At 43.3% G+C, this 72,089-nt stretch overlaps 1 protein-coding gene and 1 long non-coding RNA gene across 2 annotated transcripts; one reads left to right on the forward strand and one right to left on the reverse strand.

The window, feature by feature from the left end:
• Positions 1 to 11,667: 11,667 nt before the first annotated feature.
• Positions 11,668 to 13,495, reverse strand: LOC142487795 (uncharacterized). The gene is made up of 3 exons (XR_012799312.1): positions 13,152 to 13,495; positions 12,472 to 12,514; positions 11,668 to 12,220 (listed from the first exon to the last, which is right to left on the reverse strand). It is a non-coding gene; the product is annotated as an uncharacterized LOC142487795 (long non-coding RNA).
• Positions 13,163 to 41,158, forward strand: MTPAP (mitochondrial poly(A) polymerase). Its single transcript, XM_075587682.1, has 9 exons — positions 13,163 to 13,304; positions 17,483 to 17,652; positions 22,582 to 22,803; positions 25,362 to 25,586; positions 31,037 to 31,248; positions 33,144 to 33,370; positions 38,069 to 38,161; positions 39,445 to 39,518; positions 40,025 to 41,158. Exons 1-9 carry the CDS (start codon positions 13,205 to 13,207, stop codon positions 40,352 to 40,354), a joined length of 1,653 nt encoding a protein of 550 aa, XP_075443797.1. The 5' UTR covers positions 13,163 to 13,204; the 3' UTR covers positions 40,355 to 41,158.
• Positions 41,159 to 72,089: the final 30,931 nt, after the last annotated feature.

Raw genomic sequence — 72,089 nt, forward strand, 5'->3', positions numbered from 1 at the left:
TCACAAATACCACTTACTTTTGTTCCAAATAAAGCCTTTTTCATTTTTGCACCTACTGGTACCCTCTTTTTTCCTTTTTCCACTCGTGGATGATCTGGATATAGTCTGAATGCCCTGATCATTGCTACAACTGCTGCTGCTATCTATTTGCTTTCGGCGGCACCACAAGAGGGGGAGGAGTTGTTCCCTCACCGTGGATGTGCGGTCTTCAATCATCATAGAAGCGGGACCCGGTGTACAAGAAGGGTTCACACCAGGAGGTAAGACGGCTTTTCCTTACCTCCATTATCCCATACCCAGGTTCCCGACAGAACCTCAGTCCCTTGGGAAATAGCTACTGTCCACATAGGAGAGTGGTCCCAGTGCCATAGAGATCTCAAGGGCAGTACACACCTCCCGACGGATCTTCCGCTGAACCTCTCCCCGATCCAGTAATATTTATTTTGCATATATACAGCGCATGACAGGCTCATTTCACATGTTATTGGCTGTCAGACAAGGAAACGGTAGGTTAAGGATAAAGGAAATGCTTCCGCATTCAGAGGCCTCACAAATGCAATTTAGAAGTACTGCTTACTATAAATGCACGCGACAGCGGCAATGCATGTTTTCCTGCGACATCGCGTCGCTATCGCCGTAACTACCCTACTAAAAGTTTGCAATGAAATCCAGTGTGGAATGGAACGGGAACAACTCACTGGTGCAGTATTCCTAGATTTTGCAAAGGCTTTTGATACAGTTGATCATGCAATCCTGCTTAACAAACTCCAGAGCTCTGGAATAGGGAAGCATGCTTTAAACTGGTTTCAGTCCTACCTATCAGGAAGATCCCAACATGTGTCCATCTCAGGCTCTAACTCCAACCCCCTAGATATCACCTGTGGTGTCCCGCAAGGCTCTGTTCTGGGGCCCCTACTCTTCTCAGTGTTCATTAATGATCTTCCCACAGCTTGTCAGGAAGCCTCAATACACATGTATGCAGATGACACAATCCTATATGCACACAGCCATAGCCTCTCTGACTTTTAACACATACTTCAGTCTGACTTTTTGAGACTCGAAAACTGGATTTCCCAAAACAAACTGTTTTTAAACACTGACAAAACTGTAACAATGGTATTTGGGACCAAGACTAAATTCTTAAAGCTTCCAGCGACTGAGCTCCATATTAGAACCAACATTAACACCACCCTAACTCCTGTTACCAGTTTTAAATACCTGGGCTTATGGTTTGACTCCCACTTAACATTCGGGATACACATTGATACCCTGACAACCAAGACCTATGCCAAACTAGGGGTACTTTACAGGAACAAATGCTCCCTAAGTCTCCTGGTCAGAAAGCGTATCGCACAGCAGATGCTAATGCCAATTATTGACTATGGAGACATAGTATATGGCACGGCACCTCAAACCCACCTTAGCAAACTTGACACCCTCTACAATTCAATTTGTCGTTCTGTTCTCCAATGCAACTACAACACACATCACTGCGAAATGCTCAAAGAACTAGATTGGTCATCACTAGAGTCTTGGCGCAAAGTTCACTTTTCCTGTCTTGCCTTTAAATTCTTTATGGGCAAGCTACCTAGCTACCTGAACAAGCTCCTCACCCCTACCATATGCAGCACCTATCATCTGAGATCTGACTCCAAAAGACTGTTCATGGTCCCAAGGCTCAACAAAGTATCCGGGCTTTCCTCCTTCTCTTACCGTGCACCCCAAAACTGGAACAACCTACCAGAGACTCTCACATCCACCACCAGTTTAAGTTCTTTCAAATCTAAGGCTGTCTCACATTTTAATCTGGTCTGTAACTGTTACATACGCCCATAACATATATTTTCTTTTAACTGTGCATGCAATGTCTTGTATATAATGTATACCTTGTTCATTTATGTAACTGTATTTGTAACCATGTATTATTTGTCTTAACTCTGTGCCCAGGACATACTTGAAAACGAGAGGTAACTCTCAATGTATTACTTCCTGGTAAAATATTTTATAAATAAATAAACTATAAGTGCAGCCTAAACTCTCAAGTACCTTGCTGTTAAACAGTACAATGTATGACCTGGTTTTCCTGTGACTCTGCTCTGTCTTCTCCTTTTCCTCTGGTAATTTTCCTTCCTTTTCTTCTTGCTCTATTAATTTTCCAATAACTGAAGTTCTCTGCGCTGTATTCACTATTATCCTCTCTAATTCCACTTTTGTAAAATGGGACAATAGCTGCCTTTCTGAAGTCCTCTGGAAGTACTTTTATCAATGATGACTAGTTAAAGGAGTCTGTGCTTCCTGGCAGGACCTCTCCAGATACTTTTTATTATACTTGGATATATCCAAAATCGCCACACGACTGTCAATTTTCAGTTGTGCAAGAAGCTCATTAAATGGGAATTTATCCACCTCCTGAAGGGATATATCAATAAGTAGGAGAGGCATGGACATTGTCCTACCAATAAGCCTGTCCAGGGCCGCCAACAGGGGGAAACAAAAGGCACGGGCGTCCCGGGCCCCGTGAGTCAGGGGGGCCCGGCCGCCGGGCCCCCTGAGCGGCCCTGGCCGTTATATATATTTTTAAAATGGTGGCGATTGCGCATGCGCAGAGCCGAGGTCCCGCAGGGTGTCCTGCCTGCTGCCTGTGGGCCCTGCCTGCTGCCCTGGCCCGGCCCGCTCCCCCCCTCGCTTCCTCGATTCCCCCTCGCGCTCTCAACATGGGACGGAGGGCAGGGAAGCGCCAACCCTGCACCCCCTGCGCGCCTCCTGCCCCATGCAGCAGCCGCAGGGGATGCTGCAGCCGCCTACCAGCCTCGCGCCCCGCCCCCAGAGCTTACTTCCCGCGCGCCAACCCAGCAGAAGCAGCTGCAGAGGATGCTGCAGCCGCCCGGCATCTCGCAAACCCCCCCAGCTGCCCACCTCCCGTGCGCCCCCCAAGCTCACCTCCCATGCATTCCCCGAGCCCCCCCGTACCCACCTCCCACCCCGGGCAGCTGCCAAGGGGACATCGAGGGCAGGGGGGGAAGCGGCAAGGAAGCAGGAAGCAGCACCCACCCAGTCAGGGTGAGTCACCCACTCAACCCACCCCACCCAGTCACTCAACCCAGTCACTGTCACCCACCACCCAGTCACTGTCACCCACCACCCAGTCACTGTCACCCACCACCCAATCACTGTCACCCACCACCCAGTCACTGTCACCCACCACCCAGACACTGTCACCCACCACCCTGTCACTATCACCCACCACCCTGTCACCCACCACCCTGTCACCCACCACCCTGTCACCCACCACCCAGTCACCCACCACCCAGTCACTGTCACTCACCACCCAGTCACTGTCACCCACCCACCCAGTCACTGTCACACCCACGCACCCAGTCACTCTCCCATCCACCCACTCACTGTCACCCACCACCCAGACACTGTCACCCACCACCCTGTCACTATCACCCACCACCCTGTCACTGTCACCCACCACCCTGTCACTGTCACCCACCACCCTGTCACCCACCACCCAGTCACCCATCACCCAGTCACTGTCACTCACCACCCAGTCACTGTCACCCACCCACCCAGTCACTGTCACACCCACCCACCCAGTCACTCTCCCATCCACCCACTCACTCCCCCAACCCACTCTACCACCCACCCACCCATGCACTCTCCCACCCACTCACGCACTCTCCCACCCAGTCACTAACCCAACCAGTCACTAACCCACTAACCCACCCAGTCACTAACCCAACCAGTCATTAACCCACCCACACAGTCACCCCACACAGTCACCCACCCAGTCAAAGTCACTCAGTCATCCACCCAGTCACTCAGTCACCCACCCACCCAGTCACTCACCCAGTCACCCACTCAGTCACCCAGTCACTCACTCACCCACCCAATCACTCACCCACCCAGTCACTCACTCACTCTCTCACCCAGTCACTCACTCTCTCACCCAGTCACCCACTCTCTCACCCAGTCACCCACTCACCCACCCAGTCACTCACTCACTCTCTCACCCAGTCACTCACTCTCTCACCCAGTCACTCACTCACCCACCCAGTTACTCAGTGTCTCACCCACCCAGTCACTCTCTCTCACCCACCCAGTCACTCACTCACTCTCTCATCCACCCAGTAACTCACTCACTCTCTCACCCATCCAGTCACTCACTCACTCTCTCACCCACCCACCCAGACGGGCAGTCACCTGTCTTTTGTTGAAAATATGAAAATAAACAGGTTGCATTGTAATGTTTTTTTCTGCATCACAATAAAAAAACAGTTAAGTAAAAGTTGCGCTCTAAAAAATATTTTTTCGTGGAAGGTGCGCTATGGGTTCGCAGGGGCGCTATGGGTTCGGGGGAGATGCAGGGGGGGAGGGGCTATGGGTTCGGGGGGGCGCTATGGGTTCGGGGGAGACGCGGGGGGGGGGGGCTATGGGTTCGGGGGGGGCGCTATGGGTTTGGGGGGGGGGGCTGCTCCTTTTATTTGTCCCGGGCCCAATGATTTCTGTTGGCGGCCGTGAGCCTGTCCAATTACGGTTTGACTCTGCACTGTTATGGTCCATTCCTGAAGAGGAACAATACTCAGTATGTAAACCATACCAAGATCTGAACCTGTCGATATCAATTTAATTGTAACATCAAGGTGAATGCATCAGAGATCAAAATGAGAATGAGAATGATAAAGAACAGATACGGGAAGTAGGAAAGATAAATGGCTTTGTGGGTTCCAAGCCCCCATGTATTTACCTTTTTTAATTGTTAACATATATGTCATACTTCCAAGGAAACTTTGTATTATTGTCAGGAAAAGTATTAGCAATAGAATAGAACAGGGGTAGTAACACGGGGTAAATAGGTATTTACCCTGCTTCAGGATTACAAATGATCAAATTCATTACAAATGTATTCGACCGGCATAAACGTTTTTAAGATCAGCTGTTGTGCATGAGCTATTAAAACCACTCAAGTAATTTTTTCATATTATGAAGAGATGAAGCACTGAGGTATTGAGAGATCACAAAACTTTAAATATCATGTTGGTCTAATAAGAAATCATAACCTACCACAAATCTACAATTCGTCAAAGCCAATACCATGATTTTTTTTTTCTTGCTTTTTTTTTATAGATCCGGGGACCCCACAGTTCCTGAGATTCTTCTTGGTAAAGGTACCTGCTTTACTTCCTGGTATTTTAATCCACTGTATCACGTGGGCCAGGTGACATTGTGGCTTCTTATTGCCTTTTTTTCTTATTGTAGCTCCTAGAGGGGACTAAATGTGGTTCAGTTCCGGAGATCCCCTGGTTCTATCCTTAAAAAAAAAAGAGGGTATAATAAAAACAGCTTGGATTGTTGTTTTATTTTAATAAAATAAATAGATGTGGGTCCACAACTTTAAGACATGAGAAATGTCCTGTTACATTTATACGCAGTGGTCTTGTGCGTCAGTTTTAGGAAACTCCCCAAAATCTTGCTTTTTTGCAGATGTCACAAAGATCTACAATAGGGTTAACACTACAGGGGGGGGGGGTAAACAAAATAACTAATTATTTGGGTAGATTGGATTAATGGTCAATTGTGTGCAACTACAATTTAGTGCAAAAAAATGCAATATAATGCACTTTTGTCACAAAAATCCAAAGGCAGAATACAGGATCAATGGCCCTATAATGTCAACTACTATAAAGAAATGGGGCCTAGGAGTCATTATTTCAGCAGACTTAAAAGTAGGCGAGCAATGTAAAAAAGCAATGCGGAAATCTAGCAGATATTAGGTTGTATAGGGAGAGGTGTTAACGGAAGAGAGGAGTGGTGATGCCACTTTATAGATCATTGGTGAGACCTTAACTAGAATACAGTGTTCAATTGTGGAGACCATATCTCTGGAAGGATGAAAATAAATGAAAAATTGTTCAAAAAAGGGCTACTGAGATGGTGAATGATCTACAGCATAAGGCTCATCAGGAAAGACTGTAGGACCTTAATACAGTACGTACCGCTTAGAGGATAGAATGGAGGGAGGATATGAAAGAAACTTCCAAATATATAAAGTCATTACACAAAGTACAGGTGGAAAGCATAATCCAAAGAAAGAGAAGTGCCAAATGGTCATTCTCTGAAGCTGGAGGGTGGCAGGCTAAGGGGAAATGAGAGGCAGTACTTCTTAACGGAAAGGGTAGTAGATTCATGGAATAGCTGCCCAACAGACATGGTAGGGGCTGATACAGTAAGGGAATTCAAACATGCTTGAGACAGACCTAACGCTATCCTAACTACTGTACGAAAGAAAGCCAAGGATCAAATAGGGTCTGAGGTTTTACAGCAGATAGGAAAATTGGCAGACACAGTTCGTCACGTGGTTCTTATCTGCCATCAAATTCTTTAATGGCAGCTATCCTCCAGCATCTCTTCTCCCTTCACTTACACTTCTGCCCCACTCCTTCTCCTTCTCGTCAAACTCAAGAAAAAGAAATTATTTAGTACAGCATTTTCAAAATGATATGTTTTGACCTTACAACCCTGCCAGGTCTCGTGTTCTTGTATTTTCTTTTTATTGTTCTAGTTTACCTGCCTAAATCCTTTAGTATACCCACTGGTTCTACTCCACCCATTTTCCCAACCTGACAAGGTAGCCCCCAAGTACGTTTTCATCTTAACAATGGTGTGCCCTCCTAAAGTCCAAAACTTTGCTTTTGGAGTTAAATTATAAATTAAAAGCACTCTATTAGATGATTACTGGAGACTACATTATTTGTTTACACCTTCGATTCACTAACGGATTCTTGGCTATAGCACACCTTAACGCCAATTGAAATAAATAGGCGTTAAGGTGAGCAAAAAATGTAGAACTCTTTGGTAAATCTGTGTCTTCTAGGACTTCCTCCTGCCTTTCTGCCCATGTCATTTCTAGGTAGCGTATAACCTGGAACGGCTATATGATATTCCCCATCAAACAACATTAAACGGTTCAAAATATTCTAAATATTACTCAAAAAATTAGACTGCACACACCAACAAATTTGTAAAGCATACTGTATTTATGAATGTATCAGGTGAGAGGCATTCTCTTGATAAAGGGTTATTATACCTGAAATGTTGAGAATGTCTTTTCAGTTCTGCCAACCCTTCACTGTGCAGCTTTTATACATTTTATATAGTCTGCATTTCGTATATTTAATTTTGATAATATTCATGAATTTTGCATTAATTCTTGTTTGCAGTCTAATTTTTCAGCCCCCAATAATTTTTACCTTCCAAATGTTGTTGCCATTTCATCAGTCCCTCTTATGCCATCTTTCCTAGTAATATTAGTGTTACTTTCCTTTTAATTTTACATTACTTCTCATTCTGCATTGTGGTAGACCTGAGAGATCCAACCTACTTTCTACTTCCTCTTACAAGGTTGGATTCCGTTTGTATTTCCCTTATTCACACTACATCGACCTGCAATATTTTTTTCATGCTTACTAGTGAAACATATAAGAGGTTGTCTGAGAATATTGGACTGTGCCACAGTCATATTTCTTTCATAGACCTACATCAAATGTAACAACTACAACTCTCTTTTGAGCACCTGAACTATATTGCACTCTCCTGCTGATCTATTGCAATGATGAGAACAAAAGAGAAAAAGTCTCAGTGCTACAGCCAATTTGACAAATTAAATGGTTAAATAGGTATCTGTTTATCTTCTCATAAGCAACGGCCATTTAGTTCAATTCTTTGACCAAAGTATTCTAAGCCTACAACCACGTCACAGTATGGCCCATCTGTAAGTCCTAACACTGCTGCACCTAGAAAAAGCTCTCATAACATCTCTAAGGCCGCATCCATAGTCTGCATGACGCGAACAAAAGGCTGTACTTCAATGAGGCAGGCCATAGATCGCGTGCGATGGAGCACGACTAGTTTTTCGCAAGACATTTTTTTATTTTGTCACACAACGGCCGGGTCACGAGCACGGTTCAACCAATGACGTCCGCGAGCGAGAAAGTGTTTGGAAGCATGTAGCATCTGGGACACCTTTGGATACACGGTTGTATTTGGGCTTTCTATTTTTTATACTATACACACTGTTGCAGTGCTATACTAACTTGGTAACCCTACTGCTGTAGCATTGTCTGAAATTACTCAGAGAGTCGTTCCATGAAGGAGCGGGGAGAAGTGGATTACTGCCCTCAAAATTGCTCTGATCTCCAGGACATTTATCGGGAGCAAGCTCTATACGGCAGACTATTTTCCTTGGGAAAAGGTGCTTCCCAGCAGGGCAACCTGGCCTTTTCAACTGGCATCGGTAAATAGGCAGCGACAAGTTCCAATGTCTAGGGCTTTGCCTTTCATGAGATTTGGAAGGCTTTCCCACCATCTCAAACGCTCTTAAGTGAAGAAAGATTAATCTGCTGTGCAGGATTTTGTGAATTTCTGTCATAATTCCTTAAAAATTGATCTAAAGTGCTCTTACAGTACTGCACCGACACACTTTATTCGAGCAAATACCCGGTATGTACCTGGCAGATACCTGGAATGCGCCACTCCTCACCTCTGACAAGCCCCGTTGCGTTTGCCTTCCCAGCCTGGGTTCATGCCTGGCTGATGGGCGGCTGATCTGTTAAATGATAATGATTAGGATTTAATAGGCTGCAATGCTTCGCGTGTCTACCAGATGGCATAAATTCATGAATTGTAATGCAGTATATATATATATACTGTGCAGTATTGCAGCCAGCGGGAATAAAATGCTTCAATCCCTTGCTGGAAAATACCTCAATGCACTCGGGCAGAAAACAGTCACAAACCTCAATACACCCGGGTATACCCGAATTCGTGGGACTAGCCAAGCTCGAATAAAGTGTGTCGCCAGTGTATATGGAATTGTGCCTATGTCACTCCTTCTATGGAGGAGGTGAAGAGACCTAGCAACCTTTTGCACGGGCCTTCTGCAATAGAATGGCTCTGACACAGCTCATTCGTTGCTATGGAAATTTTGAGGGCTTTTTCCTGAAGAACGAAAATGTTAGCCATGCTGGTATTTAACTGCATTCCCAGAAATCTTAATTCATTGAAGGGGATGGCGAGATCTTCTCCTATTTATTGGAGGTATTGCAGAACTATCATCATATGAACTTTTGCTTCTAAAAAGGAATGGGCTTTGATTAGAATGTCGTATAGATATGACAACCGCTAGAACCTTGGTGAATGTTCTTGGAGCTGTAGGCTAGCCCAAAGGGTAGTGCAACAAACTGGTAATGAGTTGTCTTCACACAATATCTTAAGTACTTTTGATGGGACACTCATAAGGATATGCATCTTTTAAATCTATCGATGCTTTGACCTTTCGGGTTGAAGAATATTGAGTATGGACCATAGGGATTCCATCTTGAAGGAGCTGACCCTTAAAAACTGGCAGACAATTTTTAGATCTAGCACAGAATAGAATCCACAAGAGGCCTTGAGGACTCTAAATATATTGGAATAAATTCCCTTCCTGGTCCCGATGATCCACCTGAGTAACTCCTTGCTGGCACATCTTGTGAACCACTTTTATCAAGGCTAGCTTTTTGCCTTGCCGTTTGGGAGGAATACAATCCATCCGGGTTCTTGGTCTGCACACCAGCTTGCAGCTGTTCTTCTATCTGGGCCATCCATAATTTCATGGTTCTGGCCATGGATACCAAAGGCTTCAAAGCTATTCCAATAGTGGAATATTGTCTCGACTGCGCATTCTGTTTTTCTATCCATGGGATAATGGAAGGACCCATTCTCCAGGGCAATAGCAGTTTGCCTTGTAATTCTGGCCACGGTTGAATTCACCCTGGAAGAACTATCCCAGGGTTTGGTATCCTGATCAGAAAAGGGATAGATGTTTTCAATGTATGTAGTTTGTCCAGATGTTGCCACATATTACGAATGATGTCCCTGATCATTTGGTGTAGAGGAAAACCCATTACTGTCTTTTGAGGGCCAAAAACACAGGATTCACAGAGATACGATCTTGATTGACGTCTTCAATATCCATAGGCTCTCTGATAAACTCAAAGTTATCTAAAATATCCACACAGACATTTTCTGGAATTTCTCCAGCTTCTACCTCTGAAGAAGATTCTTGCCAGAGTAAAAGGTGTATTGACAGAAAGGGAGGGTACCCCCTAAGGGGTAAGTGTGTACCCCGCACAAACACCTAGGAGGGTCAAGGAGTATTATACAGATACAAGCTGAGAGACCCGGCGTTGCCCGGGAGTCACACTGCCCCCCCCACACACACACTGTCCCCCCTCCCCCGCACACTGTCCCCCCCCTCACACACACTGTCCCCCCCTCCCCCATACACACTGTCCCCCCCTCCCTCCCACACATACTGCCCCCCCTCCCCCACACACACTGTCCCCCCCTCCCCCACACACACTGTCCCCCCCCACACACACACTGCCCCCACTCCCCCCCACACACACTGTCCCTCCCCCCCCCACACACACACGGTGTCCCACACACTGTCCCCCCTCTCCTCCCCCACACACTGTCCCCCCCACACACACACACTGTCCCCCCTCCCCCACACACTGTCCCCCCCTCCCCAACACACACACTGTCCCCCCCTCCCCAACACACACTGTCCCCCCCCTCCCCCACACACACACTGTCCCCCCATCCCCAACACACACTGTCCCACACACACTGTCCCCCCCTCACCTCTGCCAGGACTCACAGCACCGCTCCTCTCTCCCGCGCTCCTCCGATTGTCGCGCGCCTGGCCCTTCTCTACTCTCCCTCCTCCAGTCCGGGGAGCGCTGCGCACGCGCCCCCTCTCTGCACCTGTGAGCGCGAGCCGCCGGGAAACGTGCAGCAGGGAAGGTGCAGGGCCTGTCCGTGTGACGGGGAGAGTGACGGCCACCGGGAGGGGGGAAGGTGCGGGGCCTGTCCGGGGGGGGGGAAGGTGAGCTGCGGTCCGGGTGATGGGGGAGAGTGACGGCCACCGGGAGGGGGGAAGGTGAACTGCAAGGGGGCCTGAAGCAGTGGTGTGAGTGTGTGAGGCCAATGAGAGGTGTGCGGGGGAGGGCCAAGGGGGCCTGAAGCAGTGGTGTGAGTTTGTGAGGCCAATGAGAGGTGTGCGGGGGCGGGCGGGCGGGCCAAGGGACCAATGAGATTGCCGCTAGGGACAGGGAACACAGTACAGACAGAGACACATACAATGCTTTCAGAAATATATAGTAAGAAGATAGTCAAACCCCACTACAATAGATGATAAAGGGGTGGTGTTGACTGGGAGGGAATAATGTAGTGAACGGAGTAGAGAGAGCTCCCTATTGTGTCGCACTAGAAAGACACCCCTTGACGAGCTTAAAAATATTTTTCTTAACACATTAAATTAAAATATACACGTAGTGGAGAAAGCAAAAACATGAACCAAAAGAATTTGTTAAAATAGGTTTTTGGGGAGCGCAGGTATATGTGAAAAGAAAACATACATACAATAGTGCAATATGTTTTTAGATGATTTTAAGGAGTTTGTTTCTCATAAATCCAACGGAGTTTGTACTCACAGATTTCTCAATCTTTTAGTGCATATCCCAATCAGTGGCAATTCTGTGTCTTTGCGGTGCTGTACCCAATATATTCACAGGTATAGGGAACTTCGTGGAATAAGGTAAAAAGACCAACACTAGTGTAGACTGATAAAAGCTTTATATAGAGTAAATATATGGTAAAACACACTCAGTGTCAAATCAAGGTAAGCATTTTGATCAATCATGATACATAAAGCTTGGCCCTCTGCAGACGCACTTACCAGAACTCCCTCCTACTGTCTCTGTACGTTCTCCCTACCTACCAATTAGATTGTAAGCTACTCGGGGCAGGGACTCCTCTTCCTTAATGTTATGTTTGTCTAAAGCACTTATTCCCATGATCTGTTATTTATATTATCTGTTATTTATTCGATTACCACATGTATTACTACTGTGAAGCGCTATGTACATTAATGGCGCTATATAAATAAAGACATACAATACAATACAAATATCAGGCGCAGACAGCTGGGATCCAGAGCGTTTGCCTCACTCTTCTCCTCAGCAGCACTCGCGACGCACATCTCCCTGCTTCTGGATTGAATCCCGGATGATGGACTGGAGGCAGGTCTGCAGGCAGGTAGCACTGTGTGCAGCGTCCCACACAGAGATTTCTGGATCAACTTGACGCACTTCACTGTTGCTACGGTTTCATCCTGTTTGTATGCAGACAGGGCAAACTGTTTTAGCATTGTGAGTTTCACATACGTCTTTTGGTTCACATAAGATGCATATAGCAATATAGTGCTTGGATTTGGTTGCAGCTTTCCTTGGTTTACTAACCACCTGTACAGGTGACTCTGATTCCACCTCAGGAGAAGTATGAGGAGCTGACATAGTAAAGATGCAGGAAGCCGCAACAAGGAGCAAATAGTTATCTAACCTAAAACAAAAAGAGAAACCATACCTCCATCTTTTTATATGCTCATCTATCAGCAGGAAATCTGCCTCTAGGAGAGAGAAACGTTTACACACACGCAGGCAAGGCCTAGATTTCCCGGTCCCAGGACTATTGTTTCGATTCCCCCAGAAACAATTACCACTACTACCATCCCACCCCACCCTCTCCCAGATACAATTACCATTACCACCCCCAGATACAATTACTACTACCCCCTCTCTCCCCAGACACGAGTGCTCTCCCCCTGTCGGTGGAAAAACATGACTGGGTATCTCTGGTGGGAGAAGCCTTTTTAAATGCAGGATGAGGGGCTTAACCCCCATCATGTGTACGGTCAGCATGAGACATACACAATTGTGAGCAGATGGCATCAAAAATATAGACTTAATAGAAGTTTAGAACCATATTATCAATATATGTGCCAACAGATGTTTTAAATGTCTTCACTTGGCTTCAAATTGCAAGGGACAGACAGTTCCCCCTGGGAGATTTCCAGTTTGTGATACTGCAATAAACTGTAGAGAGATGGAAAGGTGCAAGCCCAGACAGTGATTAAACCTGTCCTGACACCCACCCCCCTCCTCTGACACAGCTGCCATGACAGAACCCCTAACAACTGCTCTATCAATTCATCTTATCCAGTTTTACAGCTAACAAACCCAGGTAGTTTGGCCTTCTACAGCTACCGTAGCATGCCGGTCCTGAACATGCGTGGTGCTGTTCTTTCTCCTCCGCTGTCATGGCGGCCTGCATGGGGCTGCGCTCAGTGCTCAGGGTCACAAGCCGGGCGCTGAGCAGCGCGGGAGGGAAGTGCCAGAAAGCAGCGAGGGAGGAAGCGGGTGAGGACCAGGACTGCTTACTACTGTAGAGAATACCTCAGGGGTCTGTATGGCAAAGGGGGGAGTAGAGAAGGCAGCAGGGAGCTGAGGTCCCCCCAGGACCAGCATGAAGTGGGGATGGGACTGCAACCTAGGGCCAGGATGGGGAGGAGACTGCAGCCCAGGATATCTGAGGGGGACAGTCAGCGGCATGCTGTATCCGTCTGTAACTGCAGCACTGTGGCAAAAGTACAGCACAGTTTACATAAAAGAACAAAATGTTCATATGTTTGTTGAAAATTGTTTTTTTTGTATGGGTTGCTCAGTTGGAGCTTTTGGCCATGCAGTATATTGTCCTGTTGCCAGGTGTTTTTTCCTTGAGGTGATCCAACACAACGTTGACTAATTTTATGGCAGTCGTAGTGTTGGTTCACCTGTGGCCTCGTTGCGCGCTTGTTTCAAATGTTGTGGTGTATTTCTGTTTTTATTAAGTGGACTCTTTACTATTTTACAGTACATGCTACTTCCACCTCTTTCGTGAGGCATCTCTGCTTATGTTTAATATGTATATTCATATACAGAGATGTCAACCTTCAAGAACTGAAATCAACACATTTTAGTGGATAAGTACTGTACTGATTTCTATAAGCGAGATTCCATTAAAGTCTGTGGTATTTGATGCTAAAAATTAGTGAGACTGTCAGGACCGTCATTGTAATAATGCACATAATAGGGATAAGTGCACAAAACACATTGTGAGAGTAATCGCTGCCCTGAAGAGCTGACAATTAAGGCTGCGTCCCCGCTAGCGCTGAACGGGCGGCGCTTGGCGAGGTGACTTGCATATATATATATATGTGCGGGTATGCGCGTGCACACACGCTCACCGGCGCTTCGGTAAATAATTTTTTTAGACTTTCTAGCGCACTCGGCTTCAACCACAGCGTCCCCCCTGCCCGCGAGCGCTTGCGAAAATTTAAAGGACACCCGGCGCTCATGCTTGGAGAGCTCTCCAAGCATCAGTGCGCTCAGCGCCAGCGGGGACAAAGCTTAAGTGCCATTGTGGTTATGCATTCATTGTGCTTAATGGGGGTGGGGGGTGGAGAGGTGGGAGAGGTCAGAAATAAATTGTATTGTGATCTGGGAACAAAAAGATGTACAGGCATACCTCGCTTTAAGGACACTCACTTTAAGTACACTCGCGAGTAAGTACATATCGCCCAATAGGCAAACTGCAGCTCACGCATGCACTGTCAGCACGTCCTGAACAGCAATACCGGCTCCCTACCTGTACCAAAGCTGTGCGCAAGCGGGGAGACTATAGAGCCTGTTACAAAGGCGTTATGCCCTTATATGACGATTGCCGTACTGTACATGCATCGATAAGTGGGAAAAAGAAGTGCTTCACTTTAAGTACATTTTCGCTTTACATACATGCTCCGGTCCCATTGCGTATGTTAATGCGGGGTATGCCTGTATATTGTAGCTGTGTTTCTATTTGTTTGAAATATATAATCTGTCTTCCCTGAAATGAAAATGCTGGCATGTATAGTAGTGCTGTGATGAATAGCTTTGTCATTGTCGGTAATAGTTAAAAGGATTAATCAGCAGTGTGTTTGAGATAAGAGGTCCAACATGTTGCTGCACAGTTTACCATCGCTGCAAGCTGAAGGGTTAATATAAATTCTTCTGTGGAACATTGTAAGTTTTTTTTTTTTAAAGTAGACACAACAAAATGTATCTGTACACTTTCATTAACCTCAGGAATGATCACACATACCAAACTATTGAAGTAGTTTTGTTGTGAACAGCACTCTATTCTGTATAGCTGTTTGCCACCAGACACTAGTAGGGTACCCGGAGTTACCCGGCACATTTCCAGCTACCCCGGACATTACCCAGACACGGCAACTGAGTGGGCTCGGCGTCAGGTAATGTCAGGGCAGCTGGAAATAATCTTATTACTTACCTTTCCGAAGACATCTAGGATCAGCAGCAGCAGTCCTGTGGCGGTGGCAGCATCGGAGGTGTCTTCAGCCGGCGGGGGAGCTGCAGGAATCCCTTCCACACCACCGGAGCAGGTAAACAGTGTGCGTGGGAGCCGCTGGGGAACCACGTGACCGGAGCAGGAGACGGAGCGTTCCTATTGGGCAGACACCTCCGATGCTGCCACAGGACCGCTGCTGGTGCTAGATGTCGCCGCCACCCTGCATGTAAGTGCCAAACCGAGTACCCGACCGGGTAGAACCATTGATTTTGGCTGGGTACCCGTTACCCGTTTTTTAATTTTTTTTTTATATATATCTATCTATCAGGACCCGGTCCAAAACTACCAGACACAACAGCATAAACAGGAGCAGCAAATAGATGTTCAACCGCAACTTTAATTTGTGAAAAACTATAAGGCTGCGCTTATAGTGCCAGCGACGCGACGTTGCCCGAAAACAAATGCATTGCCGCCGCGTGCCCTTATAGTAAGGCCGACGGCGACAATGCGGCGTTGCTGTCGTGAAAACTGGTAGCCAGCAAAATTTGATTTTTCAAGGGCTGTCTCCTCACGTGACGGCCCTTGAACCAATCAAATGGCCGGAAACCCATGACGCCGCCGCCCGACGAAATATAACTTGCGACGGTGTCGTCACTCGTTGCCGGCACTATAGGCGCGGCCTAATTAAGCATGGGTTTTAGTAGGGTGCTTAGCCCGAAATGTTGCCCCCCACTGTGTGCTGTTTTTTTCTTGACAAAAATTAATTTGGGTCAAGGAGTGCTACGGGACCTCGTTTACATACCAAGCCATCAATATACCAACACGACATAATAACAAGCGGATTTTTGTAAAGGTTCAGTGCCACTCGGCAGCAGTTAATAGGAGTGAAAGTGAAAGCATGCAGCCATGTAACATATTTTTATAAAAAATTTATTGACATGTTATTTAATAGCTTTGTAAATTTCAACTCTACATATTAACTGTAAAAAGCACAATAACAAATATGCAGGAATATATAGTACATACCTCTTCAGCAGTTTTGTAAAGTTTTAATAAGGAAAGACTGCAGCAGCTCTGCCAAAGTCCCAGATATCCTTACTGAATTGCAAAACAGCTTTTCAAATATTACAATGGTAGACATTACAAAGAAGAGGCCTGGCAAAATGTTTTGCAATATGCTGCTTTTGACATTGTTAATGTAAGGATTACAGTTTTATTTTGCCACCTGGCAGAAGTCATACGATTGAATATTTTAACACTGCAACCTGTTAAACCTGGGTTATCAAAGCATTGCTGCATAAGGCCACGTCCATACTTAGCGCGACTGTAACATCGTGCGTGATGCGAACAAAAGGCGGTGCCTCTGAGGCAGGCCATAGAGTGCGCGATTGCTGTGCAGACAAACTAATTTGATTTTTGTCGCGCGATGGCCGGATCACGTGACCGGTTCAGCCAATGAGGGCGAACTGGCTCTGTGACGTCACGACCACGGCTCCCCGTTGCATCTCCCACTAGGCCACAAATTGCCTCTGCGCGAGTGTGCACTCATCCGACGGAGGGCATGGCGTCGCGCGCACCTGCTGCAGAAGCGATCCGAAGGCCTGTGGCTATGCTGTGAGCGACAGGGAGGCATGGCCGTCACGTCAAATAGGTGGTTCACCCTCATTGGCTGAACCGCCCACGTGACGCGGCCGCCTCGCCAAAAGACACAAATCTTCTCTTTTGAAAATGCTGCCGCTCCGTTGTGCTTCATCGTGCACGCAATATGGACGGTCTTATAGAGGAGCCATCTCTTGTTCACACCGTCGCTCGCACGGTCACAATCACTATGGACGAGGCCTGTTGCACAGAATATAGTAGCTCTGGGAATAGGCTACAGAACAGTGCTCTAAGTATATGGTGGTCACAATGAAAACTGCTGCATACTTTTGGATCCGTTATGCTTCCCAGAGCTGCATAGAATGGCATCTATGTAGTATTATTTCTCACTTGACAGCTGAGTTATTGTATTTTAACCAGGGCCCCCATGATCCCAGTTTGTCAGAGAATTCAGGGAAACGGTTCTTCACAGGCATCCTCCAGAAATCCTGCATCCATTTGACCCAACTACCAAGGAGTATCTCCAATTTGTGTCCAAAGTGTTCAGGATGTGATATTACATAATCTCCCATCATTGTTCAATACTTTTAATTTCCTTTTTCATTATCCATAGATAAAGAACAAGTCATAAGAAAGACATTCACAGATGTCCAGGACGAAAGACAAGAACAGGCAGAACATACAGTTTTAATCAACTGCCCTCCCAACATTAACGAAAAGAAATTTCTGAAATACTTATCCCAACATGGAAAAATAGCCAGTCACTTCTTTTATGAAAGTTATGTAAGTATCATCGTGATAAATATGCCTGCAACTTTCAGTGAAATTAACACAAGTCCCTTTTCTCTGTACTTTTTTTGCCTCATCTTGTTAGACTTTAGAACAAGCGAGTTAGGTGCTGCTGTTAAATGTATACAGTACTTTCTGAAAGGAGATAGGAAACAATGTTTGATGCAAATATTAAAAAGCAAACACTGTACTATTCGGTAACTTGCAAGGGTGAAAAGAAACTTGCAAGCGAGCTAGAATTTTTAGAAGCTGAAGTTTTGTGGACGGGGGAGGGAGATGTCAGTGTGCGTCTGTGACAAACACTGACACGCGCGCACACAGCACAATGACATCATTGAGAGGAGAGCTGGGCAGAGTTCTGCAGCTCTCCCGGCCTCGCTCCCTCAGCACTCCACAGGAAGCGGAGCAGCTGTTGCCGGTCATGGCAGTGACTGACAGACCAGTCGGCGCTGCACTGCAACACGGCCTCCAGAGGGTACATTTTAGGTTCCGGACGGGCTTTTTCCATCCCTGCTTTACTAGATGACTATTAGGGTTTAGTCCCAGAGAGAGTCACATTGACAGGTGTAGAAGCTTAGCTTTTATCAAGACCATTTGTTAACATAACCTGCTTTTTAAAATGTTAGCGGTTTTGTTGCTTAGAAATTGTTCAGCGGGCCCATGAATCTGATTCTGCTTATTTATTTAGTCTCCTTTAAAACTATATTAATATTATAAATAATCATCTTGTACAATTCGTTCCTTCTTATCCGAAATGGAAAATGCACAAACAAACTACCTAAATATACTCTCTACAAGCGCTAACCTAAACCAAATAATGTGATGTGCAGACAATAGTGAACAAATTGATCTAAACACAAATAATCAGTGAAGTGTGAAGTGATCAATAACTAAAATAAGCTGCCAAGGGGAACCTCATAAAACAGATAATCCCAAAACCTGTTAGACAATACAACAAAACACAAAATATGCGTCCCCGGCGCTAGTGAATACAAGGTATCCAAGATACCATAGTCCAAATGACAGTCCATTGATAAGAGACATATCCGGATGGGTTGATGGAGTAACCAGGAACGTTTTAGACAAGTGGGGGTGTCCCTGTAGAATGACTCCGAAATGATTCTGAGAAAAAACAAAAGGAGACACCAATTGCGCAGTATATAAAGGCAAGGACCCTTATCTAGAACATAAAAACCCTACTTACAAGATGCGACTCTTGCTCAGGAAGGCGAGAGAATCTGTACTTGTGCCACGTCTTCACCTCGATCTTCCACGGACCCCACGTGGTCTGACGAGATGGTTCCCCTTTGGATGGTGTTTAGAGCTCACGGGGCACACCGATGACAGCGACACCCGATGATAAAGGGAAAAGGACACAGCCTAGTGTAATACGTAACTACACTTTTAATAAAATATAAAAACAACAAACTACCCACACTTACAAAGTGTAAGAGGTGGCTAAACAACTCACGAATGCCATCCGCAACCTGTATCCAACCCGATAAGCACGGAGATTGACTGGCTAGCGTGCATGAGAGCACCCGCGACGCGCCGATGATGTCAGCGGCAAGAGTCACTTCTCCGGTGTCGGGCGGCTACGGTGGCTGAACAGGCACGCACAGAACAAAGCTCCTCCCTACGCGTTTCGTGACGGAACGTCACTTCTTCAGGGGTTGGTGGAGCTTAGTAGGACCATTACTTATATACGTGTGCAGTGAAGAATCTTCCCACAAAGGCTGTGTCCTTTTCCCTTTATCATCGGGTGTCGCTGTCATCGGTGTGCCCCGTGAGCTCTAAACACCATCCAAAGGGGAACCATCTCGTCAGACCACGTGGGGTCCGTGGAAGATCGAGGTGAAGACGTGGCACAAGTACAGATTCTCTCCCCTTCCTGAGCAAGAGTCGCATCTTGTAAGTAGGGTTTTTATGTTCTAGATAAGGGTCCTTGCCTTTATATACTGCGCAATTGGTGTGGCCTTTTTGTTTTTTCTCAGAATCATTTCGGAGTCATTCTACAGGGACACCCCCACTTGTTTAAAACTTTCCTGGTTACTACATTAACCCATCCGGATATGTCTCTTATCTAAGGACTGTCATTTGGACTACGGTATCTTGGACACCTCGTATTCACTAGCGCCGGGGACGCATATTTTGTGTTTTATCCGAAATGGAGCTGCAATTTTCACTGCCTACTGAGTCGGGACCTACCTGTGTATCAACAGGACTATAGTGCCCCTGAATGCTCACCTCTGTTATCGCGACTTAATTTGTATTTTTTTTGGTATAAAGAAGAAAAGTTGAAGGAAAAATAACAACTAGAGTAAGAATAATGCCTTTTTTAGCCAATTGATGTTATAGAAAAACACAGATACGCCACTTAAGCTTGCTGTACAAGAAGGAGCTAGCATTAGGTTACATTAACACAGACCATACATATATAACTTTATGTAAAGAAGGAAGATCAATACACCCCTAAAAGGCAAAAAACAATGACGTAAACTGCTGCTGTAGAATCATCCCCCAGCAATTGGGTCTTAGGCCGAGTTTATGGTGGGGTCGACGGCGACCGCGTGATGTCGCTGTCCTACAACGATTTCCTGCATTCTGGTGCAAGAGACCAGAGATCGCGGGGGCGTGGCCGTGAGCGGTTCGCCCTCATTGGCTGAACCGCTCACATGCCCGTGATGTCACCCCTCGGTCACTGGAAATATCAAAATCTAATGGCTTCCAGCGGTCGCGCCCATTATGGGCACCCGCGACGGACAACATGTACTTGCTACAGCGCTGCGCAACGTACTATAAACTCGGCCTTAGGCTGCCTTATAGTGCCGGCTACGGATGACGTCACCCGTCTCCGTAGTCCTTGCGAAAGTTGTAATTTGAGTTTGGGAGACCGTCTCTTGCTACAAGGTTTGTGACGTCAGGCAAGGGGGAAGGCAGAGTGGCGGAGGCCAGAGCAAGGAGGAAGGCTGAAATGGAGAGGAGTTGTAATTTCGGTTTGTATGCTGAATTTACTTTAAATTACCAGAGAATTTACTATTTTAAAGTTGTTAATATATTGTGTTTCACTTGACAGACACACAATCACACACACAATCACACACAGGTCCGCCAACAGAAATCGTGGGATAAATGAAAGGAGCAGAGCCCCCTCCACCAACCCCATAGTGCCACGGAAATTGTTTGTTTTAGCGCGCAACTTTTACTTAATCCCCAATACATATAAAAATACACCCCAACCCCCCCCAATACATATACAAATATACCCCAACCCCCCCAATACATATACAAATATACCCCAACCCCCCCCAATACATATACAAATATACCCCAACACCCCCAATACATATACAAATATACCCCAACCCCCCCCCAATACATATACAAATATACCCCAACACCCCCCCCCCCCATACATCTAAAAAATGACCCCCCCCCCCCCCAATACATATATAAAATACACCCCCAATACATATAAAAATCAGGCTTACCTTGAGGATGATCTCAGGTCAGGCTGGGGGGGGGCAGTGTGCCGGTGGCTGGGGGGGGCGGTGCGGGGGGGCTTTTTGGTAGTGCTGCGGTGGGGCCTGGTCGCTGCGGAGGCCTGGGGTGGTGGGGGCGGGGGCCCGACGGCTGGCGGGGGGCCGGTGGGGGGGCCGGTGGCCCGGCAGATGACAGTGCTGTAGGGTGCTGGTGGTTGGCGCAGGGGGGGGCGCGGTGAGGGGGGGGTCTAGCGGTGCTGCGCGAGCGGGGGCTTGATGGCGCGGGCGGTGGCTGGCGAGACTGCGGGGGGCCCGGCGGCAGGTCACAGCAGTTGCCGCCGACCGTTCCCCGCTTCAGGAACCTATCTGTCCCACGCTGGCTGCGCGCCGGACCTCCATTTCACGCCGGCGCGCCGGAAGTGTAGCCCAGCTGACCTCCGGAGCTGACGTCAGAGAGACCTGGCACCGGGTGCAACGTGTTGTGTTTTTTTTTAATTAGCTGGCTCGGCCGGGCCCCTAGACCCACGGGACCCAGAACACCAACACCGGCATTCCCCCCCCCCCCCTGTTGGCGGCCCTGCACGCAATCCCGCTCGCACACTTGCGCTCGCACACACTATTTACCCTGCCACTGAAGTGATACATTTTGAGTTAAAAAGATCAGTGCTTTCATGATGTGTAAATGGATTTCTTGAGAATCAATTCACACATACCCACCAATTGCACTTTAGGTGTGAACACGGTTTGGAGCAGTGGACATACTCTAATTCACTGCTCTGCGTGTGTGATGTGATTTTCACTTTTTATTTTATTAATTTACGTGTTGTCTATACATCATTGCTTGTCTGATATTTTATAACGAGTCTTTTTATTAAAAGCCAAGTTTTAAATTACGTAATCAACTCAGCATCTTGATTTGAGTGCTGCATAGAAGGAGCTCTTTTCTTCCCTCTGCAAGTACCTGTTCTTAGGCAAGATCTGGAATAAATAAACAGATAAAGGCACCTTTTTATTTTGCTAGCATGGTTAAAAGTACAATAGCAACATTTTGACCTGTAATGGGACTCCATAAAGGATTAAAAACAAAAAGTTAGTGTTTTCCCATGCTCACAATATAATTTTGTCTCTTAATGCTTTTGTTTATTTGATCATTTTAGCATTATTTTTTTTTTTGCTGATATAAATACAGTATAAGACTCTGTTTTTCCTGTAACATTTGCTTGAGAACTTGCATATTCCTATAACATGAACAGTGCCATATAAGTATACGTTCTGCCCTATCACTATTGTTTTACTCTGCAATCCTGTACTATCCTCTTCTTAAATTGTGATACAAAGATGCATGAAGTGATTTTAAGCGTTTATGCTGCTTCTACTGTAATTCTACTGTATTTCTGCAAATATCATTTGTGGTAACTCCATATTTTTGTTGTTTTTCAAGGGCACTCATGCTGTGGTGGAATTTTTGGACAAAGAAAGCATAGAATCACTCCGAGCTGGAACTCGTGTCCCAAGGGCTGAAGATGAGTGCACAGTCCCATTTAAATCCAGACTTTTCTCTTTAAAATCAAATGTGCCATTGGACAATACACCTGTTCAGTACCACAAGCAATCTGCTATTCCCATAAGTGAGTTAATTCAGAAGCTCTGTAAGGCTCAGAATGTAAGTTAATTAGCTGTTTAATATTTTTTCCTCAATGTTAACATTAATATATTTCTTCCTAAAGGGACTTCCAGGTACAGCCATACTTAATACTATTCTAGCGCTGGCCATACCCATGTGTGAGATGTAACCCAAATGAACCAAGTAAAATTTAATTTTGGACAAACGCCAAAAGTTTGTATAATGTAATAGGGGTTAAGTACGTGGCTGAAATTCTAAGCCTTGAAGTAATTTATAGGACTTCTGGATACAGAACATTGGATGGAGCTTTGAGGGACAGGCAAAGAGTGTCTGACCTCCCCTCCCTCTTGTTCCTAATGCTGGGATTCACAAAGCGACTTTATTAGTTATTGCACAGAGATCCTGCATTAATGGCCATTGGCCATCACATGATCCCTGTGGGAGGACCTGTGAAGGACTCTCCCCTATAAGCGAGAGGAATGTTGTTTTTTTTTCTTCTCCCCCCCTCCCCCCACCCTCATAAGAATAACACCGGATTCAAATTCTGGGAAAAGAAATTTCTATCAGTTTTCTTGGAAGATAATGAGCCCTATCTAGGGATTGCTGTTTAGTGGGTTTTAAATACTATTTTCTACATCCACTCTATACTATAGGATCCTGAGTACATACGGCACTCAGTCATTGGATCCAATACACCTTCAGTTTGTCATTTTAATACCCATTATTTTAGCCTGTTGTTTTAATTAATAAAGATTATTTTAACGACTACACAAAACATCAGACCGTAAGCTTGAGTGCTTCACTTGGGGTACTTCTCTTCTACATTCATTCAAGATGAAGAACCAACAAGCTTTCCATCAATATATAGCGTGAATGGGCAGCACAAAAATGTCCAACTTTTTTTTTTTTTTTTTTTTCCCCGCCAGTACTTTTGGGGGCCCAAATTTTGAAAAATAAAACATCTGACAAATTTTTCTGGAAGGAAAAGAGATTTTCCTTCGTTGTACAACGTGACTGGATAGAATCTGTAACGGAGTGCTCACCACAAACAGGACGTGACCGCGAGGCTGAGGTGGGGATTGAATAAACCGACCTCCAGCCGCGTGAGCGCGTCCGGAGTGCAGATTGGTCGTCGTTAGCCGGGTTGGGATTGGAGAGGTACGGATCGTCGTAGGTACTAGCTGGGGTCAGGGTTCGGAGAGGTGCGGATCGTCGTAAGTACTTGCAATGGTCAGGAACGGAGATGGTCGGGGTCCAGGTACAAGCCAAGGTCAGACAAGGAATGAAACAAGAACTGCAAGACATGGAGGCAGGGATTGCAGTAAGCACTTCGCACTGAAGTCTTATGCTCAGCCAATTTGCCAGAGGGCTGGCTGAGCATATAAAGGAGGTTAGACCAATGATCTGCAGGCAGGTATATGGAGTACTGCCCACTAGGAAGCAGCCGCCCAATGGAGATGGGGGCGGAGATCAGTGGGGATTAACTCCTCGTGTGCTCCTCGTGATGCGGCGTGGTGCGTCACCCGTGTCCTCGCAGGGCCTAAGCCCGAACCTGGAGGTACTCCTGTGTCTGGCGGCAGGGCGCCTGTGGGTAGCCCCCCTGGTCTGCAGTGTGTCTCCCGTGTCGTCACTGGGGCGGGACCTAACGCCGATCCTTACAGAATCAAGATTGTGGGAGAGAGCGTGACGAACAAAGGAGTTTTACATAAGAATAAAGAATATAGTACATTCTAATTTTGATGAGATCGACACTTGACCGTGGAAAGTATTCTGCAGCGTATTTTTTTTTTTGTTCGCATAGTTACAATACATTTTTATGTACTAAAGACCATTTCATTTAATAGATATCTATACATGTATATTTAGTCACTGTACCGTGTATAGGTTTCACTGCATGTGCACTGAGCTCTGTCTGTTTCATGTTCTGTCTCTGGTTTTAAATATATATCGCCATGCTCAGTAGCCCTCCTCTGTGACACCTATATGCTTTTATATATATATATATATATATATATATATATATATATATATATTTATATATATATATATATATATATATATATATATATATATAAATTTTGGGGGTTCAATATGAGCTTGCAGGTGACCCGTATGTTTTATATTAAAAAAAAAAAATACAACCATGATTATTTAAATGTTATACATTATACATGGGTATTTCTATAGAATCTCCAATTTTTTAAATGAACGTGATTTGCATGAATGTAAACTGAATGTATTAATTTTCCTGAATTGACTGTCTAAATGTGCTAGTACACTTTTTTTTTTAAACATAAAAGATGGTTCTCCCTACAGTTGTGCTCTAGGAGGCCCGTTAAAATAAATAGTAATGGAAGGGAGTCAGGATATAGGTTACTTCTTGTGGGCATAGACTTTAATTGCTCACTAACCTGTGCTCGGCTTGTTAAAGAGCCTCGCTATGTGAATGTTCAGCTACAGTAAAAGGACAATGCGACCCTGCCATGTTAATTGCAAATGCTGCTCCCTGACAAAGTGTGTTCATTGCTTTGTGTCTTCTCTACTGATTTTGTCCTTGAGTGACCCACACTGCCTGTACGTTTTTGCTTCTCATTCAGATAGAAGAGCAAGCGTATGCACTCGTGGAAGAATATCAGTTAACGGATGAAAACACCAGGCTACGCTTCCTTGTCTGTTCATTGATCAGGGATCTCGCAACGGCTTACTTCCCAGAAGCCACGGTGAAACCCTTTGGCTCTACAGTGAATTCGTTTGGGAAACTGGGCTGTGACTTGGACTTGTTTTTGGATCTGGGTAACATAGAAAGGAGGAGTATTGGAAAGGTAAGGCAGGTTCGTTAGGGTTGTAGTTACACAGAAATTGAGGTACATTGAGCTGTTTCGTGTTGGGGGGGTTTTGTTGTGCGTGCTGTTCCTTTTTAAAATTAACAGGTGGGGAAAACAAACCCTACATACAATATTTATTACTACATTTAATGAAAGTTTAGATTACGGAGAGAAACACTTGAATGGATCTTCTTGTTCTGCACTTTTTTTATCAGGACATCTGGTCAGATTGCGTTTTTACATGGTATAAAATATTTTGCAACTACCCGAGGCTTGTTGACCTATTCAAACCGGGGTGACACATTTGCAATAAAGTAGATAGGCTCAAAGAACGTAAAAAAAATGACAAAGTGGCCTGTCTGCAAGGTGATGGCCATACCTGTATATGGAGGCTTTCTTTTTGTCCAGGTATAATTCTTGTTACATTTTGCACTGCTAATCTCACTGCGTATTACTAATACGACAACAAACTAGTTAATGGTATGTTCACCGTCTCTTACAGATAGTGAGGGGGATTAAATATGTAATTTTACCAAAATTAGAGGGAAAGGTGTATTATCACCCTCTCTATAATACACCTTTCCCTCTAATTTTGGTAAAATACCTTATCTAGCTCATCATTTTGACATTACAAAATTATTCGTAGTGAGCAGTATATTCTCTTTGTGTTTTTTGGATTAAATATGTCTATTCAATAATTATTATATATTAGAAATAAGGCTTTGCAGGTCTCTTTGGCAGCAGCAGAGTTCCGTAAATAATGAAATACTCCGGACTCCAGGCACAGGAACGATACATTTAGCTGCTGTTACATTGTGCTGTATAATGTCTAGAGCTTGCTACCTGTTCCATTTCTCCTATAGTGGCAAGAGAATCAAGTAAACAGTGTCAACATTGGGCCGTGTTCATTACAGTTTTATTCCCTGTGGTGACTGACGTATATTGTTATACAGTGAAACACGAATCCGTGCCAGTTGGAAAATTCCAGCTCAGGCAGACAGCAAGCGGGGGATTTAATAAAACCCAGGGCCAACAACTAATTTGGCAAATATATCCTTGTAGAATGGGCAAATCAGGAATTTATAGGTTTACAATTTTAAAAATATATATATTTTTTGAGTCAAGCATTCTCATTTACTCTGTAAATACGGTGAAGTAAATGAGTACTGTACTACACTATTAGGCCTCGGCCATGTTTACCGCTTGCTTGCTGAAGCGTGGCGACGCGCGCTCCCGCTCAGCACTGAGCCCCTACAGCCGCAATTAGAGCGGCTTTAGTAGGGGCTCGCCTACGCTTCCGCAAGCGCGCGGAAGCGTAGGTCTTAGGGAATTTTAAAATTCCCGCTTGCCGGCGCGACAGGCCGGTCACGTGAGCGGTTCGCCCAATGAGGGCGAACCAGCTCCGTGACGCCACTGGCCCGCCCCCCTGACGGCGCGCCGGGCAAGCAACCGCAAGGCCAGGGAAAGCACCTGCTTTCCCTGAGCCTCAGTGCGCCTCATCACGCCAGCTTTAAGCCTGGACGAGGCCTTAGACAACTTTTTTTTTTTTTTTTTTGGACTAACAATATTTTATAAATCAGTATTGCTTGACCTGAGGAAGCGAGAACTCTTGAAAGTTCTCTTATACAGTAATATCAATTGTCAGTCCAAATAAAAAAAGTATCACCTAATACTGAAGTACTCCTTTTCTTTATTTAGAGAATGTTTTACCAGGAAGTAATACTTGCCCTATTTCACATGGAACAAGGGAAGGATTACTGCAGCAATTTGCAGCTATGCTTTCTATAATATGAACAGTGCTATATGATAGTTCTGAGCAAATGAATAACGATGGTCATCTTTGATCTCTTGAACATGTATTCATAAGGTGCCTTGTTTTGGTCAGCATGGGTGTGTCCACATTAGCAGCAGTGAAACCTGACTCAACGACCAGCACTGGGGGATTTTTAAAGACGAGAGAGAAACAACACTTATTAAAAAAGTAGCTGAGTCCGTTGCTTAACACATTTACCAAAATCTCGGGGATTCCCAGAAACCCGTCAGTACACAGCAGGCAAACACACTGAGAGGGAAGTGCAGGGCTAGGGTCTGCTGCCAAGTCTCACTTCTTCTTTTCGGACTTTTTTTTTTCTTCTCCCTTAAACCAAAATAGATCAAAACATGAAAATGTAATTTCTGTAGAATAAAAATCCTTTCTTGCTGCAGGAACACATGGTTAACGTCCCGTCCCCCTCCCCACCCCCCCCCAAAAAAACCCCTGTATGTTTTCAAGTTACACATGTCTGATGCAAGCAGGTTTGTTCACTTGCTGGGTGGTCTCAGATTTGTTTGCAGTGTTCACATTTCATTCCTTAAAGTTGTTGTTGTGTACAAGGGCCGGTACTAAAACCCCCTATATTTCATTTTAATCAACTGTATTTCTCCTTAGGGTTGGACAATAACACAATTTCCCACTATACCGATATTAAGAAATGTGTTGTGATATTTATCACTACATATTTGTTCACTAGCAATGTCCAACGCCATTACCAGTTTTAATTTACATTTTTTGTATCCCCCATAAATCTATGAAAAAAGAATTTGGAAGGTATTTATACATTTTATAATTACATTTGTTTTTAAAACAATTTGTTTTTTAAAATAAATTAAACTATTTATTACCTTCTTTCCCAAAATATGGAGGGGCAGGTATTATAAGTAGGGATTCCAGTTTTGGGTGTTAACACTGATCAGTGTGGAGGAACCAGGCGCTTACCTTTAGTATCAGAGTTTCAGAGAGGCGATGTAACCAATGATTGTGGTTAATTCCTATTGATGTGTGGTATTTCTTGCGATCCCTTCTGCTACTACCCCTGGTAAAGGGATGATCCAAAGCCCTTTGGAAACGTAGAGACAAAACAGAGTAGGGGGAGCAGGGGATAAGTAAAAGCACAGATGGAACAGATATTGACGAGCAGTATACTACAACTGGTATACCACAGTTTTAACCCAGTGGGGGGGGGGGGGGGATTAGGATGGTGAATGAATAATCAAAAGACGTAAGCTGTCTAGTAAATGCTTACACGGCCTTGTGCAAACACCATCCCAAGTTGGTATCTTTGTAGTGGGTGGTGCCCCTTCTGCAATGAGGTTCAGGGGGGGGGGAACTTGGTAACAATAAATATCAATAAGTACTCACACGGCCCAGTGTGAGTTGAGGTGCAGGGCAGATGTCTTTGAGGTGAACACCTATGACCCCCGTCAGGGGTATTTCAGGGGTGCTGCGCACACTCCTGCTGGCAGGCAGGCAATTCAATGCGGGTCTTTTTCTTAATCTTCCCGTTCTGGGTTCCTTCCCCTCCCCGTTTCAGTCAGGGGCGTTGGTGAGGCAAAAATGATTAAGAGGGATCAATAATGCTTTTAAAATATAAAAGTTTATTTAAACATAAAATGGGATCCGCAAAAATTGCACTCACATAATATATAAAGTTTCCTGGTGCGCTCCCGTGGCTGTTGTTAGCAGTGGTCGCGGCCGCTCTCTACTCCGCGTCCGGAGTCGGAATAGGTGGCTGTTCCTGGTGCGGCTGTGACTGCAAACTGCCTCCTTCAGTTACGGAAGCCCCAAAGTTCCAAGCTTGATCACTGAATTAGAGCTCTAAGGCCGTGTAAGCATTTACTAGACAGCTTACGTCTTTTGATTATTCATTCACCATCCTAATCCCCCCCCCCCCCCCCACTGGGTTAAAACTGTGTTAACACTGATCAACAAGGATTTATTTATTTTAACAGGGAAGAAATGGAGACATTGGAATTTGGTGTTTATCGGTGCACTTGTTTCCACACTCCCCTTGTGTTACCTTTGTCTCCGATCTGTGGCTGGGCTGCTAAGAGGTGTAAATAATTTTAAAAAAATTCATCAGCTTTACATGGAAGTGCGAGGTCAGTCAGTGGGGGGGTTTTCAGGTAAAACTTAAAACCGGAATCCCTAGTTATAAGGAATGTGCAAGCACAGGGCAAATCAATGCTCGGGGAAGGTAGAGGGCCGCTATCCAGGAAGTGTGTGTGTGTGTGTGTGTGTGTGTGTGTGTGTGTGTGTGTGTGTGTGTGTGTGTGTGTGTGTGTGTGTCCTATGATCCTGTCTACATTTGGCCTTTGAAGTAGCCGAGTCCACTTGCTGCTCCTGGTATATTGATCACTACCATGGCTGACTGATAGCTGTCCCACAATCTAACAAATGTTTATTATTTTTTATTTGTTTTTATGATCTTACAATCGTACTGGTATATAGCCCAACCACATTTTAATCTGGTCTGTAACTGTTTCATACGCCCATAATATATATTATCTTTAACTGTGCATGCAATGTCTTGTATATAATGTATACCCTGCTCATTTATGTAACTGTATTTGTAAACATGTATTATTTGTCTTAACTCTGTGCCCAGGACATACTTGAAAACGAGAGGTAACTCTCAATGTATTACTTCCTGGTAAAATATTTTATAAATAAATAAATAAACTGCTTCTCCTTTTGTTCTGATCATAAGCTTTATTGTAACTTTGTTGAGCGGTTTCGGTTTCTTTAGGCATATTATTGGCAGTGTGTTCACCAATAATAAATGCTGCGTAGACTATATAATCTAAGTCAGGGGTGCTCAAACTTTACATCACGCCCCACTTTTCCTCCGTGCAAGTAACAGCAAGCGACCGCGAAACGAAGGCCGATCGCACCCAAATTAAATCAATGATGCTTTGTACGTAAATGGCGCCCCCAAGTTTGCATACCCCTGATCCAAGTTCCTAGTTGTGCTGTGTAGAAAAGGCAGCCTGGCCTAAATTTTAAGCACAATTAAACATAGCTTGGGAAATAAATGGTAGAGAAGCTATTACTTGGTTGAGCGCTTTCACTTTATTGCAGCTTCAATAGTGTTGCAAAGTGTGGCGACCTAATTGTACCAATTTGCTACTGATGCTGCATGACTATATTATCATTGTAATGCAAAGCAGGCCCCAGAAGAAATTACAGGCATACCCCGGTTTAAGGACACTCACTTTAAGTACACTCGCGAGTAAGTACATCTCGCTCAATAGGCAAATGGCAGTTCTCGCATGCGCCTGTCAGCACTTCCTGAACAGCAATACCAGCTCCCTACCTGTACCCAAGCTGTGCGCAAGCGGGGAGACTATAGAGCCTATTACACATGTTATTTACATCAGTTATGCACGTATATGACGATTGCAGTACAGTACATACATGGATAAGTGGGAAAAGGTAGTGCTTCACTTTAAGTACATTTTCGCTTTACATACATGCTCCGGTCCCATTGCGTACGTTAATGCGGGGTATGCCTGTATATAGTAAGCACTTGCTTGTGTTGTGTATATTACCTGCAATATTTTTATTTATTTATTTATTTTTAGGCCTTTGGTTCTTGTTCTCACATCTAAATATTGATATTTTCTGTTAGACTGCAGGCCCTTTTACCACGGAGTATCTCATGAAGCGGGTTCCCTCAGGAAGAGTGGCCACACAGAGTATTCTGTCTGTGATCGGTGAATGCATAGACAATTTTGGCCCCGGGTGTACTGGAATGCAAAAAATCTTAAATGCCCGTTGTCCGGTATTACGATTTTCCCACCAGCCTTCAGGCATTAAATGTGATCTCACTGCAAACAACAGGTTAGAAAGAGCATGACTCCAAATAAAGCTGCATATGTACATGTTTCTGATTATTAATAAAGCAGTTAATGTGTGCAATGGGGCAGTTAATGTGTGCTATGGTTTTTATTTAAAAAGCGACATTAAAGATGGAGCTGGTGGCCATCTTGAGTTGTTGATCTCCTGGGAAATCAGTCCATGGTTCCTGTCTGATCGGGGGGGGGGGGAGAGGGGAAGGGGGGTTGCAGCGTTTCCTGGTTACAAGCATTCAGCAGCTTTTTCCTCAGTTACCCTTTTGATATGAAAATCAAAACACAAATCTTCTGAGTGATGGGGGATACTGCTGCTTTAAAGCACAGATATTACATTATAAGGTATTATAATAATGATTCAGGTGTTGGGCACCAAACATAAGCAGATATGAAAATGAATCCCTGCACGGAATAGCTTAGTCTGAATGTTTACACTATGGCCTTATTGTAGATAACAGTATATTTCCCTTTTCAGCAGTTTAGTCTCATGAACATTTCCGGCGCTGTAATATATTGATATACTGTTAGCTAAACAGTCAAATTTGATACTGCAATGGAGTCGAGCAATACATAGACATGATCAAGACCATAAACCTTAATTGGAATTTGTGATTGCACCAAACAGCTTTTCAATCTGTTGTATGATGTTATACAGTAATAAGTGTTCTTACAATAATTCCATCACCATAATTGGGCAACCCTGTCAACATCAACCTGGTAGAAATGTAAAAAAAAGTGCGATACATTTTAATGGACCAGCATCGAGCTGTTTATACTGCAGGTTTTGTACACACTGCCTACAATTTCCCCTATTTTTTAATTTGCTTTTGTTATTTTTGATCTCTGCAGTCCCTCTGCTGGTGTTTGTTAGAACTGCAAAGTAGAATTTACTAGCCCAGTATTTCTCAGTCCACTCATTGGGGAACTCTACTGTGCATCATGTTTAGGGTATAACCAACCAATGAGACAGATGTATGTGCTGTCCACTTCTTTCCAAACATAAAAGATAAGTGGATACGTGTGTTCTAAGGAAGTAATCGGTTATTCCAAAAATCTAGTGTGGTCTCCCGAGGAGATAGTTGAGAAGCACTTCCCTAGTCCTACACATGGCCAAAGGCAACTGATGTCGATGACCTATGATGGGATATAGGTGCAAAAGTGATTTTTTTTTTTTTTTTAATCAGACACATACAATTTTAATATCTTTTTGAAGGTTTTTTTTTCTGAAAATGTATTCTGCCATTTTTGCTATCTGCATTTTTTTTTTTAATGTGTGTGCACATCTCAAAACAGCTGTCTGTGAATGGGTTTACTGGCTGTGCCCTTTAACCCAGGCTGTACTGAAAAAGCTGTGTAATATGGTAGGCATAAGCTTATAGGGGTCCATGTTAAAATGGACTACAAACAAAAGGGGAGACACTGTGCTCATTTGCATGTCATTACCCAGAATCCCTGGCTGCACTGTATGCTAAGATAAACTTGAAAAGCAGGGTTTCAGACCTGTCTGAGACGTGAATTTTTCACATGTGGTATTTTTATTTGATATATATACTTTTTAATGTAAGACATTAATTACGAAGATTTTAACTACATAAAACACATTTTATATGTTCACAATGTACTAATGTAATTTGTAGCCATAAAAGATTGAATTACTCATGAACCATGGCACTGGTTTCTGCCTGGTGAAATATGAATGTACAGTGGAACACTAATTCACTACTCTAATTTTAGTTTTATCCAAGTAACGCACCTAGATTTGGGGGGGGGGGGGGGTGAGGGGGAGGTAAGTTAAGAGGAGTAAATGTCCGTATTGCTGTTCTGCTGTTTTTATTGCCTTACCTGAAACCTCACGTTCTGCTTTTTATGTTTCATGTACCATAGAATTGCAATGAGAAGCTCAGAGCTACTATACATGTATGGGAGCTATGACTGCAGAGTCAGAACGCTGGTGTTCACGTTGCGATGCTGGGCTCGCGTCCATGGGATCACAAGCACCATTCCTGGCGCATGGATAACCAATTTCTCCCTTGCCTTGATGACCTTCTTTTTCCTACAAAAGAGAAGTCCCCCAGTTATCCCAACAATAGATCAACTGAAAAGTCTTGCAGGTAAGGGAATGTCATGTTGCTACAGCACCACAGCAGAGCCTGAAATGTGTTGTGAATAAAATCTGAGTATATTTATTTTCTCCATGGCAATTGTTGACAATTGATTCTATACTCTTTCCTGCGATTTTAAGGCCTCGGCTATAGTGGGAGCGCACACTCGCCTGTAGCAGGAGAGATTTCCTGTCCTGCAGGCAGAGGCGACAGGGAGGCGTGTCGGGGGGCACGGCCGTGACATCGCGGAGCTGGTTCGCCCTGGCGACGCAGGAAGGAAGCCGCCGGAGCCTAGGTAAGTAAAGGTTTACAGAGGCCCTGCAGCTCCCCCGGCACTTAATTTAAGTGCCTGCGGGAAGCGCGCGGGGCCTCTGTAAACCCCGTGCCCCCCCTGCCGGCAGTCTCGCGCCCCCCCTGGGGGTCGCGCCCCACAGTTTGCTAACTGATCTAACCTGTGCTACATGTTTTTAGAGAGTATTACATCATATGCGGTCTAGTCAGAACTACTAGCTAACCCTTCATTTAATGAGATAAAAAACAAATGTACTAAGCTTTTATTGTTTTATACAATTAAAAGAGAGGGGGGGGGGGGGAATACATTTCAACCATTATTTAGCCGGGCCAGCATGGCCCACTTTTAACATGGGTGAACAAATGCGTAGTAACATGCCTTATGAACATGATTGCTGCGTTTAATAGCTCCTTCCCAGATACTAGTCTTTCAAAGCCCTCCTTGCTCTTCTCTTTTTTTTTTTATATTGAGGTAAGCTTCTCTTGCCTGGATTAGCTATTTAACCAAGGTTCCCATGTTCTATTACATGCTCTTGTGTTATAATTCAGGAAGGCTGTCAGCCACTCCACCACCATGGCATCGTTTACTTTTTGTTACTTCAGGTTAGGCGCTTCTAATGTTTTCCGTTGCGCATCTGGCTGCCATGAGAAAGTGGTGTGGGTAAGGTCTCTATTGGTTTTGCTAGCAGGAAGCACCCGTTCAACTCTTGTATCTAGTGTGGATTCCAGGTGGTCCTTTTTATAGAGGCCCATCAAAGCTGTTTTAATTTTTGGGCAGGTCCACCATATGTGTACCATGTACCAACCGTCCCACATTCCCTCCAGCATTTATCAGTGGTTCCTGGGTATATATGACGCCATTTCTTTGGGGTTAAGTACCACCGAAACAGATTTGATTTTTTTTTTTAAAGATATTTTCTTTTTATAGGAGTGAAGATTAAGGCTCCCTCCCAAATGTCACTCCAGTCTTCAGCTATGTCAAGGGCAAAGTCTTAGCCCATTGGGTCATGTATTTGTGTGCTTGGGTTTCCCCTAAAGGGGAAAACTTTTATAGTTTTGAGATTGGTGCCTTTTGATAATCCTCACATTGGCACATATTTTCAAAGTTCGTACATCTTGGGAATAGTCTGGTTTTCACCTCTCTTAAGGCAAAGTGTTTGGCCTAGAGAAATCTGAATAGTTTGGTTTGCAAAAGCTTATATTTTATGCAGAATTCTGTGAATTCTAGTGGTTTGTCCTTTTTCTAGTGGATCGCTTATGTCTTTGATCCCTGCTAGTTTCCTTGTCTCATATGATCTGGATTGTATGCTGGTGAGAAGTTGGGGTTGTCCCATAGCGGGACCAGTTTAGAGGGGTTGGTTAAATTGGGGACTTGAGTTTGGTCAAGTTTACAGTAAAAATATGGAAGTTGATTGTCAGGCATATGGGGGTGTGAGCCTGTTGTTAACTGTGCTATGTTAAAGTCCCCTCTCGATTTGAATTTCGTGTTTATAGGATCCCTTTCATGACATCCAGTTGGCACTCATTTGAGGTGTATATGTTTACTAGTGTAAACCCCTATCCAACCCCTTGGATATCACCTGTGGTGTTCCACAAGGCTCTGTTCTGGGGCCCCTACTATTCTCCGTGTTCATCCATGATCTTCCTAAAGCTTGTAAGGGAGCTTCAATACACATGTATGCAGATGACTCAATCTTATATGGACACAGCCCTAGCCTCTCCGACCTTGAACATGTACTTCAATCTGACTTTCTGAAACTTGGAAATTGGATTTCCCAAAACAAACTGTTTATAAACACTGACAAGACTGTAAGAATGGTATTTGGGGCCAAGGCTAAAAATGTTTAAAGCTTCCAATGACTGAGCTCCAAATCAGAACCAACACTAATACCACCCTAAATCCGGTTACTAGTTTTAAATACTTGGGCATATGGTTTGACTCCCATTTAACATTTGGAATGCACATTGATACCCTGACATTCAAAACCTATGCCAAACTAGGTGTACTTTATAGGAACAAATCCTCCCTAAGTCTGCTGGTCAGAAAGCGTATCACACAGCAGATGCTAATGGCAATTATCGACTATGGGGACATAGTATACGGCTCGACACCCTAAACCCGCCATGACAAACTTGATACCCTCTACATTCAATATGCCGTTTTGTTCTCCAATGCAACTACAACACACACCACTGCGAAATGCTCAAAGAACTAGATTGGTCATCACTTGAGTCTAGGCGCAAAGTTCATCTCTCCTGTCTTGCCTTCAAATACTTTCTGGGCAAGCTACCCATCTATCTGAGCAAGCTCCTCACCCCTACCACATGCAGCACTTATCTGAAATCTGACTCCAAAAGACTGCTCATGGTCACAAGGTTCAGCAAAGTATCCGCCTGCTCCTCTTTTTCTTACCGTGCACCCCAAAACTGGAACAATCTACTGGAGACTCTCACAGCCACCACCACTGTAAGTTATTTCAAAACTAAAGCTGTCGCACATTTTAATCTGGTCTGTAACTGCCTATAATATATATTATCTTTAACTGTGCATGCAATGTCTTGTTTATAATGTATACTCTGTTCACGTATGTAACTATCTTTTTGTAACCATGTATTATTTGTAAACCAAAACAAGGGCTCCAGCACACACTGATTAATAGGGAAAACGAAAGAGTCACGGAATAAGCCAAAAATGTTATAGCGGTAATAATAGAACAATAGATATCAATCAAATATGTAAATGCTACACAACCATAAATGCAGAATATATGGATCTTAAAAAGCACAAGAGTAGGGGGGAGTGACACAGGGAAGGGGAGTGGGGGGAAAAACACTAAAGGAAAAACTGCAAACAAATAAACATAGAATGAGACAATGGGGGAGGGTAAGAGGGGCAACGTTTCAGGGTAACAACCCTTTCCTCGGGCCTGTTCCCTTTGGTCAGTTGGACCCTTGGATCCCTTCCCTTGGGCCCAGCTGTGTGCTGGAGCCCTTGTTTTGGTTTTATATGATCTTCAGTAGTGTTGTTTGGGCCCACTTGGTTCCTTTTGCACCCTGTACTTCATGATTTTTTATTCATTATTTAGAGTGCTGTCTATAATTGTTTATAAATGTATTATTTGTCATCATAACTCTATGCCCAGGATATACTTGAAAACGAGTGGTAACTCTCAGAATATTACTTCCTGGTAAAGCATTTGTATAAATAGTGTAATTATGGAACCTGCTAAGAATCCTTGGATTATTTGCTATCTGCCCTCTTTATCCCTCAAATTCTTTGCCTAGAAATGGGACATTGTTTTATCATGCTAACCACTCCCCTCTTCTTGCTGCTGCAAGATGAGAAATACGCATGCATAGTGTCTCCTGAATGAGTTTGGTGGGTCTTTCTTATTAAAGTGTGTTATAAAAATATATGTAAATATATCTGCATGTTGTCTCTTGAAATCTGCCAATGCTACTCTGTAGTTTGAGTGTAAGCCTTTTGCAATTATAGATATGCATTTAATTATTGGGTTAGCAGACATTTTCACCTAGATGTGGTGTGACTTTGTGCTAGTATTGAGGGGTGGCATTTTGTCTGGTAATAATTACCTTGTTTGTGAGATGGTCTTGGGGGGAGTTTTAGGCAAAAGGTGAGGGTAAACTGTTAGGGATGGGGTGTGGGTTCAACAGGCACCATTAAGTTAGATGTGTCATGGACAGAAAAGTGTCCAAGACTCCGATAGTGCTGGACTACTACCTGGGGGACAGGTGGACGTCGGGCATCAGTCGGGTCCTCGGCCTCCTCCTTCCTTTGCCCACACCTCCTAGTTTGCCACAGCTCTTAAGGTGATCTGAGCATAGGGAGGAAGGAAGGGGGGGGCAAGGAAACCCAGTGTGTGGGTTTTTTTTTTTTTTTTTTGTGGTGTGGATAAAGTAGGGCAGATTTAGATAGATGGTTAACTTCGGGGAAGCTACTAAGGCCTCCTAACTTACTTTTACGGTTTTGACAACAAGTCTTAATATAATTCAACATGTTACCCTCCCTCCCCAACTTGGGGACATAAGTATATAAACACACAACATCGTTTCCCTTCCCTCTTCTAGGGCTAAATCAGTCCTAAATAATCAGTCTAGTACCTCTTCTTCTCCTCCTGTGGCTCCGTCTTGGTCTCACCAGAGGCTGTCACTTTCAGCAGGAGGAGGGGGAAGGGAGGGAGGCTGTATGTTTTATTATGTTTGGAACTTTTTGTTATTATTACTATTATTTAGTATTGTGCCTTATTTCATACATCTGTGAATGATGAGGGACGGAGCAGAATCTTCACACATCTATCTGCCTCAAAGCTGTGCATGCGACCCCCAATGAGTTACATTTTGAAGCTAGTATCGCTTGCAATTTATTACATTTCTCTATCATAATTTTCTTTCTAGGTGCCGAAGATAAACACACAATTGATGGCAATGACTGCACTTTTGTTAGCAATCTGAATAAATTGAAGCCGTCTGAAAATTCTGAACCATTAGGTATGTAGTTAAGAAACTTTTAAAGAAGTACACTTTTTTTTTTGCTGTGAGCAACATAACCAGGTTTGCAAAGGCTTTGGATACAGTTCTACACAAGGTTAGTGTGCAATATAAAGCAAATTGGACTCGGTAAAAAGATTGAAAACGGGTTGAAGGACAGACAACAGAGGGTTGTTATAAATGGAACTTTTTCATGTTGGGCTAAGGTCGTTAGTGGAGTACCTCAGGGATCAGTATTGGGACCCCTGCTTTTTAACTTGTTTATTAACGACCTTAAGGTTGGAATCGAGAGCAAAGTCTTCATCTTGCTGATGACACTAAATTGTGTAAGGTAGTAGAATCAGAGCAGGATGTAATTTCTCTCCAGAAGAACTTGGAGAGACTGGAAACTTAGACAGGTAAATGGCAGATGAGGTTTAATACAGATAAATGTAAGGTTATGCAGTTGGGAACAAGAACAAACAGGGTACTTTCAAATTAAATGGGGACAAATTGGGGGAATCCTTGATGGAGAAGGAGTGCTTGTAGACAGAAGGCTTAGCAATAGTGCCCAAAGTCATGCAGTAGCTGCAAAGGCAAACACGATCTTATCTTGCATTAAACGGACAATGGACGGAAGGGAAGTAAACATACTTAAACATTAATAAAAACATATAAAACATTAGTAAAACCAAACCTTAAATATGGAATTCAATTTTGGGCACCACTCCTTATAAAAGACATTATGGAACTAGAGAGAGTCCAGAGCGATCAAATTAATAAAGGGGACGTGTAATCTGATTTTATGATCAAATTTGGGGACAATACAATGAGCTTTCAAAAGAACTATTCGTCCCAAGGGAAGTACAAACGCCACAGGGTCATCCCTTAAGTTTGGAGAAAAGGAGATTTCACCAGCAACAAAGGAAAGCGTTATTTACAGTAAGAGCAGTTAAAATGTGGAATTCATTACCAATGGAGACACTGATGGCAGATACAATAGATATGTTAAAAAAAAGTTGGACATATTTTTAGAAGGGAAAAGGTATACAGGGATATACTAAATAAGTAAATATGGAAGGATATTGATCATGTGAGTAATCTGTTTGCCAGTATCATTAGATTTTTCACTGGAGTTTTTGTTTGCCTTCCTCTGAATCAATATACTATAAATACAAATATAGGATATTGTATCTGTCGTCTAAATTTAGCATAGGTTTAACTTGATGGACGTATGTCTTTTTTTTTTTTCCAACCTCATTTACTGTGTACCTATGTAACGATTTTGTTTTCTTTTATCTTAGGTGTGCTGCTCAGTGAATTCCTTGAATTTTATGGAAACTTCGATTTTACTAAAAATTGTATAAATATTCGAAAGGTAAATCCATTTTCTATTCATTCCAATCGCCTTTTAATGAGTGTCGCTTTATAGCTGTTACTTTCACATAGTGACACATGATGAATCGGTGGTAATCACATGCTGCTCCCTGAACAGCACAAATAACCTTTAAATCTTTTCTTGTGCATTGACCACTTGAATAATATGGGGCTGCAATGTATTTCTACCCAGAATGTTTGAAATTTGCTTGGCCACGCAAGTGACAATTACCTGTGGCTGTTAGGGGTAAAATTACACGTATTTCTTGACATTCTCGCTCAAATGGCCAATATTAGGAGGTAAATATTGCCTTTGTAATAAGTATACAGGGTAGGTCAGGTCAGTGCATATTGATATGCAGTGTATGGCCCATCCTTCAGCGACTCTGCTTTTTACATGCAATTCCCTGTGTTTTGACTAGTGTAAACACAACTGAATAATGTTTCCTTTAATGATCTAATTTCATATTTAAATGCATGACATTTTCAATGTTCTCTTGTTTAAAGGGAAAAGAACAGAACAAGCCAGAAACGTCTCCATTATACATCCAGAACCCATTCGAGCAGTCCCTTAATATAAGTAAGAATGTTAACCAAACCCAGCTGGACAGATTTATTACTTTAGCCAGAGAAAGTGCCTGGATTTTACAAGAACATTTGAGTCATCCTTCAGCGAGAGGCAATGATGCGTGGGGTCTGGCTGCTTTGCTGCTCCCTTCAGTGTCACAAGGTATAGGCAAGGGGAAGAGTAAGAGAAAGAGAGGACCTGCGAGTGAGCGAATCAAAAGTCTTTTGGAGTCTTTGAAGACTAATAATGTGAATGGTAAACCAAGGTAACATTTCCTGCCTGTGAATGATGACTTCTGGGTGACCTTTTCACATTTGATTTACTTTGTGATTGAAACAAAAAGCCAGATTGTGCAAAGGGTCCAGCTATTGTGTTCCTTCATAGGAGGAAGTATCTGATTATAATTTTTTTTTGTATTAAGACCAAAGGATCAGGTGTTTCTGGATTACTCCTGTCTGGATAACATAAGCAATGCACAAGGACTTACCAACATCGAGCATGGGACAGTTTCCAAATACTGTATAAACTCTTGTCATCTTTTATATTTGTACTCATTAAATATTATTAAAATCATATACAATTGTTGAACTGTTGTTTCTCATGAATCTGTCAGAAAAGTTCATGCATTTTGTGTTATGGCATGTTGTAGTTCAACCTGAAGAATGGCAGTATTTTTCCATAAGCCACCATATTCACAAGCGCTGTTTAAGGTCACATTGTACATGCATCCAAAAATGAGTGGATGCATTGAACATCTTCACATTAAGTGATGGAAGTACAGTAAAAGGAATTAAAAAAAACTTACTGTATTTTAGATAAAATCCTGAATGGGTCCAAGCTCTCGCTGGAAGTACAGAAAATGTGTACACTTTGTTCCCTAAATAGTCCTTCATGCTTTCCTTTTCTGTTCTTAGTATACTTAAGAAACAGTTGGCACAATATATGTAATACTTTGGTGTGAATACTATCTGCATAACCAGGAAGGAATATACAAATATATGTCAAAGATGTGTTTATTTGTCTTTTGAGGATAATGTCTGATTTAGTTGCCATTACAATCTACCTAGATATTGCTGATTTGTACATATTCTATTTCTAGATAGCAGGCCAACATTATGGAAACTTTTACTGAATTTGTTTTATGGAAAATATGGATATACCAAGCAGCCACATTGAAAGTTGCATTTTATCAGATATTTTTTTCATACCGTATACCGTATACCTCTTAGCATTAACAATGACACCTGCTTTGTTTCTCCCTCTTTGTATGACCTCTAGTAAATATAACTGGTCAGTGGCACACCTGGACTTCGATTCTTTAGTAGTTCTTCTCTACTGGTTATTATAATTTTCTTTTAAGAAGAATTGCGGATCACGGGGGGAGGAGGTACTGTAATAAACTCTTAGTACAATGCTCCTCAAATACTCATCACAAAGCACTTTTGGTCACAAACACATGGTTACGGATTAAACATTAAAAGTTTGGTCAATCTAAAAATATTAACTTGTCTGATTATTTACTGGGGGTAGTGTCATTCTCTAAATTTCTCTGGGGGTTGAATGGATGCAAATACTTTTTTTTACTTTTTGTGTTACATGATTTGAGAACATTACACAGCTAGCCAAAAGTATACTTCCGTATGTTAGGGATGACCGCAGCAATAGTCTGAACGAAATTAAACCATCACATAGGAAGAACATTTCTAGCCAGTATTGATTAGAATATGAGTATGTATTTATGCAAGATGTTTTTATCTGTACAACGGTGCTTTTGTGCCAATGCAAATCATTGGAGGCAATTTGGTTATTGGCAGGCACTCTATTTGACTCACTGTCACTCTCACTTATATTCAATTATTTTTCTTTAATATCTATTGATATTGTAATTAATATTATATATTTCCTATGGACCACTACACTTAAAATGTATAATTTATATATCACTTTCAATTCACCACAGTTATACATTATTAATTTCAACACATTATTTATTAATTCGTATATCACTCAATAGTACTTATTTTCACTTTTATTAGCACGCACAAGTAATTATTGGACACCATTTCATGATTAACGAAGTTTTATTGTGCCTTCGCTAATTGAATTTGGATTTTTTTGTATTACACTAATAGCTGACAGTCATTTGCATGGGCTACAGCTAATGCAATAGGATTCTATCTGATTGGCTTGAAGCGCCATTTATACTCCCTGGCAGCCTCATCACGTGAACGCCTGATGAAGCATGCAGTGCGAAACCCGTAGACGTCATGAGGGGCAGCTACGTGAGCCGTTATTGGTGGAGTATCAGATCGTCAGAGAGAGGAAGTGTACACAGCTGACGGAGTCTACGGGTCCGGACCTGCAACATCTTCTTCATCGGCTGTTTTTCCCGGATCTCCCGGTACACACTCTCACCTGCTTTTATCCAGTTGTAAGTTTATTTTTATAATCTCTGTATTTTTTATTTTTATTGTAATGTGTAGTCCTGTCATGGGAGTTTTTTAAATACATACCCATTCATACTTAATCTCAGTGCGCTCTCCGTTTCTTTGTTTTTGTGTCACATTGTGAGCTCCCTTACGGGTGCTTACTATACAGGAGATCGTAGAGTACTCCTGCGGTCGGCTGCAGAGAGATTTTCAGTATCTCTGACCTATTGGATAGCGCGAGCGGAGACTTCCTTGCACTTTGCCAGTATTACTTAACATTTATTTTTCTCCAACATAAGTTTTCATTCTGGTGCAGAAGATGAACGCCTAGTTAATGACACTGATCACATTTGTGTTGGCAATTTGAACAAAATAAAGCCATTTAAAAATGTAGAACCATTAGGGTAAGTAATGTAGTTAGAAACTTTTACAGAAGTAGACTTAGGATTCGAAGCTATCATTGTAACACATGAAACAACTTTGCTTAGGTGAAGCTGGATCTTTAATAACCCATTGTTTGCAAATACTACGAAGGAACAAACTGGAACACAGCATGAGTATGACTATGTACTACAGCTGCGGCCGTCTTTATCCTAATGCGGCCGTAGCCACGTCGCTCTGACAACCGCGGCCAGATGCGGTCTGTTTGGTTTTTTTTCCGCAGCGGTTTCCGGTATGTTAGCGCTCGGAATTTTAGCGCTGTCTGCTATACTATAATACCGTCTAAAAACACAGGTGGGCGTTCGCGAGCTGTTGTCTTAAAAGTCTAATAGCAATTCAACCTACAGTACAGTACAGCCGTACATTCTCTGCAAGTCTGTGCGCGTGCAGTACTGTAATTGTAAAATTAAACGCATAGGCGTGTTACAGTATCACATTTTCGGTGCATACAGTGCTCTCCCTCTCGCCCCGCGCACACAGAAGGCTAAAGTACTATTTCAACTTCTTATCTACAGTACACCTCTCCCACACAATTCATTCCTTGGATTGGATGGCTTTCTGGCTTCAATCTTCCCGAACCTGTCATCACATTCCTGCGTGTATAACGTACAGAGTCTTGTGTCACATTTCTGCGCATGCGTGTATAACTTCACATTCATTTAGAAGTTCAAGTTTGAAATAATTGTTTTTTTTGTTTCGTTTCCAGCCATGAGCCTGCATAAAAATCTGTGATATTCTGATATTCAATCGGTACTGTAGCTTTTTAATGCGACACCAGTCATGCACATGCTTTATTTATGTGATTTTTATTTATTTGGGGTTGTGGGGATCAAACCATTACGATGACCTGTTGAAAATATTTATTTGAACGACAGTACAGCTAATCCTTCATCCAGCTTTACCCCCCTCCCCGTACACACAAGGCTCAAGGATTTGATTTCAACTTCTTATCGACACAGACCATTCATTTTCAAATAGTTGGCTTTGTGGTTGTAAGCGTCCTGAGCCTGGTGTCACATCTCTGCGCCTGCGTGCAATTCTCATGACATCCATCCACCCTCCCCAACCCTTTGAGGCTTTGTTTAGGGTAACGCATGCGCACGTGTGATAATCCCTTCTCGAATTTAATATGTTAATCTGATTTAGCCCTTCTTGGCAACTACAGAAACTAGTGTAGACTTGTGAGGTTTACAACGAACTGTACTGTTTAGATGAATGTAATGAATAGAAATGTGTATCCACACCTTCCGGAATTTAATATGTTAATCTGATAAGCCCTTCTTGGCAACTACAGTAAGTAGTGTAGCCCACCCCTAAGCACTTCACACACAAACCCAAAGCCTTCTTGAAGAACCCCCCCCCCCACATTCAAAGTGAATTTAAAGTTTAAAGAAAAAAAAGACCTTTTAAAAAAACCATCTGAATCATGTTTTTTGATAAATTACCAATTTTTGTCATTCTTTCTTTTTCTTTGGGGGGGGGGGGGGGTGTTCAATGATTATGATTATTGTGAGTGTAATGAAATATTTATTTTATGTTATCAGGAATAAAAAATACAAATAATCATGAATAATACAAAATCCAGTCTTTATCTTCTTTGTACATGTACTGTAGTTCTTTCTGTCAGTTGAAAATTGAGGGCCGGTGGATAATCATGGAAGAATGAAAAATACAAATCATGAATAATGCACATTTTAAAATAATAAAAACAGTAATACAAATTTTTAGTCTCTCTTTGTCATGGCCACATTTCATTCTGTAGTTCATTGAGAGAGGGGGGGGGGGGTTGTGTAAATGTGTGTACTGTAGATACACTATACACACAGTTAACACAGTTCACACAATTTACACATGATACCCCCTCCCCCCGCCCATCCTTTCTTAGTGCAGCTCTCTCTGAAAAGGAAAGAAACAATTAGTGCAGCTCCAGTAAGTGCATATAATGGCATTGTATACAGTATTGTTACTCCATATTGGACTATGCAGTTACTACTGTATACTGGAACTACTGTATGACTACTGTAAAATACTTTGTAACAAGATTGGGAGTGCAGCGCTCTCTGAAAAGAAAAAAATAGTGCAGTGAAGTGCATGCTGTATACTGTAAAACAATCTGTGCCATACTTACCTGTATCATACTGTAATTGGTGTGCCTGTACTTACCATACTACAGTACAGTACTGTACCATACTACCTTTCTGATGCATGCCCATTACGTTGTATCACAATGGGCAACACAGTCGCAATATGGTCAATATATTTATTACATCGTTCCACAGTGAGTACATCGTTCCAAAAACTCAGTATGCCTTTCGACAACTCATCCTTCTTGGATTGTTTCACCACTTTGCGGATATAATCCTTTAGCTGATGCCAGACCATTTCGATAGGATTGAAGTATGGCGATCTGTCATTGGAGGGGGAATAAAAGGGAAAAAATTAGTTAGAGATACACAGTAAATAGTGGGGGAAAATGAGACACGGTTACTGTACTTACTCCGCTGGCGTCTTCACCCAGTTGATACCGCAGGCAAGAATACACTGGCGACACACTTTATTCGAGCTCGGCTAGTCCCACGAATTCGGGTATACCCGGGTGTATTGAGGTTTGTGACTGTTTTCTGCCCGAGTGCATTGAGGTATTTTCCAAGCAGGGATTGAAGCATTTTATTCCCGCTGGCTGCAATACTGCACAGTATATATATATATACTGCATTACAATTCATGAATTTATGCCATCTGGTAGACACGCGAAGCATTGCAGCCTATTAAATCCTAATCATTATCATTTAACAGATCAGCCGCCCGTCAGCCAGGCATGAACCCAGGCTGGGAAGGCAAACGCAACGGGGCTTGCCAGAGGTGAGGAGCGGCGCATTCCAGGTATCTGCCAGGTACATACTGGGTATTTGCTCGAATAAAGTGTGTCGGTGCAGTATGCACAGTTGACGCAGTGTGCTTGGGCTTGTTGTCCTGGTAGAAACGGTGACCATCTGGGAATTCACGTGTGATGTATTCCACAATCTGGCACTATTTGCTCTTGGAAAAAAAAAAGCTTTATTCGTGATTCCTGTAACAAGAAAAGAAAAGTGCTCAAAATAATGCACACTAGAACAGTACAGTGCATAAGGCAACAGCGTGTGAGTTTGGGCCTTATTTTACCGTCAAAGATGACGTTGCATCCTGGTCCACGCCTAGAGATGGCACCCCATACATGCATCTTCACTGGGTGTTTTGGACGGGGCTTCATAGATATGCGTCCTTTTTTGTGGAATGCAAAGGTTGCAAATCTCTCCAGCGATACAGTAGACTCGTCAGTAAAGATGCAATCCTGAAAAGTTTCTCCACTGTCAATCCATGCCTGTGCCTGGACCACTCTCTTGATCTTGTTGACGTCCCTTATCATAGGGTACGCTCTAATGACAAGGAATAATTTTATAGGTACAGTACAGTTTCTTAAACCACACTTTTACCTCCTGTGCTGTCCAGTACTAACCTCACACGTCCATATTTCCATCCAATTCTGCGTCTCCTCATCTTTATGCTGGTCTCTGATACGGTTAGATTGTGATTTTTATGCAGAGTGTCTTTGACCCTCAAGGCACTCTTCTCATCATTCACTTATTTGGTCAACCAGAAGAGTTGTCTCCCTACAGGAAACAATATGTTACAGTAGCCCACAAGTACAGTACATAATTTGTGCTCAGGCCTACAGTATGGCTAAATATATATAATACTGTAATGTAATAGTTATATTAATATACAGCGATAACAATAATAATAGATATAGAATAGAGTTATATAAATATACAGTGAACAATAATAATAGATATAGAATAGAGATATTTAAATATACAGCGATAACAAAAATATATATATATATATATATATATATATATATATATATATATATATATATATATATATATATATATATATATATATATACTTAAGGTTATGGTGGGTAAAAAAAAGTGACTAAAACCCTCCACAGTAAAGCATAAAGCAACTGTAAATATTCCTCTATATTCATTTGCATGTCTTAGACAGGTCTGCAACCCTGTCTTTCACCATTATCACCCAGCACACAGCACTTCCACTGCAGCAAGGGATTCTGGGAAATGACGTGCAAATGAGTTGCTCATGTAATGTGAGCATGAGATAAAAGGTGGCACTGTGTGCTCATATGCATGTCATTTCCCAGAATCCCTTGCTGCAGTGGAAGTGCTGTGTGCTGGGTGATAATGGTGAAAGACAGGGTTGCAGACCTGTCTAAGACATGCAAATGAATATACAGGAATATATATATATATATATATATATATATATATATATAGTATAACAGATATATATTTATATATATATATATATATATATATATATATATATATAAATATAACGGTACTTAATGTGTGTGTGTGTGTCAGAATGTGAGTAAACTGTACTGTAATGGGGGGTTGTGAGTGCGTGAGTAATAATGAAGTGAGTGATAATTAAGGAAAGAGGTGCAACTCACTTTCAAATACTGTAGAATTGATTATAAGAATGTAGGAATGCAATTATAATTGAGGAAGGAGGTGCAACACAAAAACAAATTGTACAGTACAGTTTATCTAATAATTGCTATGAAAATGATTCTGTTAAAACCAATAAGCCATCTAAACAATAAAAGCGCTATTGCAGTACTGCACGGTACAGAAAACATACAGTATTCAAAATACTTTACAATACTTACGCGGTAGTAACCGTTGCTGTCCTGGTGACTTTTTTGGTCTTTCCGTGTGCATGATAGCTCACGGCTGCTGGTACAACGAGGCCAGAAGTACTTAACCAGCATTGATTATCTGCAATTCGTTGTCCTCTCGTGTAAACTCCTTTATTCTCATGCTGAGATCCTTAGAAATCTTTTTTCCTCGCTCCTTGTAGAAAGAAATACAAGCACAAGAATGTATATTCGATGTTTAGTCTGTGTATTCAATGTGCAGTGAATCCACAAAATGGATGGTGTATTTATACGTTAATGAGTCACATTAGAGTACGCCCACTTTTAACACCTGCACCTCGTCGCCATGCATAAAAGGTGACACACATTGCATAGCCTCCCACTCGATGATCTGTATCTGAGCTTGCCCATGTCCAGATACTGCATTGTGCCATCTGCTTCCATGGATAAACCCTGATTCTACGGACGCAGGAACCCACTCTCTTCTGTAGTGCCTGTCGTGCCGAAAAAGCGAAAGGCGGAAGCCGTTTCCAAGCCAAGGCCAAAGCGAAAGGCTAAGGCTAATAAAGAAAACCTGTCAACTCCAAAGGCTAAGGCTTTTAAGAAGCCTTATTATGTCAAGAAGAAATTTGCTGATGTAGACACAAAGCAAAACAAATGGAAGCCAACCAATCGAACCCACGGGTCTCCTCCATCACTCCTCGACGACGCTGCCGCTTCTCTCCCGGAAAACCACAGGTCACCTCCTCCATCACTCCTCGACGACGCTGCCGCTTCTCTCCCGGAAATCCACAGGGCACCTCCTCTATCACTCCTCGACGATGCTGCCGCTTCTCTCCAGGGAACCCCCATCTCATCCTCTTCAGCACCCATCCACCCAGATGTCCACAACACCCCATTCACAAGATCCAGCACTTTAAACCGCATGCTGAATGGGTTAAGTGTCGATATCCCTGGGAACTCTATGCTGGTAAAGATAGATCTTCTTTTAGAGACCATGCTAAATATGGATCTACGGATGGAGAAGATGGAGAACATAGAGACTGACATAGCGGGGATATATAATTTTCTTGGAGTTCAAGCCCCTGTATCTCTGACGCAGGAGGGTGGCATGGATGGGATGAATGGGACCTTCAACCTTCCATCACCTAGCGCACCCTCTCCATCAGAAGAATGTGTTCATGTATGCCGTTGACGAGGATGACATGACAACGCCGTCAAGACCATGCCAGGAGACAACACAGACAAGGCGACCAATACAGGAGGAAAGCATCCTCCCAGACAACCTGCCCTCGCCCTCCGCCACAAGCACACCAGCTCCCAGAATCCCACCCACATACGCTTGCATTTAGATGGTGCCCGACATCATCTTGCGCGAGCTGTCCCAGCCAGTCAGGGGGAAGTATAGGTTTGCAAGTGTTGGTGTAGCCCAAAAACATGCCATGTACATTTTCAAGCACCACGTGCCCTACGTGGTGTACTGCGGGTGGGCCCACAATGTAAACTACAAAGGGAATCGCGTTTAAAAAGGCTCTTCCTGAAAATTTAAGAAAGACTACTGTGGAGGAATTGCGGCGCTATTTTACAATTAGCGATCATTTAATGAAGATCGTGAGAGACACCATAAATGGCATTTTGCGGCATACAAGGCATCGTCCCTGAAAGGACGATCTGCTGGGGATCGAATTCGCTGCGTGATTGGTCGTCTGTTCAAATGTTGATTCTTTTTGACTTGTTGATTGTTTTATGTTGTATTCTAAAATGCTTTTACTTGCAGTACACATGAATGTTTTTTTACTTACTCCACCAATAAAAAAAATGCTGCTTGTTTTAATTGTAATTGTTTCATTGTGTCTCCTTGGGGGGCATGCGGGGTAGGCATGCGCATTACATCAAACAGTATTAAAACGCATTGTTAGTATTATTATTAGAACATTAAGTAAATAAAGTGACCGCTTCTGCTCAGCTAAATGGTTGTAGGTAATTATTTGTGGGAGGGGTGCATACTGGGATAGGAAATAGTGATAGAAAAAAGGAGAAAGTCATCCCTATAATGCTTGCACTCAACCTCTTGAACAAGCCTTATTTTTTCTAAAAGAGGTGAAACTTCACCTCCACTGATGTGTATTTTATTTTATTGCACAATTTATATCTTAAAACCTATATTCAAATAAGCGTATCAGATTAGTCCTATATGTAAATGAGACTAATTTGACAATATTGCCTATAATAGTTTACAAGGTATACCTTAATTCTCACACGCATAAGTAAAAGTGAAAATAAAAAGATGCTAATGTTAAAGGAATTGTGTAATGTCGATCGTAAATCCCCAAACTTAAATAAATAAAGTGCACTATTAAGGTGCAAACATATATATCATTGTGTACATATAGTGATAAATTGTGATGTATGTTATTGAATAAAGTGATTTCAACCTTACGTTCTTGTGATAGTGATGCGTGTGGTTAATTGTTCCCTTTGTTTTGCTTCCTAATAAAATATATATAAAGCAAAAAGGTGTATTCTCTTGTTTTAAATTATCTATAACAGTTGTAGCCCTGTGTAATTTTTGGGTTACATGCCTCTCTCCTCCTGTGCAGTAATACCTGTTAAATGGGCAGGTTTGCCAGGAGTAATCATGAGGTTTGCCCTCATCCCCTGTGATGTGTATGTGTAGTGAAGTAAGTGAACTCATGCTCTGTGTCCACTTACAGTGACACAGGGGTGGTGCCTACTGGAGCTATATAGTACGCATCACTTCCTAAATTTAGTATGTGTTGCAGTGAGTTGAGAAGGAGTTGCAGTGTGTGACTGTCTGAACCAACACAGTGCAAGGGGCTCTGGCAAGGATTGTGGCCCTCCCTTAGGGGAGAGGTGGGCAGACTATTCCCTTGACTCTATTAGAGAGTAAGGGAAAAGCAAGGACAGCTTCTAGGGCCCTGACTAGGAGTGGTGTCCAGGGACTTCCTTGAGGTGGGCAACCTTGAATATGTATGGCTAAAGAGCGGGCGCTATGATGGGCAGTCTGCCAGTCAAGATGCCAATAAAGATTGCCCTGTTTGAAAGAACCTTCTTACCTGAGAGTGGAGTCATTCAGGGAGAAGCTGCACCCAGGGGTTATCTTCCAGGGACTCCTCCCTGCTGTTGTGGGGACCTGGAAGAGATGGAGGCGCTGTACCAGAAGTGAGTAGTTCTCAGCATTACCTCACGAGCCAGTCCTGGTGAATTCCCCTATACCATCAAGCGGGAGACTCAGGAGTCCTGTAAGCCAGCAGGTGCACCACACTACATTACATGTAACAGGGGTCAGTTTCCTCACATAAGGGGCCAATATGAGATTGGCGGGGGTGGGGGGGACACCGTTACATTTTTGGAGGCGCTGCTCAGATCATCAGGACAGGCTTTAGCTAGGCGAACTGTAGGAAAGGAACATGTATGCTACCTGGAAAGTGCTGCGGAATGGAAGGGAGCCTAGGGGTAGTCAGGGGTGGGATGTCTGCTCGCAAAGCACACCCTAGGGCCCTGTATGGTGTAAAGTAGATCTGGAGACAGGGCTATTGCTCTTCTAGTCACCTTGAGGCAGCTAGTTGTCGGATGCCATGCCTTAAGGGGTAGCCTAGTTAACGCGGGTCAGGAACTCCGGGGAGGGTCTGCGCAAGGTGTAGCCAACAGTAGGTGACGCCCTAAGTACTGCATGGAGAAGCCCAGAGTACTCTAGCCAGTAACCAGACTACTAACCACAGAGCACATACTGGAATGATATCGTGGACAGCTTTCACAGAAAGAGTTTAGCCTAGCCTGAGGTAGTGCATACATCTGAGAGAGACACACTGAGATACATGTAGAGGTGCACTGGCATACTTTATTGCATCGAAATGGCAACTGCTCAGCAGAGGAGCACCAGGTGCGATTGCAAAAGAAAAGTAAAGATGGCGACAAGTGATGATGTCCCGCACGGTGCGGAGAGTCCAAAATGGCGGTTCGCGCCAGAGAATGGAAGCGCACGTGCTGTGTGCACCACGGAGGTACAAAATGCAGAAATGACTTTTGCAAGTTTGCTGTGGAGTGGCGCGAAAGCTGTAGCCGCGCCTTTATTGTCTTGCCTAAATTCCCGGGGTGCAACCCTGGAGGATAGCTGTGAGGACATTGCGATTATGTGTGAGAATGCGGAGGGAGTATCTGATTGCCAGGCGGTGATTACTACTCAAGTTACAACTGCTGCTAATGGGGACTGCAGAGCGATCCAAAATGGCGGCTCCCGCTTCCCTGGAGACCGCGTGGGCTGTGTGCAGAAAATGATTTTGCAAGAACCTGGCCGGGAGAGGCGCAAAAAAGAGAACCCCACCCTAATCGGGGAAGTGGCGCGAAAAGCTGTGGCCGCGCCCTCTTGGACTGTGACAGGCTCAGAGCCGATTCTGGGTCATGACGTGAAGTTGTGGGACCCTCCTCTAATCTCCACCAGAGGGAGGGGTCCTTGCATCTGCCAATGGAAGACGGAACTGACTGAGGGAGGAGCTGGATGTGCGCTTCCTGTCCCTCAGTTGCGAAGAGCTGGTGAGCAAGAGAGACTGCTGTGCAGTGTGTGTCTCTTACCCAGCGCAACTACTAATTGTGTCATGGCGGACTTTGACATACACCCTTACCAACTGCCAGGAGGCTTCCTGGTAGTGAAGACGGGTGATAGAGAAATACTGCGATGCCTGTGTATGCAGTGCAGGCTACCGGGCGGAGAAGCCAGCACCACGGCGAGATGCCCTCAATGTGGTATCCATTACTTGTGGGCCGTGGAACCGTTCGTGCCTGGGCACGCCGCGGAGGCAGGAGGAGATACAGCCATGCTGACGGCTGGTGCCTTGCCAAGAGTCAAGAGAGAGGAGGTCGATCCAGGAGAGTGGGGATCGCTACAAGCGATGGTGCCTAAAAAGGATGGCGCTGAGGCCTGCAACCGCAGCGAGAACCTGGAACCTCGCTGGCGGACCCCTGCAGAGGTACCCTTACCGTCATCGGCGTCCACCCCGTCGGACGATTAGAACGGAAGCCGTGTACCGGCGGGCCACTACAGCGGTGCTGAAAGTAAGGAAAAGCTACTTACCGGTGGTCTCGAGGAGCTGAGTATAGAGATTCCCCGACAGCATGCGCTGGTGCGGCCGGAGCAGCGGAAGAGTCCCACGGCCGTGGCGACTCCCAGCGTGTCGGGAGAAGAGGACCTCATCGCAAGCCAGCGGAGTGGTGAGATACCCTCTTACCTTCCACAGGCTCCGATGGAGGCGGCCGAAGAGAAAGGCCCGACCAAGGCCCAAGCGGAGCTGAGGAGCGACATCGAGTATCCGGCACTGGACATCGAAATGGAGGAGAAAGTTCTGGTGGCGGACCCCACCCAAGATGGCGCGTACGAACGCGAGAAGGATGACGTCACTTCCGGTAGCCACAGCAGAGCCGACCGGAAGCATCCATCATCGCAGCTGATCAGTACCACTCTGTCCCAGGAAGAAATGGACAGGTATCGGCAAGCAGTGAAGAATCGGGCAGCAAGAAGAATGGTGAGCCTGCTCTGCCCAACGTTACCACGGGTCGCGGCATAGCCAAGCTGTTGATTATGATCCCACAACGTAAGGACACTTCCCCATTCCCTTTGCCCAAGGCCACTGCCCCAATCCCTGCCCCTGTAACGTCTCCCTCGGGGTCCCGATCGAGCCAGGGGTGGTCTGGGGAGTCACGGGACACATCGGAGGAACGGCCTGGGTCGGCCATGGACTGGGGGGACTGTTTTACGTCTGATGAGGAGTCGGGGAGGGAAGTAATACAGGTATTACTTCCCTCCCCGACCCCTCATCAGACGTAAAACAGTGACATCCCCGAAAATTAATCCCACTACTTATACTCGTATTGTAAGGGGGAGGCCAAAACGTTATGGGATTGCCACCCGTTCAAACACTACATCTGGTGTCTCTTCTGGTGGAGAAACTGAGGAGTCTGAGACTGCTTTAGCAGTAAAGGAGCAGTCCTTATAGCATAGTGCAAGTGGTGGGCTCCGTTGTATGAAGGGTATTCTGAGTGGTTAGACCGCACCAGATTTATATTAATGCGGGGAGATGTAGTTGACCACTGGTGTGATGTGGGTGAGTACTCGGCTGAGGAATGCCATGAGGAGTTGGTGAGAAGGTGGGATGAAATCCAGAAGGGAATAGTCACCCCAAGGGGATCATCTATACTATATGATGTTGTTCCTCCTGAAGAACCACTGTCTTGGGTCCTGCCAGGCAAAGCAGGGAATAAGAAGCTAGTGAGGATCAGCAGGGCTAAGAGGGCCATAGTAGCGCAATATAAGCAATCGCATGGGTTGGAATATCCTTATGTTCCCGAACCTCTAATGCAGGAGATAGAGGACAATAGGAGTACCTGGCTAAGGGAAGCAGTGGAGGACTACCTCAAGTCCAAGTCTAGCTACTCTGAACACAGAACAGAGTCTAGAATATGTTATTTAATGAGGATTTGGAGTGTTGGGCTCAACATTTACATGAATAAAATGGAGTATAGACCAGAAAATGGGCCACCTAGATCGTACAGTATTACAGTAACTGATCACAATGAACGAGAGGTAAAGAAGCCTGACCCCAGACATTATTATTGATGTTTGGATTCTCCTAGGGAGTAATCTGTAGAAATGGAAGTTCTGGATAACAGTAATGCAGTATGGTGATTATGCATTATGTTGAAATATGTATGGTGTGTGCCAATGTATTTTTGTATTGATATATTGTGTTTTTTTTGTATATTTTGCAGTTGCCTGTTTGAAGGAAAGCTCCGCAAATTTAGGACCAAGTGGGGACCATTGGATCCACCAGAGGAAGATTGTAGCCCTGTGTAATTTTGGGGTTACATGCCTCTCTCCTCCTGTGCAGTAATACCTGTTAAATGGGCAGGTTTGCCAGGAGTAATCATGAGGTTTGCCCTCATCCCCTGTGATGTGTATGTGTAGTGAAGGAAGTGACATCATTCTCTGTGTCCTCTTACAGTGACACAGGGGTGGTGCCTACTGGAGCTATATAGTATGCATCACTTCCTGAATTTAGTATGTGTTGCAGTGAGTTGAGGAGAAGGAGTTGCAGTGTGTGACTGTCTGACCCAACACAGTGCCATGAGTCTGGCAAGGATTGTGGCCCTCCCTTAGGGGAGAGGTGGGCAGACTATTCCCCTGACTCTATTAGAGAGTAAGGGAAGAGCAAGGACAGCTTCTAGGGCCCTGACTAGGAGTGGTGTCCAGGGACTTCCTTGAGGTGGGCAACCTTGAATATGTGCGGCTAAAGACCGGCCGCTATGATGGGCAGTCTGCCAGTCAAGATGTCAATAAAGATTGCCCTGTTTGAAAGAACCTTCTTGCCCGAGAGTGGAGTCATTCAGGGAGAAGCTGCACCCGGGGGTTATCTTCCACGGACTCCTTCCTGCTGTCGTTGGGACCTTGAAGTGAGGGAAGCGCTGTACCAGAAGTGAGTAGTTCTCAGCATTACCTCACAAGCCAGTCCTGGTGAATTCCCCTATACCATCAAGCGGGAGACTCAGGAGTCCTGTAAGCCAGCAGGTGCACCACACTACATGTAACAGGGGGCAGTTTCCTCACATAAGGGGCCAATATGAGATTGGGGGGGGGGGGGGGGAAACACTGTTACACAGTAAACAGTACTTTGATTAGTACAAGGTGTATACAGTTACACAACTTCTAGTTGTCTAATATGTGCATACATAATTGCATGTGCACATAAGACACTTAAACTGAATGTTTACTTTTGGCAAGTGCTTTCTGTTCTCCTCAGGTTACACTGCTCTATGTTTTAGAGCACATAAAATATCTTTATATACTGTGAACTTTTAGCCTCTGTGGTATCCTATTTTATTAGTCACTCTTGTGACTTGGTTCCCACTTCCTCCTAATTTAGTATACATATTTTTTTGTGCTACATATATTAAATGTGAATATATATAAGAGCTGTTGGTTGTGTGGGTAATTGGAGCTCACAAGGTGCTATATCAAGCACTGTATCCTTGCTGCTCCTAATACCGTATAGGGGTAGAAGCAACCTCGTACTTAGTGCAGTGCATCCACCTGCGATTGCTCCCACCAGAGGGGGAGTGGTTCCTCGCAGGACAATTGTATATCACTCCACACACACACACAGCATGTAAAACAACCAATGACTTTACTATAGTTACCATAAGCAGTATATATATATATATATCAACCGGTGTCCCTCCCTAGAGGAGACACTAACTACTGCGTCGCGCAGGATGCTCCCCCCTCCACTGGGTGATCCCACACTCCGTATGTCCCCCACCCGCAAGTGAGATATAAGTGTATGTGTGACTGCGCAGCCACTATGTCCTGTATGAATAGGTGATATAGTTGGTGCACTTGTTGGTTACCTGCCGGGCACTCCAGTGCCCAGGCCTGCCAAGGAACTTCACAAAGGATCCGATGACTGTTGAACACAGGAACCACTGTCCGGGGCAATCCCACCCGGATGACTGCAGCAACGGCAGCGGAGGTCTGCGCAATGTGGGATATGCAACTGTCTCTTTTAGGAACAGTCCGATGCAATGTAAGGGATCTGTAACCTGACTCAGGCCGGTCCCTATCTCCGCTCCACTCTACGGGGACTCAGGGCCTAACTGGGCCAGGGGTTATCAGACCTAGTGCAGGGGCTATCGGCCTCCCTACACAAGGAGCTCTGTCCCCCTCCTCCTCCTGACTCTGCCAACGTGCGCTTCCCGGTGCAACCTTCTATCTCTCCCTCCCGCTAATCTCGCCACCCCATAGGTTCCCTGGCGTCACATGGTCTCGCGGGGCCTTCTGGGACTCGTAGTCCCATATGCTCCACCCTATAGGAGCCATCCCTCCTTCGTGGGCTGTGCAACCTGCCGCTGCGCATGCGCGACCTCTGCTTCCTAGCCACCGCCACGCTGCGCCTGCGCGAGCATCAACATGGCGGCACCCAGAACTGCGCTCCGACAATGCAGAGCCCTCCCTGCACCTCTGCAGCCCTGTCCGCACAGCAACAATGGGGTGAGTCTGGGAACCCGGCTACACACATATTAGACTACTAGAAGTTGTGTAACTGTATACACCTTGTACTAATCAAAGTACTGTTTACTGTTATAGATACTTAATTTAAAACAAGAGAATACACCTTTTTGCTTTATATATATTTTATTAGAAGATAGGGAGAGAAAGAACCCGATATAGCACTCAAGTTCACACTCTGGAGGATTGTGATTGAATTAAAACATAATCTTTATTAGTAGCAACGTATATAAAATATGGATGATAGAACAACGTACTGGAGGTAGGTTGATCCTAATAAATGATAGCCATATTGGCTCCGGATCAGGCTTAGTTTGTGTATAACAGACAATTTTAATAAAGCGCTGGTACCAGAACAGCACAGAAATCCTGGTGTGGACCTGTGTAATGAGTGAATACTCTGGGTGTGCCCTGGTAGGTACTGGGGCTACAGGTCACAAGGGTAGTGACTGAATAGACCCTGGTGAGACATAGTAAATGTGACCAGTAGTAACTGATGTACATATAAAACAAATATAATATGTGTATCAGTGATGGTAATGTGCAAACAGCTAGGCTCTTCTATCAATTTCATATGCCCAAACACAGTGTCAGAATGACCTAAGGTACCCTCTGGGTGCCGATCTGCAGGAGTGTGTTGACCTGCAGTAACCTGCGTGACTGTGCCAGAGGTGAGTAACCTGATTATAGGTCATGGAGCAAGTCTGTGTGATAACGGTGTAGGAGACACTGATGTGGGAGACATATAGATAAGGCGTATAGCAGGAGGCTAGGCTGTTGCACTATCAGGAAAGTGGAGCCTCAAATGCTGCTGTGAAGGGATCCGAACACAGCAGCGCAGCTACAGTGTTGCTGCAGGCACAATAATCAGTACTTTAATATCTCAGAGCATAGACCCTGTAATCACTCAAGAACAAGGCTAAAAGCGACCGTCGGGGCACTGATACCCTGTATAGTTAGGCACGGGCAGACTACCGCATCAACTCGCGGTTCAGTAAATCATGCGGAGGCAGTAACTGATCTGCGCGTGCACGTGGAAGGTAGGAGCCGACGCGCGTTTCGCGAGAGGCCTACCTCCAGTACGTTGTTCTATCATCCATATTTTATATACGTTGCTACTAATAAATATTATGTTTTAATTCAATCACAATCCTCCAGAGTGTGAACTTGAGTGCTATATCGGGTTCTTTCTCTCCCTATCTACTACTGTGTTCACACCCCAAGCACCGTTCACAACCATTTACACTTGTGGCTGAAGCAGGGGCTCCCCTAACACATTTAATTATATATTTTATTAGGAAGCAAAACAAAGGGAACAATTAACCACATGCATCACTATCACAAGAACGTAAGGTTGAAATAACTTTATCCAACAACATACATCACAATTTATCACTATATGTAAACAATATGTTTGCCCCTTTAATAGTGCACTTTATTTATTTAAGTTTGGGGATTTACGATCGACATTACACAATTCCTTTAACATTAGCATCTTTTTATTGTTACTTATGCGTGTGAGAATTAAGGTATACCTTGTAAACTATTATAGGCAATATTGTCAAATTAGTCTCATTTACATATAGGACTAATCTGATACGCTTATTTGAATATAGGTTTTAAGATATAAATTGTGCAATAAAATAAAATACACATCAGTGGAGGTGAAGTTTCACCTCTTTTAGAAAAAATAAGGCTTTGTTCAAGAGGTTGAGTGCAAGCATTATAGGGATTATTATTAGAACACACATACTGTTATACATGTACAGAATACATGCATACTTTTTATTTTCGGGGTTTATTACAGGGGTACAGTATGTAAAAAAGTATTGTATACTTTATGAAAAAAAACAGCATACTGTTTCAGGTTTTATATAAAGCTCAGTTATTCTATCCTAATCAATAAAAATGGCACTGATTCAGATTGAGCAGTGTGAAAGCATCGTTACAAAAAGCGATATCCATCGAAATCCCTCCATTTGCCGTTCTCAGCGTGATGACAAACTTTTTTTTTGAGGAAGAAAAATAAAAGTATTACTGTAATGGTTGTTTCAAATTAGTATGCCCCCTAAAGAAGTTCCCGCAGTCCCCTTGGTCAGTTCCAACAATATTTTTCTCGGGGGGCGTCTCTTGTTCACATACACGCATGCGCCTAGATGTGATGAGACGCATACAGTATGCGTTTCAACAAGCTTCCAATGCGCATGCGCCTAGCTGTCCACCAATTGTTCAGTATCTACTGTAGAAGCTGCTCAGCCAATGATATTGCCGGACTACATTTTGGTGAATTGTGACTAAAACAACTAAATAACCATAAGCAAAGCGATTGATTACAGGAGAATCGCTTTACTGTGCATTGATATTGATATTGTAAAAAAAGAATTAAATACAGCAGCTGTACCCACCATAGACATTGCCTTTCGGTTGGCGCCGAGCCACTGCCAGTCCCGTAGTCTTAATTATATACGTAGTTGACAGGTGACAGCGGGCCTGCTACATCTGTACTTAACAGCTGATGAAGCTGGAAAACGCTTTGGTACATGCAAGTTTGCTGGTATCTGTACGTGAAATCCTGCTCAGGCTGCAGGTATCCAGGCGGGGACAGATAGCAAGGGTTGCCGGTCAGCAGGTTTTCACTGACGGTCGGACCGTTATTGGAAGCCGGTGCTGGCGCTGCTGCATTGCTTGCCTGGGACTGACGATTCTTAGTTGGTTTTACCATTACCTTTCGCCTTTTGAAGTCTCCATGATCAAACATACTGGAAAAATCTGGGTCAACACACCAATACCCTCCTCCTGTAACTCCGGGTGCAAGAGCAATATGAAAAGAACACGGATCGATACATAACTTTTTCCTTATTGCACGCTTCCACACATGAGCATCTGGTGAAAATTTGTAAAAGTCATAATTTTCGATAAAATATTGATACATTTGACCAACTGTGGCCATCTTATCATCTGCTGAACTAATTGCTGACCATATTAAATAAGCGTACGTTATGTCGGGTTTTTTGAACACGGACTGCAGTGGTGTACTCATCTCTGGACAATAGAATAGAACACCAGACACTTTGCATTACGTTTTTAATATGAAACGCCTAAATAGATACAGTGATTAACACACATTCCCAGCAAGCTCAAACTCCCACACCCACCACATGATGAATATATATTTATGTCAACCAGAGAGCTACTGAGCGTGGCAATGGTATATAACAAGAGACAGGGGGTGCCCAATGCTATATCCAATTGACAAAACATATATGATGAAAAGTATAACGTAAAATACTTCAAAAATAATAATAATATTAAATACTTGATGTAGAGGGAGAAAGGGGGTGGCCCGGTATTAAAGGGGTTGAACCCCATATGGCCATCCCCTGACCTCACCAGAGAGACAAGGGGTTAACTGGACTGCAGTCCAGGGATGAGGTTTGCACCTTGTTGTACCTTGAAAATGTATGTTCGCCTGTTCCCATGTTCCATTATAAGCCTGTATTTTAATGTTTTAAAGTGCATTTCTGTATCTCCAGTTCTGGAGGTCGCAGAGAGTTCATATTTGGCCAATATGTGGAGTCACTGTAGGCATTAAAAACTGGCAAAGGTCGACCCACTGAGCCCACCAGAATGAAACTTATTAATATGTGTAGATATTAAAGTGTATATGTATTTTATTTTGGATCTGTTCTGAAAATGCAGACGCCATTTGCTAGGCTAATAGGTCATGAAGGGCAGACGGCTGAGTAGCCTAAGCACGGCAATCAAAAAGTAACTGCTTTGATTGTTACCCAATGTCTAGGGATTAAGTATTTGTCAATCAACAAACACTGTCAGTCTAATTGTTACCTGAGGGCATGGGTTAGTCTGTGTCTCCACATTAGAGAGTGGATACAGATAATTGTTCACCAATAGGCTGTGTTCAATGTTAAGAATAGGGTTGCACAGGTATATAAACTGTGTCAACCCTACAGTTTTGAGTTGTGCTTCTGATACCATCTTGAATGTCACTGGACTGCTGGAGAATTGCTAGCGGATACTTCTCCATCCCCCAACCCTAAGTAAGTGTTATCTTCTTGTCTGTTAATTGTACTATATTGCTGTGTTCACCTTATTTAAGGAATAAATTATTTTTTATTATATCTAAGCCCCGTTCAACCCAGATATTTGGTGTTCATTATATCTTGTCATAAGCTACCGTGACACTTGGTTATTTAGTTAACCCTTTGGCCAAAGGCATCATAAGCCTGCATACCAACGTCAAGGTAACTAATATATATTCGTCATGTGGTGGGTGTGGGAGTTTGAGCTTGCTGGTAATGTGTGTTAATCAATGTCTGACTGATAGCAGTCCTTCACCTTTTTAACTTGGGAGGTTATTTCACTTGCTGCAGGAACAAGACCTATAATGGTTCTTCCCCTCTTACAGAGGTGAAAGGAAGGGTTCACAATGTAGTGTAATGTAGGACCTGCATTATTTTGGTTATACCTTGACGTTGGTATGCAGGCTTATGATGCCTTTGGCCAAAGGGTTAACTAAAAAAACAAGTATTTAATATTATTATTATTATTGAAGTATTTTACTTTATACTTTTCATCATATATGTTTTGTCAATTGGATGTAGCATTGGGCACTCCCTGTCTCTTGTTAAATAGATACAGTGTTGTAACTTCTTCAGTTCCAAGGTCAATTCACAAAGGACCTCTGTGGTATTTTTTAAACACCTGCAAGTCGACACATTACTGAAGCACATGTATTGTACACATTAGAATTCATTACAATTCATGAATATCTGCCACCTGGCGGATACGCAAAGAATTGCAACCAATTAAATCCGAACCATTCTCATTAATCAGATCAAGCGTGGGTGACGTCGGCATGAATGCGACATGAATACGGCATGAATGAACATTTTAGCAACCATTGTTCCTGGGTAGTAGATTTCTCAGAAAGTCTTCTATGGACATGTCTATTAACAGAAGTGTGACGAATTACAATTTTCAAGACTCAAAAGGCTTAAAAATGTGTTTATGGGATTTAAATGTGGATATGGGAAAGTGCTTCAAATTGTAGTAGATCCCAAGTCAATCCAAAAGTATGAGACTTTGAAATGGCGTTCTACGTGCGTTCTACAATGTTTCTAAAATTCAGACATACTGTAAACTGACCTGCTTGCAAACACACTGAGCAAAAATATAGCCTCAGGCAGTTATATAGCATAAGAGATGATTCAAGTTGGGCATCCACTGCACGTAAAATATTATTGGTTAATCTGCTTGTCTCTCTAATACAAAGATATTAATGGCTAAATTGTTTGTACTACGATGGAGGGACAAGAAGAAAATAAATCATTACAGCCTCACTCGCTCTTCTTCCCACACAATCCCCAGATACCAAACATGTTACTTTTAATGATCTGTATTAGTATTCTGATCTTGAAAGCTTGCAGATGCAAACTGTTTTATACTCTTGTTTTTAGTGATCTTTCCAACCAAAAACAGGATGAACTGAAAAGTGACAGAATTGCATAAAAAAAACATAAAATGCGTGAAAGAAATCAATGCACAGGTCTTAACTTCTTCTTTGAAATGTACAGTACTGTAATCAGGTTGTTTAAACTCTAACTCAGCTGAAACCGCATAGAACATTGTGACTTGCTAAATACTTTTCTGTTTGTATGCTCTTTCTGAAATATGATTGTCCTGTAAATATTCCTATACGGTCGTTTCCATTGTGTTTGTTTCACTTTAATGCCACTTTTTGGCATTTAACGCTGCAATGTGTGGCTTCTCATTACACTGGCCTGCCGTTCTTTGGGTAATGTATCATTCTATAGTCCTCTTGTGAAGCGTGCACTTGCCCTTACACAGTGGTGCGTAGCTTGACATGCGCGGGCCCGTGGGCAAATTTTTTTTTCAGGGCCTCATTAATATTGACTGCAAATTTATTTTCTCCCTGATCCTTGCTCTCATCATCCCTCCTCATCATCCCTCATGATCATCTCTCCACCTCCTCATCATAATCATCTTTCCTCATTCTCATCATCTTCATCTCTCTCTTCCATCTCCCCCATCATCATTTCTCTTCCCACCCTCATCACCTCTCTCGCCCCCACCACCATCACTTCTCTCGCCCCCTCCACCATCAACTCTTCCCCACTCATCCCCCAACGCAACTGGTCCAGTCACCTACCTGGTCACCTCACCTCCTGACTAAGCACTACGTGCAAAACGTGTAGAGGTCACGTGAGGCTGCTTTATGGATTTTCAGCTGATGAGCGGTGCCTGTGAGTTCCCATACAGGGTGAGCGAGCGGACCTTCAACATCCTCTGCACCTAGCTGCTAACCGGAGCTCTCCGGTACCACTCTCTCCGTTTTAGGGCAATTGTGTTTACTTATCCAATTATTTTCATTTAATCATTGTGCGTTTTGGCTACATATTGGTTTTAGTGTGTATGTTATACCCGTGTGGGTTTTTTTATTAATAAAATTCTTAGCTTCTCGGTGCGCCTTCCTGCCAATCTTTTTCTACCTGGTCCGGTGTTAAACAGAGGATAAACCGTCAAAAGAATCAGCAGCTGTTACACAGGCAGAGCAGGACAGCAGGGGAGGAGCACGCTCTAGTGGTCTGACCCAGAAGTCTTTCTTACTTCCGGTGTCTGCTACTAGTGTACTCTTCCCCTGCTCTGCCTGTGTAATAGCTGTTGATTCCTCTTCCGTCTTATTCTCGGTATGCGGCGACGGGCCCCCGGCCTTAAACAATCTCCCTCACCTGTCTCGAGAGCGATGGGCTGCCGACGAGGGTGGGGAGGGAGGAAAGAGGAGAACGGGCCCCTAAGCGTGTGGGTCCCCGGCTTTGTCCGGGCTCTAGCTACGCCTCTGCCCATACATGTTCTACTGGAGTGCCTATATAGTCCTGATCTGTTTGCCATACTGTAGGTTGTGATATCTTTTTAAATTGACCAAAATTATATTAAATGTTGGTGCACAAACCTTTTCAATGTAAGTTATACACAACCTTAGCGCTCAAAAGTAAATTCCTCGCAGTATTTAACACGATACAATACCAATTATAATGTCCAGAGTCCTGCAGCCCAGAAGACTTGAAGGTCAGCTCAAACTTGACCTTCTGGTATGTAGCATGAAAGAAAAGTCCTCCTTGGCGCTGGAATCTAGACGCTTCTGACGTAGTTCTCCCGTGAACATATGGGATGAAACAATTACAAAATGTGTGTATCAATGAACAATCATAAAATGCATACAATCACCTCTGTGCACTTCTAGGCATAGTGTTTACACCTTTTTGACACGGATGTTTGATCTGTGAGATCTATTAAGGATATTAACCCCAATAGGTACACCTACACCTCTGTGCAAAGTTGGCTTGTATAATTGTGAATATGTAACTTTTTAACTTAACTTCTAATAGCTCAGATCTTCTTCTGTAGGAATAGGGTAACCTCACAAGCCATGTGAAAAAAACCATAGGGCAAATAACGTTTGAAAAACTTTACTAAAATTCATAGAAAAACAGTGGAATATCACTCACGACTTTTCTTTCATGCTGCAAACCTTTTCAAAACTCATAGATCTGATCTTCATGTATACGGTCATAAGTAATTGTTATAGCAATACACTATATGTGTACAATGTTCTCAAACATCATTTTAAAAACTGAACGAGCTATTAAAAAGTAAGAGTGGCTGGTCAATGTCAAATGTGATTTCAATCCTATCCCATTTTTTCTACAATCCTGTGGTGTAAAATGTAGGCATATGTGTTTTGTTTTATGATCATGTAGAATAAGCACAGGGCTTATAGTTTGAAGATCCAGGACTCTGCATTTCCAAACTAATATCAAGTCACCCCACAATGTTGCTTTGACATAGTTTAAGAAATGTCAGGTTTTCAGGCTATCCCTGCTTCAGCACCGGTGGCTCAGTTGAAGTCACTGATTGAGACACCGATGCTGAAACCGGTATAGCCTGAAAACCTGACCTGTTGGCCCTGGAGGACTGGAGTTGCCCACCCCTGGCCTAAGTGGTATAACACTGGCTAAAAAGTCACAAAGAAGAAGAACCCGGTATTATCTGGGAGGGTTCATTGAAGCATTGCCATTTGCTATTCTAATCAACATAATAGCCAATGGTGTACAGTGTACTGCATCAGGAATTAATCCGGGTGTCAAACTCATGCTCAGGGACTATACATGTCATATATAATGCTATAATACATAATTACATAAATGTGCTAATTATATTTACATTTGCAACTGTGGTTTAAGTGAGATAGTACTAGGAGGTAAAGAGTCGAGCTGAGCGATCTCTAAAACAGAAATCCTCTCCCCTAATTTATTAGCTTTCGCCAGTTGTGTATATACAGTATATCCCTTCAAGCGTGTCTCCAAATAAATTCGGGAGACATGCATAAGCTGAAATAGGGGCACACATAAGCGATATGCTAATGGCTATGCAAAGTATATGTAAACGAGTCTCGTCCCACACTTTCTAAAAGTATTTCCCTTCCAACTACTGTACATAGAGTTGATAATAAGCCTAAGGCAGGGATGCCCAATCTTTCTCCCCTGTGCCCCCCCTGCTGGCTCTCCCCTCCTGCTCGCTCCAGCTGATGGGGAGTATCACTGTCACATCCTACTTTTGAGCTGCTCGCACATGTAGCTAATCTAGCTATTGGAGTATCTCACCGGTATCTCAGGTGTGCTCCACAGGGAGCATTAAACTGTCAACCAGGAAGTGGAAGTGATCTGATCTTAAAGGAAGCCAGGGGGAGAGAGATACTACAGGTGTACGCACTAATTTTTCTGCCACATGACGGATATGCACAAAAATGGCTATGGTATAACAGAACAGGTTCCCCTGATGAAATCAGCGTTTAGCTGAAGAAACGCGTAGGGTTGCTGCTGCACAACATCAGACAAGGAGGCTTTCAGCTGATCTGGAGGTGGGACCTATCTTCAACAGTTTGCATTGCGGAGGACTCGATTTGGACGGAGGCAGAGCCAAGGGAGTTCCCCAGGAGTTAAACAGTACACCAGACTTGGCGGAGCCACGTCCTTGGAGCATGAGTTTTTTTACTCATAAACTGCTTTAACACATTGGATGTTTGTGAGTGTGCATTTTAAGTTGTTCAGAGAAATTAACCACCCCGTTGGTTTTACACTAGGAGCGGGTGCTTCTTTTCTTTTGCTTTTCTTAGGTTTTGCTTTGAAGATTTGGTTGTATCTGTGGATCAAGCAGCCATTCTCCTGAGTACAGCCTGGGGTGGACTTACAAGATTCATTTGTTCACCCTCAGCATATATGCTACGTTTTCTGGACATTTTATTATTTTTATGTATTGATTTTGTTATATATTTCATTTTATTGGCATAACCGTAGATGTATTATGTTTTATGCACAGTTTTTTTTTAATTATAGCTACCCATAGTTCTATTTCAGCATAGTATACCTCTCAGAGTTAATAGATTTTCTATTTAGTTACCATCTATAGTTAATAGATTCAACATCATAATATTGTTATTTAAGATTGATCTGACCTAGGCGCAATCCTAATTTTTTTGTGTTATAGAGAGAGAGATACAGGGTTTCCCCCCACCCTCTGAGAGATTACGCTATTAGATGTGTCGTGCTGGTTACCTGCTGGTTCACAGAAGTGCTGAATCTCCGCAGGTGTTAATGGGGAAGACGGGACAGGCTTTTGGGGTGATGGTTGGTTCTCTCTCACTGGTGCAGCGTCTTCATCTCTTGCAGGCTCCAGGAGTGCTGGAGGCAATCCCTGCAGGAGAACTCTCTTCTGCTAAATTGCAGTCTCAGGCAGAGTATATAAAAGAACTGGAACTTTATTCTACAACTTCTATGAATCCAGCCTTAACTGCTTGAACTCTATTCCTTCCTTCGGATGGTCCCTGGACTCAACTCAGGAGGCTTGAGGCCTCCCAGAGTCTATCCTGATCTCTTCCCTCACCCCCTGGTGGGATAAGGGTTGCTTTCCCACTCCCCTAAGGGAGGGGATGGAAGTGTAGTCAGAGCCCTGACGCCACACTCCCAGCAATGACTCTCTTATGGGAGAGAACTAGCCCACTAAATGTGGCTGTGCAGCCCCTTAAGTACCATGGGGGAGGGTCCCAGGTCTGATCCCCTGATTGGGCAGTACACAGACCCTAGGCCCACCTCTCCCTGTCACTCATGGGAGCTGCTTACTGCAGGGGAAAACCCGGATTGAGCCTAACACTGCATGACACATTAAATCCCTTCTTCTGTACCGTATGCACCTCTTTAAGTGGATGCGGTCTCTTTCAGAGTGATTGTGTCTCCTGAAGGAGCCAATGTGTGATTTTAATGCATTTTGTTTTTTCAATCTGCCAAATCAAACAAGGTATAAATCAAGAGGTTTTTTTTTGTGAACTTCTTTATCGGCAACTACCACATGGGTGAACAGAGAAACCAGTAAGCTACTATTTTATATACCCCCAAAGTAACCACACGATATATATTTGCATATGAGTGTCAAAACGGAGTGCTACTGGGCATGGCAATTATATAGTTAAAATCAAGGACAGAACATAGAACACAGACAGAGCCCAATGCTACTTCCAATGACACAGATATACAGTAAAGTACATATATATATATATACAGTGTTCGACAAACCTAATAATTTGCACGCCCCGGGCGAGTGGATTTAACATTGTGGCGAGCTCCTATTGGCCCAAGCAGCACACGTGTGGTACTAGGTGGCGAGTAGATTTTTGGGTGATTTGTCGACCACTGTATATATATATATATCTAAACTAAAAACATATGGTCATTTAGTTTGATTCTTTGGCCAAAGTATCTTAAGCCTGCACACCAAACGCCAAGGTAGACCAAATCTGTGCATGTCCTGCCATATGAACGTAAATTGCCTTGATGGTGACGGAAGTAAAGTGCAGGAAGTGATGTCACTGCTGGCAGAAGAGGCCATCAGTGAGGTCAGTGTTGCCAGCTCCCACCAGCAACCGGAGTGCAGGAGGTACACACACAACCAAACTTCTGTGCCCGAGCTCCCCCGAGATCTCCTCTTTGGACAGGGGCTGCGAGATCCAGGCGCTGTATCCCTGCAGCTCCGCCAGGAGGAGGAGAGAGGGAGCTGCTCTTGTAACGAGAAGGAGGAGGGGGGGAGATCACGCCCCATCCCCTGTAGAACCGTGTCCCCCGCAGCACCACCGGAGGGAGGGGGAAGAGCACTAAGTGTGCTACAGCTCGGATGGAGGGAGGGGGGATAGCGCTGAGCATGCCGTGTCACCATAGACTGGAGGGAGGGGGGGGGGGAGAGCGCTGAATGTGCTGTCGAAGGGGGGGGGGGGCAAGAAAGGGATAGGGGGGAAGCACTGGGAGAACCCTCCACCCCAGCGCCACACTGACACATACACACGCACACACACACGCTGACTGGCGTGCGCACTGGGAAACACACACAAGGAATTCAGTTACTATAAATATAGAAGTGCAAATAGCTAAAACTTCTTTGCATTTTGGCACTGAAATTGTGTTTTGATATTTAATTAAAAACATCAACATCACAAGTACAATTTCTGTGACAAAACTGTGACAAAACTATGACAAAAGACAAATAAGTTATAATGTGCATGCTCGGCACACACACTTTTTTTATTTCTTCTGCAAATATAAATATACAGGCTTTGTTCATTGCTTATCATTTTGCTTAAATTACCACCAGGTCTAACTAGGACCAGTACACATTGTGCTTTGATCACCCTCTGATCTTGTATTTTTTAAAATTCAGTTTTCTTTTATTATTCACTTCATTTAGTCTCATAATAAATGTATAACTTTTTAATTTACAGTAGGTTAATACATCATGGATACATTAACATACTGTAATACAATGTATCCTCTATTTTGCAGCTCTCTGGGGGTTCTTTCTCATTGTTTTTAATTACATAGTAGATGAGGTTGAAAAAGACGCAGGTCGTTTGTACTGCTCTTGGGATGAATAGTTCTTTTGAAAGCTCCTTTTATTGTCCCTGAATATATTTTGATATAGTTATCCTATCTCCTATTATATGTTTCATTTCTAATGTAGACAAATCTAATTTAGCAAGCCTCTCCTCATAACTTTTTCTAGTTCCTTAATGTTTTTTATGTGTAGTGGTGCCAAAAACTATATTCCATATTCAAAGTGTTTACTAATGCTTTATAGAGGGGCATAATTATGTTGATTTCCCTTCCATCCATTGCCTGTTTAATAATGCAAGATAAATCTTGTTTGCCTTGCAGCTACTGCATGGCTTTGGGCACTATTGCTAAGCCTGCTGTCTTCAAGCACTCCTAAATCCTTCTCCATCAAGGATACCCCTAATTTATCCCCATTTCATTTGTAAGTAGCCGGTTTATTCTTTTTTCCCAACTGCATAACCTTACATTTATCCGTATTATACCTCATCTGCCATTTACCTGTCCAAGTTTCCAGTTCATCCATGTACTTCTGGAGGGAGATTAAATCCTGCTATGATTCTACTACCTTACACAATTTAGTGTCATCAGCAAAGCTGTTGTCTTTGCTCTCGATGCCAAGCTCAAGGTAATATAGAAGTTGTGGCTTCCTCTTGCAGCACTACAATTGTAATTGATTCTTCTGTGGTAAATACAGAGGCAAATAATTTGTTTAATACCTCTTCCTTATCCTTATATTCAATAATCTGCCTGCCCATCTCACACTGAAAGGGTCCTATATTTTATTTTATTCTATTGGTCTCTAATCTTACATGTCCCCTTGTTTGAACCCCATTGAATTGGTGTGGCATGTACTTAAAAATCCTCTGCAAAAATATGTGAATCCAGTAAAAAACAAAAAACAAAAACAAAAATGAACTAGTGAAGGGGATCAAGACTTGCAACAACTACATAAACCATATTTAAAAAAAAAAAAGGGTTGCCAGTGGTTATTGAAATAACAGGGATGTCATAAATCATTGCCTTGTGCTATTGTTTTTCAAATAAAAAAAAAATTGTTTTCCCGTATTTGTTTTTGTCATGATATCATATTATTATGAAATATTATGTATTTTAATAAATATGGTGCTTCAGGGGTTAACGTAGCTGCAGTTTGATTTGAATATATTGGGTTTTTGATATGTCAAGAATCTTCCGGGGTCTGTGCAGACATAAAAAATGATGCGTTGTTTAGAAGGCAATACATGATCACCTGACCTATGGGGTATCAACCTCAAAGGAACTAACATTCCAGAGACGCGTCGTGCATCCCAGAGAGGGAGTGACATGCAGATCACCACTTATTTGAAGGACTTTATTAAAAATTAGATTATCATGTGACGTCATTTACTGTGCATACTATGAGATACATATTCGGTATTGTGGCAAAAAGACAAATCAAACCGTAACACAGAATACATGGGTAAGAGGTGCCAAGGACAGATATCAATTTGTCACTCAAATTTAGGAGCAAGACGGTCACAATTAGTCTTGTTACATCCGTCATAAATGCCTGAATCTTCATATGACACGTGTGTCTAAGTATTGGACAAAAAGGAAGTTATGAGTGTTTATATATCTAGGCACCTTTTAAACGTCTCTTTAGGGCAAGGTTTTTGTAGTTGTAAAACTGTCAACCTATCGGCTGATTTACTACAGGGGTGGGCTTATGTTGTTTCAATGGGGAAAATAGTACATAAGATTTAGCAAGGTATTATGAAAATCAGAATTCTATAAAGGTGTGTTTTGGATCAACCACGTGAATTTTCATATTTCTATGCCAGTGACATCTCTGAGGGAAAACCTATGATATATATGGTAATGTACTGTGTAGGGATTTATGTTTGATATTTTATCCTGTTATTTCAAGAAACTGTTCTGCATTTATTGTAACTGTATGTTCTTGTAATCTCGATTCTATAAAGAGAGAGAAAATAAATAAATAAATATTTGTAGAGGGGAGGTATATACCGCCTGCTTTGGCAAATTATACCTGCCCCTATTAAGGGTTAAATATCCAGAGAGGTTCTTCAAGCACAGCCAGGTGCCAATCACCTGACCTTAATTAACAGAGTTTAAGAAAGGCCAGGCTGGATCAGTTTTCCTTTCTCTCCCCTATTCCAGCTAAAAGGGTTGGATGCTACACACAGGCACTGGCCTGCAGCAGGTTTGTTCTATAATACTTGTGTTATATTGTTTGGTAAGTAGGGAAGCCACCCAAAGATAGCTAGAGAATTGCTGTTCAGATAGAGCAAGGATTTAATTTGATTGTTTTTTTTTTTTGTTGGCTGGAGTGCCAAAGGAAATAAAAGACTTAAACCAGAGCTGGATTGACCTGTGATTGCAGTTTACCCTAAAAGACAGTGGGTTTTAAGGATCCCAGACAAGAACCCTTCAGCCAAAAAAGTATATATATATATATATATATATATATATATATATATATATATATATATATATATATATTACTTTAAGTAATGCTATGGGGCTCGGAATGAACTGATTGCATACTATGGGGAGAGTATATACATTTTCAGGCAAATTTTGCTACAACAGATTTTTGTTCAATAAGTGCATAGTTTTTTTCTATAATAAACAGGGACCTGAGATCTTGGCAGATATATTGATTTATATATTTTGCATAATTCTTGGGTAGTGACCGCATATAGATATGATTGCAATTGAGTAAGGGGTTAATATGAACTAATTGAAAGTATCTTGCACAGGAGAAAGGTGAGTGTATTGGGACGTATTGAGGGTAGATATTGTTCATTTGAAGGACCTTTTGCGAAGGTGAAAAGTGGGACAGCTGGAGAGCTGTGTATTAACCCTTGTCCCATGTACAGGTCATGGATATTCTCCATTTGAGCTGTTATATGGCCAGCACACCATGGGGTTGTTAGACATTGCCAAACCGATGTGGGAACAGGAGTCAACTCCTTATTACAGTATTAATGAGCACGTGACCCAAATACAGGACCGCATTTCAGTTGTGATGCCAATGGTACAGGAGCACCCAAGAGAGGCCAAATAAAGTCAAAGTAATAGCTACAACAGAAATGCTAGAGTTCTAATTTTCAGCCTTGGGACAAGGTTCTTGTCACTATGGTAGGGTATATTTCTGGCAAAATGGCATGGACCATACGAAATGATACACTTCCCCCACAGCAACCCACAACATTCTGTTTGACAACTGCAGCCCACCAACACATGCATATTTTTGGTAAATACTGTATTCATCTTATGTCTTTGCTTTTTCTTTGCTCTCGCTAAAATCAGCCTGAGCATTAACGTTGACTACTTTATTGAACCTTGTGTACCACT

This window comes from Ascaphus truei, chromosome 2 (assembly GCF_040206685.1).
Source record: "Ascaphus truei isolate aAscTru1 chromosome 2, aAscTru1.hap1, whole genome shotgun sequence".
Classification (NCBI taxonomy): domain Eukaryota; kingdom Metazoa; phylum Chordata; class Amphibia; order Anura; family Ascaphidae; genus Ascaphus; species Ascaphus truei.

What these genes read in the sequence shown, in the direction of transcription:
- MTPAP (XM_075587682.1), top strand. Translation starts at nt 13,205, where the DNA reads ATGGCGGCCTGCATGGGGCTGCGCTCAGTGCTCAGGGTCACAAGCCGG. An exon ending in AGCTCTGTAAGGCTCAGAAT is followed by an intron (nt 22,804 to 25,361) that starts GTAAGTTAATTA and finishes CTTCTCATTCAG; the next exon opens with ATAGAAGAGCAAGCGTATGC. An exon ending in AAAGGAGGAGTATTGGAAAG is followed by an intron (nt 25,587 to 31,036) that starts GTAAGGCAGGTT and finishes ATTTTCTGTTAG; the next exon opens with ACTGCAGGCCCTTTTACCAC.